General features: G+C 35.4%; 2 protein-coding genes and 2 non-coding genes across 4 annotated transcripts; 2 read left to right on the top strand and 2 right to left on the bottom strand.

Moving 5' to 3' along the window:
- Positions 1-20,452: 20,452 nt before the first annotated feature.
- LOC132560014 (ubiquitin carboxyl-terminal hydrolase 10-like) lies at positions 20,453-44,003 on the bottom strand. The gene is made up of 15 exons (XM_060224671.1): positions 43,946-44,003; positions 42,650-42,754; positions 42,077-42,116; positions 36,464-38,389; positions 35,219-35,310; positions 34,198-34,307; positions 30,522-30,571; positions 29,580-29,689; positions 26,698-26,809; positions 26,138-26,244; positions 25,828-25,953; positions 25,041-25,133; positions 23,775-23,919; positions 23,173-23,238; positions 20,453-21,795 (listed from the first exon to the last, which is right to left on the bottom strand). The coding sequence occupies exons 1-15, from the start codon at positions 43,961-43,963 to the stop codon at positions 21,605-21,607; spliced, it is 3,291 nt and encodes a 1,096-aa protein (XP_060080654.1). The 5' UTR covers positions 43,964-44,003; the 3' UTR covers positions 20,453-21,604.
- A 110-nt stretch (positions 44,004-44,113) lies between these two features.
- On the top strand, positions 44,114-44,185 carry Trnaq-uug (transfer RNA glutamine (anticodon UUG)). Its single transcript has one exon. It is a non-coding gene; the product is annotated as a tRNA-Gln (tRNA).
- Positions 44,186-45,012: 827 nt separating this feature from the next.
- Positions 45,013-45,084, bottom strand: Trnaq-cug (transfer RNA glutamine (anticodon CUG)). Its single transcript has one exon. It is a non-coding gene; the product is annotated as a tRNA-Gln (tRNA).
- A 234-nt stretch (positions 45,085-45,318) lies between these two features.
- Positions 45,319-60,566, top strand: LOC132560018 (WW domain-containing oxidoreductase-like). Its single transcript, XM_060224677.1, has 9 exons — positions 45,319-45,413; positions 45,824-45,888; positions 46,973-47,030; positions 47,821-47,999; positions 48,912-49,107; positions 49,849-50,034; positions 50,683-50,941; positions 51,633-51,836; positions 59,912-60,566. The coding sequence occupies exons 1-8, from the start codon at positions 45,319-45,321 to the stop codon at positions 51,828-51,830; spliced, it is 1,236 nt and encodes a 411-aa protein (XP_060080660.1). The 3' UTR covers positions 51,831-51,836; positions 59,912-60,566.
- Positions 60,567-72,089: the final 11,523 nt, after the last annotated feature.

Here is a 72,089-nt window from a genome sequence, read left to right as displayed (position 1 = left end):
CAGTGTGATGAGGTGTGTGAGTGAGGTAACTATAGAGTGTGATGAGGTGTGAGTGAGGTAACTATACAGTGTGATGAGGTGTGAGGTAACTATACAGTGTGATGAGGTGTGAGGTAACTATACAGTGTGATGAGGTGTGAGTGAGGTAACTATACAGTGTGATGAGGTGTGAGTGAGGTAACTATACAGTGTGATGAGGTGTGAGGTAACTATACAGTGTGATGAGGTGTGAGGTAACTATACAGTGTGATGAGGTGTGAGGTAACTATACAGTGTGATGAGGTGTGAGGTAACTATACAGTGTGATGAGGTGTGAGGTAACTATACAGTGTGATGAGGTGTGAGGTAACTATACAGTGTGATGAGGTGTGAGGTAACTATACAGTGTGATGAGGTGTGAGGTAACTATACAGTGTGATGAGGTGTGAGGTAACTATACAGTGTGATGAGGTGTGAGGTAACTATACAGTGTGATGAGGTGTGAGGTAACTATACAGTGTGATGAGGTGTGAGGTAACTATACAGTGTGATGAGGTGGGAGTGAGGTAACTATACAGTGTGATGAGGTGTGAGTGAGGTAACTATACAGTGTGATGAGGTGTGAGTGAGGTAACTATACAGTGTGATGAGGTGTGAGTGAGGTAACTATACAGTGTGATGAGGTGTGAGTGAGGTAACTATACAGTGTGATGAGGTGTGAGTGAGGTAACTATACAGTGTGATGAGGTGTGAGGTAACTATACAGTGTGATGAGGTGTGAGGTAACTATACAGTGTGATGAGGTGTGAGGTAACTATACAGTGTGAAGGTGTGAGGTAACTATACAGTGTGATGAGGTGTGAGGTAACTATACAGTGTGATGAGGTGTGAGGTAACTATACAGTGTGATGAGGTGTGAGTGTGATGAGGTGTAACTATACAGTGTGATGAGGTGTGAGGTAACTATACAGTGTGATGAGGTGTGAGTGAGGTAACTATACAGTGTGATGAGGTGTGAGTGAGGTAACTATACAGTGTGATGAGGTGTGAGTGTGATGAGGTGTGAGGTAACTATACAGTGTGATGAGGTGTGAGGTAACTATACAGTGTGATGAGGTGTGAGTGTAACTATACAGTGTGATGAAGTGTGAGGTAACTATACAGTGTGATGAGGTGTGAGGTAACTATACAGTGTGATGAGGTGTGAGTGAGGTAACTATACAGTGTGATGAGGTGTGAGTGAGGTAACTATACAGTGTGATGAGGTGTGAGGTAACTATACAGTGTGATGAGGTGTGAGGTAACTATACAGTGTGATGAGGTGTGAGGTAACTATACAGTGTGATGAGGTGTGAGGTAACTATACAGTGTGATGAGGTGTGACTATACAGTGTGATGAGGTGTGAGGTAACTATACAGTGTGATGAGGTGTGAGGTAACTATACAGTGTGATGAGGTGTGAGGTAACTATACAGTGTGATGAGGTGTGAGTGAGGTAACTATACAGTGTGATGAGATGTGAGTGAGGTAACTATACAGTATGATGAGGTGTGAGGTAACTATACAGTGTGATGAGGTGTGAGTGAGGTAACTATACAGTGTGATGAGGTGTGAGTGAGGTAACTATACAGTGTGATGAGGTGTGAGGTAACTATACAGTGTGATGAGGTGTGAGGTAACTATACAGTGTGATGAGGTGTGAGGTAACTATACAGTGTGATGAGGTGTGAGGTAACTATACAGTGTGATGAGGTGTGAGGTAACTATACAGTGTGATGAGGTGTGAGATAACTATACAGTGTGATGAGGTGTGAGGTAACTATACAGTGTGATGAGGTGTGAGGTAACTATACAGTGTGATGAGGTGTGAGGTAACTATACAGTGTGATGAGGTGTGAGGTAACTATACAGTGTGATGAGGTAACTATACAGTGTGATGAGGTGTGAGGTAACTATACAGTGTGATGAGGTGTGAGTGAGGTAACTATACAGTGTGATGAGGTGTGAGTGAGGTAACTATACAGTGTGATGAGGTGTGAGTGAGGTAACTATACAGTGTGATGAGGTGTGAGTGAGGTAACTATACAGTGTGATGAGGTGTGAGTGAGGTAACTATACAGTGTGATGAGGTGTGAGTGAGGTAACTATACAGTGTGATGAGGTGTGAGGTAACTATACAGTGTGATGAGGTGTGAGGTAACTATACAGTGTGATGAGGTGTGAGGTAACTATACAGTGTGATGAGGTGTGAGGTAACTATACAGTGTGATGAGGTGTGAGGTAACTATACAGTGTGATGAGGTGTGAGGTAACTATACAGTGTGATGAGGTGTGAGTGAGGTAACTATACAGTGTGATGAGATGTGAGTGAGGTAACTATACAGTGTGATGAGGTGTGAGGTAACTATACAGTGTGATGAGGTGTGAGGTAACTATACAGTGTGATGAGGTGTGAGTGAGGTAACTATACAGTGTGATGAGGTGTGAGGTAACTATACAGTGTGATGAGGTGTGAGGTAACTATACAGTGTGATGAGGTGTGAGGTAACTATACAGTGTGATGAGGTGTGAGGTAACTATACAGTGTGATGAGGTGTGAGGTAACTATACAGTGTGATGAGGTGTGAGGTAACTATACAGTGTGATGAGGTGTGAGGTAACTATACAGTGTGATGAGGTGTGAGTGAGGTAACTATACAGTGTGATGAGGTGTGAGTGAGGTAACTATACAGTGTGATGAGGTGTGAGTGAGGTAACTATACAGTGTGATGAGGTGTGAGTGAGGTAACTATACAGTGTGATGAGGTGTGAGGTAACTATACAGTGTGATGAGGTGTGAGGTAACTATACAGTGTGATGAGGTGTGAGGTAACTATACAGTGTGATGAGGTGTGAGGTAACTATACAGTGTGATGAGGTGTGAGTGAGGTAACTATACAGTGTGATGAGGTGTGAGGTAACTATACAGTGTGATGAGGTGTGAGGTAACTATACAGTGTGATGAGGTGTGAGTGAGGTAACTATACAGTGTGATGAGGTGTGAGGTAACTATACAGTGTGATGAGGTGTGAGGTAACTATACAGTGTGATGAGGTGTGAGGTAACTATACAGTGTGATGAGGTGTGAGGTAACTATACAGTGTGATGAGCTGTGAGGTAACTATACAGTGTGATGAGGTGTGAGGTAACTATACAGTGTGATGAGGTGTGAGGTAACTATACAGTGTGATGAGGTGTAAGGTAACTATTCAGTGTGATGAGGTGTGAGTGAGGTAACTATACAGTGTGATGAGGTGTGAGGTAACTATACAGTGTGATGAGGTGTGAGGTAACTATACAGTGTGATGAGGTGTGAGGTAACTATACAGTGTGATGAGGTGTGAGGTAACTATACAGTGTGATGAGGTGTGAGGTAACTATACAGTGTGATGAGGTGTGAGGTAACTATACAGTGTGATGAGGTGTGAGTGAGGTAACTATACAGTGTGATGAGGTGTGAGGTAACTATACAGTGTGATGAGGTGTGAGTGAGGTAACTATACAGTGTGATGAGGTGTGAGTGAGGTAACTATACAGTGTGATGAGGTGTGAGTGAGGTAACTATACAGTGTGATGAGGTGTGAGGTAACTATACAGTGTGATGAGGTGTGAGTGAGGTAACTATACAGTGTGATGAGGTGTGAGTGAGGTAACTATACAGTGTGATGAGGTGTGAGTGAGGTAACTATACAGTGTGATGAGGTGTGAGGTAACTGAGTGTGATGAGTGAGTGAGGTAACTATATGAGTGTGATGAGGTGTGAGTGAGGTAACTATACAGTTTGATGAGGTGTGAGGTAACTATACAGTGTGATGAGGTGTGAGTGAGGTAACTATACAGTGTGATGAGGTGTGAGTGAGGTAACTATACAGTGTGATGAGGTGTGAGTGAGGTAACTATACAGTGTGATGAGGTGTGAGGTAACTATACAGTGTGATGAGGTGTGAGTGAGGTAACTATACAGTGTGATGAGGTGTGAGTGAGGTAACTATACAGTGTGATGAGGTGTGAGTGAGGTAACTATACAGTGTGATGAGGTGCGAGGTAACTATACAGTGTGATGAGGTGTGAGGTAACTATACAGTGTGATGAGGTGTGAGGTAACTATACAGTGTGATGAGGTGTGAGGTAACTATACAGTGTGATGAGGTGTGAGTGAGGTAACTATACAGTGTGATGAGGTGTGAGTGAGGTAACTATACAGTGTGATGAGGTGTGAGTGAGGTAACTATACAGTGTGATGAGGTGTGAGTGAGGTAACTATACAGTGTGATGAGGTGTGAGGTAACTATACAGTGTGATGAGGTGTGAGGTAACTATACAGTGTGATGAGGTGTGAGGTAACTATACAGTGTGATGAGGTGTGAGGTAACTATACAGTGTGATGAGGTGTGAGGTAACTATACAGTGTGATGAGGTGTGAGGTAACTATACAGTGTGATGATGTGTGAGGTAACTATACAGTGTGATGAGGTGTGAGGTAACTATACAGTGTGATGAGGTGTGAGGTAACTATACAGTGTGATGAGGTGTGAGTGAGGTAACTATACAGTGTGATGAGGTGTGAGGTAACTATACAGTGTGATGAGGTGTGAGGTAACTATACAGTGTGATGAGGTGTGAGGTAACTATACAGTGTGATGAGGTGTGAGGTAACTATACAGTGTGATGAGGTGTGAGGTAACTATACAGTGTGATGAGGTGTGAGGTAACTATACAGTGTGATGAGGTGTGAGGTAACTATACAGTGTGATGAGGTGTGAGGTAACCATACAGTGTGATGAGGTGTGAGGTAACTATACAGTGTGATGAGGTGTGAGGTAACTATACAGTGTGATGAGGTGTGAGGTAACTATATAGTGTGCTGAGGTGTGAGGTAACTATACAGTGTGATGAGGTGTGAGGTAACTATACAGTGTGATGAGGTGTGGGTGAGGTAACTATACAGTGTGATGAGGTGTGAGTGAGGTAACTATACAGTGTGATGAGGTGTGAGTGAGGTAACTATACAGTGTGATGAGGTGTGAGTGAGGTAACTATACAGTGTGATGAGGTGTGAGTGAGGTAACTATACAGTGTGATGAGGTGTGAGTGAGGTAACTATACAGTGTGATGAGGTGTGAATGAGGTAACTATACAGTGTGATGAGGTGTGAGTGAAGTAACTATACAGTGTGATGAGGTGTGAGTGAGGTAACTATACAGTGTGACGAGGTGTTGGGTAACTATACAGTGTGATGAAATGTGAGTGAGGTAACTATACAGTGTGATGAGATGTGAGGTAACTATACAGTGTGATGAGGTGTGAATGAGGTAACTATACAGTGTGATGAGGTGTGAGGTAACTATACAGTGTGATGAGGTGTGAGGTAACTATACAGTGTGATGAGGTGTGAGGTAACTATACAGTGTGATGAGGTGTGAGGTAACTATACAGTGTGATGAGGTGTGAGGTAACTATACAGTGTGATGAGGTGTGAGGTAGGTAACTATACAGTGTGATGAGGTGTGAGTGAGGTAACTATACAGTGTGATGAGGTTTGAGGTAACTATACAGTGTGATGAGGTGTGAGGTAACTATACAGTGTGATGAGGTGTGAGTGAGGTAACTATACAGTGTGATGAGGTGTGAATGAGGTAACTATACAGTGTGATGAGGTGTGAGGTAACTATACAGTGTGATGAGATGTGAGTGAGGTAACTATACAGTGTGATGAGGTGTGAGGTAACTATACAGTGTGATGAGGTGTGAGGTAACTATACAGTGTGATGAGGTGTGAGTGAGGTAACTATACAGTGTGATGAGGTGTGAGGTAACTATACAGTGTGATGAGGTGTGAGGTAACTATACAGTGTGATGAGGTGTAAGGTAACTATACAGTGTGATGAGGTGTGAGGTAACTATACAGTGTGATGAGGTGTAAGGTAACTATACAGTGTGATGAGGTGTGAGGTAACTATACAGTGTGATGAGGTGTGAGGTAACTATACAGTGTGATGAGGTGTGAGGTAACTATACAGTGTGATGAGGTGCGAGGTAACTATACAGTGTGATGAGGTGTGAGGTAACTATACAGTGTGATGAGGTGTGAGGTAACTATACAGTGTGATGAGGTGTGAGGTAACTATACAGTGTGATGAGCTAATAAGCCGGATAAGCCGACTTTGTCAACAAGCAGAAATGTCGTTACATCAGAAACAGTGTAGAGACACTACAGATACCATGATTACATATATAAGTGAGGTCGTGATATCGCACTTGATGCTTTGCTGTGACGTCATCATTTAGAAATGCCTTGATACACCGATGTTAGTATTTTACAAGCGGAGTACACTGTAGAGTTGAATTTTTCACTCCTGATATCTGATTATCGAGGACGTCCTCGTCTACAATACGTTTGTGACATCTTCAATGTGTTCACTTTTGTTTCGTCGACGCTATGACTACTTGATTTTATATCGAAGTTGACAATACAGAATAAAACTGATGAAAGAAATATCACACGGTTTGAAGCTTATGTAAATATCAACATAAATACACGAGCTTCAGTTGTACTAACACAATTACATGTTAATGATGAAAACAAATAGTATTGTTTAAAACTCAAGAAGGGCAAGGAAGTAAATATTTATGTACAGAAGATAACATTTCGTTTTAATTAAAAACTGAGTGACATTTAAAAAGGAACACAAAAGGTCTTCCAAATACTACTATCTGCCAACAAAATTTGTTCCATGCTGAAAACCAACTCCAATCTCAAGCTGAAAGTATGCCCTTCAAAGATTTACCTCGAAAATCGGTGATAGTGAAAGACTGAGAATAATTACAACTTTTCTTTATTAATTAACAGCCGGGAGAGTCCATACATCAGGTGATACGATATAACACATTGCATTTTACAACAAGGAATTTTACATCCTATGATAAAAACCTTCTTAATTATTCGAATGGATACATATTTTAGCATTTGATACAGCTGTTATACTGCTGTTTTGATAACTTAATAAATTATCTTCATGTTAAGATGTTTTTTTTTTTACACTGACTCATTAGTAGATAACGGCGAGATTTGTTTTATGGTTGACGTCAACATTTATATGAATACATTTAAACTGCCAACCAGTGTATTAATACCACACCAGGAAAAAGACATTCATTTGACTACGATAGGAAAAACTCAAATACAATTTCATACATGAAGGATGTCAAATAAATTTTCATTACATATGAGATTTTATGAGACGAAGTCAGAAGGTTTTATTTTTGCGAGTCTTGGTAAGCAAAACTTGAAATTTCGGGGCGAGTTTCATAAAATTTTGTAGGAAATGAAAACAAATTAAATGAATTTCTTCACATAACTCAGGAAAGCTCCGTTTTGATGGGTTTGAAGCGAAAATGTCGCAATTTTTTTTTATTCAGTCTTACTTGTTCCTATAGGCACAACAATGATCTATAATAGCAGCGTACAGTATCAAAACAAATTGTGTCGTAGCAAAGTGTCAAAAAAGTCATGAAAACTTGCTGAAGATTTAAAACTCGCTTCTCATCCCTTGATTTAAAACATGTTTAAATAAATTTTTGAGAAGTGGTGAAGTTTCTTCAAAGATTAAGGACATACTACAGTTAGAGTGGGAAATATTTGAAATATCAGCATTGTAAATTTTTTGCATTTTGAAATTGAAATACATGGCACACAGGAAATTCACATCATACTGTATATACTTTCTGTAATCTTATTTATGAATAGAGTATGCTGCGTCGAAGATATATCACACCAGTCATGTTGTTGTTTCGATATAAATGTAGTACAGTTTTATCTGGATTTCTTGAAGAGATATGAAAATTCAATTTCAAAAATTTAAGAATGTGCTAAACAACAACGATTTTTTTAAAAAGTAAATTAATAGATTATCAATCAAAATATTACATGTACTATATTGTCAAGCTGTATTCCTGTCTACAAATTATCAATCATTCAATGGCTTAATAATATTGATATACGCAATGAAAACTCAATACTGGTAAATAAGAGATATTCTTGGGTCCCAATTTTTACATTTCTCAGGAAAAAAAACGATTTCATGGACTTTAGATTTCGTGGGTAAATATAGCTGCTAATTTTGATATTTTGTGTACATTGTATAGTAATTCGTTAATTACGAGTACCCACGAAAATACAACATTCACGAAAATAAATTATTTCATAGTAAGAAAAATAGCATATGCATAAATGTATGAAAAAATGACCCTAATTAATATTAGGATTGATTAAAGGTAAGCAAAGCACAACTGAGATTAAAATTGGATATCTCCACAAACACATGCACGTAAACAATTACAAACAAATATCGATTATTGATTTTCTACGTCAATAATTTACCTTGTTGATCAATTGACATTAATCATAAATAATCAATAAATCACAAAAAATAAACAAAAAAAAAAAAAAATAACAAAAACAAAAACAAGAAAGAAACAAACAAAAAGCACAAGGAGAACTTATAAGACCTTGTGTTTCGTAGGGGAAAACGTTTTCTGCTGAATCAACAACACCCGCCATTATAAATCTTAGCCACATTTCATTTCATCTATTTTTTAACCGTAAAGGTAAAGATCCTCGTGAGTATTTTCGTATACAGATACCATCTGTCTAGTGGTACTGTTGTGATCGTGTGTTATCAAATCTTATAGATAAAAATGTAAACAGATGATAGCCACTAATAATGTCATGGCAACCATGTCACGTCACGTAAACATGTGATATACGTAACGACAATGACAGGCAACCACGCCATTTGAACGTGAAACAACTACGCAATAGATAACGGTGGGTTGGTGTCATGCAGTCCATTTTGTTTTCAAACGAAATATACTCAAATAAAACGAATGCAGATGAAACGTGTTATGTAAATACCTTACAGCTTGGCGACAAGCAGATTAAAATTATGCTTTATGCAGCCAAAGATACACAAAACAGATGGTAGAAATAATTTTTTTCTTTTCTTTTTTTTTATTACAAAGAAAGAGAATATTTCTTTGGTAAGGTGGGGGATAATTTTCGATAAAATGTATCAAAAGAATTGAGTTTTTTATATTTTAGCTCTAAGAGTATGGGTTTGCTTATTTTATAAGATGAATTTGATTGAGAAAAATGTTAACATATCGAACACCGAACTGTTTGATGCCGGTCCTGAGGTCATCGACTCCAGTCCAATATATAAAAGTCGTGAGACCGTCAGAGTAATTCTGTCTATCAAAATATGTACTTATACTCCATGAGCATAGTGACATCTAAATTTTTACATCAATCAGAGAACTCCAACTATATCTACCTCAAAGCTATTTGATGTCCTAACCATATCGACAGATATACACAGTACAATCACATACATTCTACAATCTCCCTTAAAAAACAGCCAATGTTCAGGAATGATTCCGACGCAAATTAACATTTAGATGTGTTAAAATGACACACACTGTCAAGAGTCAAACACAGGACTTAGAAATATTGATATTGACTTGAACAAGTCTTACTTTTAAAAAGATAACGGTGTTCATTTCATTTGTACTTATCTTCATCACTATTATTTTTTTCTTTTTACATTGCAACGTTCAGATTCCTTTGGTGAGGATAGTAGGCGGTTTTTTTTCATGTCCCAGGTCAGAAATACAAACGGTGTGGTATTGTTCTGTAGTGTTATTGAATTTTTGATATATGAATTTACTCCTTATCTACTAACATTGAAAGGTAAATATTGAAAAAAAAAGTGAATCATTGTCTTCCTGTTTTATGACGTTATATAAACAAATAGCATACAAAACAACGCGAAATTACTTTATCCTACAAACTCGAGACTACAAGGGATGAAACGGATACTTTTTTCCGTCATGAGAGATTTATAATTAGTATTTTGGTGTCATTTTTCAAAGTTCACTAATTAAACTACAATGAAACACGCTGAGAAATGATCAGAATACGATGACCAGTTTGCGCAAATATTTCAATGGGTGGTGGTTTGACAAACAAAATGGCGGAGTTGCCAATATGGCGACAAGAGTTGTGATATGAAATAAAAGATTTGTCAGAATAGAACAGCGATTTACTTGGATAATAGAATAATAATGAATATTTATGATATCGATTTCTTTATAAATTCAGTGACAATGAAAAAAAAGTAGATGGAAAGTAAACGCTGGTGCCACGCCCAAAGCAGATTCAATCTATAAATGCTTTGATGAAACAATCACATCAGCACAGAAATAAGATACTAAAATTGGTTATCCTAATTCATACTTACAATTTTTTGTAGATAATGGCATAAATTGACAGCTAATATCCCATATTTAGATTAAGTATATACAAATAAAACGTATTTTAATAAAGATTTAATTTATTTTCATTTCTAATTTTGCTCTGTCAATAACGGATATGAATGATAAATTAGCATTCAAATTGCGGATCACGCAAGTCTATCAATTGACACAAGACACAGATGTTTTGTTTTTAATGTTTTTTAAACATACATAAGAATTAAATTAGTAGCCTACATGTGCCTTGTTGTGTTAAAGTTTCATTCCTCAATGGCAATGATATGCAACAAAGTGTAAAGGCGGAAGATTAAAACAAAATGGCGGCGACAGCAAAATGGCGGCTGACAGAAATGAAATGTTATTTTCCACTCCTTGCTGTTTGTTTTACTTTCAAGAAGAATTGATACCTAAAGTTTAATTAATGTTGGAATTGAAAAATAATCGAAGATTAAGTAGGTATCGTCCCATGCTAATCCCTTCCTTGTACATCAAAAAAACAACAACGAAATTATGTACATTTTTTACAGTTCAAAAAAACAACATACAGAGGATCAAAATGACGGAAATAAATCGACATTTCAAAACTTATGGGAACATTAAGAAGTCAGCATAGCTATAAAATCGGAAATTTCAAACAACGTATTCTCGTCTACAGATCGTTTCTGATCAAGACACTTTCAATGGCGTGATTCATGATCGTTTAACACATCTCATAAGATTAGAACCCATCCCAGCAGATAAAACTTAGCATAAAATGATGTAGAAGAAATGTGATTAAGCAAAACTTTGAAACAACGCAAGTCAGTTTCAGTTTCCCATAACAAAATTTTGAAGAGTTTTTTTTCGCGCACATGGCGGAAAAATACTGCTGCCATGGAACCCGAAAATCTGACCAAAAAATTGTCAACATAAAATACATCAATAAATCATATCAAGAAATCAATTTCGGGTCTTTTTTAGCCATAATTACACAATCGCTCGATGCTTTCAATGATAATGTCATTTCAAACTGAATGGCCTCCTCCCTTCCCTTACACGAATTTACAAACCCCTTCCAAACGCGAGTTCATTACACCTACTTGGTAAATAAAAAAGATAACTGAAAAGTGTTATTTTATTGTCATGAATGTTAAAGTTACCAGTTTGAATGATCATTTTCAAAATCATTATTTCATGTCAGTAATTTTCCATGGGAGGGGCCAAACAAAAACAAGATGGCGTTCACTGATCAAACTGAAAGATCCGGTTATGTTAATCAAGACAGCGGAAAATAACCGATCATTTTAATCGAAATCATTGCATATATAACAATTCTTTGGATTGTCTGTTAGTAAAAATGATGTTTTCGTTTAAAACGATTTAAAAAAAAAATCAAAACGTGATGTCACTCCCAATATGATTCACGTGTTCGTCACATTTCACCCGCCACATTTAAACAACCGGAAACACAACTTTTTTCTGGAACCATGCTCTTGTATAATAACCATCGTTTAATGGTTTAATTGTAGAAAATAACATTTGACAGCCAGAAGCGAGGTTTTTGGATGAATTATGCCTCAAGCATTACGCTGAAAATATGTTTAAAAAATCGTCAGTGACAGTTTCATATCTAGTTTATCATTAGGTCATAGTAAAGACAAAAATGTTATCAAGTAAAAATGTTCCTTCAGTATCTCTCCTAAAACAGTATATACGTGTAAAGTTTTAATTTTATATAACCAATTGGAATTTCTCTGTTAAATATAGGCGATGTTACGGAGATGCAGATAGAGTTGGTCTCCGATGTATGTTTACATGTTAGAGGGGATGATACTACAAGGCTGGACAATCATCAACACCTACAAACATATTCCACAACTTCTATTTTTTACCTCGATATCAAAACTAAAAAACGTGGATATATCCTGAAATACTTTATGTATCACGCAAAATATTCAAACGTGACTACATAAGACATGAAAGATTATTTTAATAATAAAAAAAATGGTAACTCATTAATTAAAATCAAATTAGAAATCAGACTAGGGAGAAAAATCTTATATTTCACATGTAGCCTTACCTTACACAGTGTTAAAATCCCAACTAGTGAATGGTATGGTGTGTTTGGTACCTAAAAGCATCGATGGCCATTATTACGAAATTATCAAATTGTGAAATATTGACAATTGAAATTACTCAACCCGGTATCTTACTCATAATCATTCCGGTTCACTTTAACGTTGTTGATATTTCCCCCCGTAAAGTCGGCTCAGCATTCCTTAAAGATGATGGTGTGTAAACTTAAATGCATTTTATCTTCATTTAAAATCGTTACTCAATTATTTCAAAAAAATTCAAAAGAGAATGGCTTGGCAAATTACAGGACGTAACAAATATATATATCGGAAATCAAAAGGCGTTCGTCGATATATCAATATCGATATCGATAAATCAAGGAATTAAATTCAATTGCTTTTGTATGATTACATATGACACAAAGTTAAAAATTCAAACAGTTATTTACCCATGTACTTACGTCCATTGCGTAAACGAATAGTGTGCATCACATGTAACGCTCAGAAATGCGCACTGAATTCTAATCTAAAATTTGTTACTGTTTAAATGGATATGCTTGGGGTAATTTGGGCTGATTATGCGATTTTTTATAATACATTTGCTTGTAGGGCAGATTTGTTTTGGTTTAAAAGGTTTCGGGGTCAGAGAAATACGACAAAGAAAAGATAGCGCTGTAGAATAAAGGGAGACAACTACATATGTTTTTGTAAGCAAGTTCAGACTGCTATTAAAGATATCCACAACATATATTGTTCCACTTGTTTACTTTCAGTTTCAGACATTTATTTACATCGATACTGAATGATAACTTGTCCAAAAAACTGTTGGTCCCCCAGTGGAAATTAAAAACTGGAAATTATCATAATAACAAGAGTCATCGACTACTATGATAATATAAAAACAGTTTTTAAAATTAAATTCAAATTTATCATATTCCAGTAGTCATGCGTTTCTTCAGCGACAACTCGAACATAACACACGAAAGAACTTCAGGTCACAGAAAACTAGTTTATCCGTGGAGCGTTATCGATGACACATTACTCAAAACTGTACGTGTGATTCAGAGAGATGCGTATCTGTGATGCTTCATGAAATATATTCCAAAACAATTAAGTACGATATCGGAGTCCTTGGCGATACCTGTCACTTCTTGATCTGCGGACTAACGTTAACTCATTGTCCCAGCTGCGAGCAATACATCAACCATGTAATGATTGACAACACAAAAAATTTTGATGTTTTACTTTTTAACCAAGTCTCCGAGAATGATTAACGATACGAGTTCAAATTTAAGAGCTACAAAATCAATTACATGACTAAATTAGATCCTAAAGTATAAATATATCTGCAATTTGAGGAGGATAAATACGATTGCTTGTCTGAATTAATAAGAGTTGACATGTCATTTTCCGGTTTTTGCCATGTATTTCATTGTATAGTTTCAATGTGAAGTCAGGCGACATCTTGCAGAAGCCAGATGTGGTGAGGATATAGTTTCTGAACAGGTTCCCCTTTCGTTTAATTCCTCTCAGTTCCTGTTAAAGCCATGCATCTCTCTCTCTCTTTCTGCCTCTCTCTGTGTCTATCTGTCTGTCTGCCCCCCCCCACTCTCTCCCTTTCCCGCAGATGCTCCATTATGGGGAATCTGTCTTACACCAGACCTGTGAGGAAACCATTTTACCAGGGTACAATTCCTTCGATATTGATCTATTTTTCATTGTAAAAGGTCTTACCGACGTATCCACGTTTTCCATTTATGGATAAATATAGCTATCACCTTTACAAAACCATAATTCGCATGTGGGGAACGAAAGATATCTCATTATTTTTTTTAATCTTTCGGAGCAGCTCTATAGCATTATTCCTCATAATTACCAACTCTTTACTATCTAGTATGAAATGCTGTTTAATTAAAGTAATAACTACCCAGCCAATGTTTTATAAACCGGAGGCCCCATGGGCCTTAAGTCATCTGAATATAAAGACATATATATGAAAGTTGACAAATAAACCTAAAATAAACTGCTCAACTACTCTACAGCATACAAAGAAGATACTGTTTGGTCATAAAAACATTTTCTGCAAACTTAAAATCATATTCTTTATACATGCTACTACACAAATGCCATTATTCCGAACATATTGCTTATTGAAAAAAAAAATTTCAAGATCTCAACTCACTTAACCCAAGAGATCTTGAATATAGGTCAAGGTCAGTTATTTGAACAAAATGATGGTCCTTCTTCCACTTATATTGAAAAACCAATATCAACAGCCTGAACTTTTTCTTATTGACAAGAAGTCGTTCAAAGATTTTAACAAAATTGACCCCTGTGACCTTTAAAAAGTGAAAATATAAATGACATGAACATAATTGGTAATTTTTCATTCCAGCATACTACAGGCCGGTTATCAGAACTTTGGGCTTTTGGGATATTGAGAAGAAATCCTTTATCTATTGTTAAACATTTATCCCTGTGACCTTGAAAATTGGTCAAGGTAATTCATTTTATCAAGCATGCTACAGGCCCAATATCAGCACTCTCAGCCTTTAGTTTGCTAAGAAGTTGTTTAAAAGATTTTGACATATTTGACGCTTGTGACCTTGAAAGTTGGTGAAGGTCAATAATATAAACAACCTTGGTATTTCTTTGTCCCATTTGGCTACAGGCCTAATTTCATCACTCTGGGCCGTTGGTTATTGAGAAAAAGTTATTTAAAGATCATGACATATTTGACACCTATGACCTTGAAAGTGGATCAAGGTCATTCATATTTACCAACTTGGTAGCTCTTTATTCCATTCTACTACATGCCCATTATAAGATCCCTTGGTCTTTTGGTTATTGGAAAGTTTACGCGTGGCAGACAGTGGACAACGACCGACGAAACATGATGACTATAGGTCATCCTGACCCTTCAGTTCAGATGACTTGAAAACTTTCGAGTAATGAACTGCAATATTTAGCAGAATTCGTTACATACCATACCCATTTTCATGTAGGCTCCCTTTGCATGTGTAAGACAGAACTTATTTGCAAACTGCAAAAGTGGAAGGCACAACTATATATTATAGGGATGCCAAATATTGCTTCAGTACTTTATCAGATACACTTGACACAATATTACAAACAGAATATCTACAAAATTATTTTCAATTACTATTAAAGAAAAAAACCCAATAGTGATGGGAAATTGATTAAAATAAAATCATTGATTACCATCATATAGGTTTTGCGATGTAGTTATATAACTAGCTGTGTTCAATACTATAGAAAGTGAAAGCATTCTCCATTGGGAGTAATATTTTCTTTTTTGTAACTATACATAAATTGCCTCACTTACTTGGAATTAATTTAAAAAATCTTTATTATGCATATTAATTTTTACTAATTTTGAAAAATATAATTATTGCATCAGGTGAAATTAAACGATCAAATAATAAATTTTCAACATGACCTCTGTTGCATGAGCTAACACTTATGTTTAATGAGTCTAAATGTGGGTGGATGGATGATACAGAGGACACCTCGAACCTCCGGAGGCATCAGTATGCACCAGTTAATAGAGGGACCAGTTGTAACCCTACCTAGTACGGTCTCCCCGTGTAACTTCCTAATATAAGGAGCTTTGAGCAGGGTTTTGACTCAATATGTACCATCGCTGGTGCAGTAAAGTGTTTGCTGTCGCATGTTCCAACATAATATATTGACGTTCAGTTTTGTTTTACCTTATCTTAATCTTGTACTAACTGATACAAACCTTGTTCTAAGTGTATTGACAGATGAGGCTGGTACCTTCTAGACTTTCTATTAGACATTTTGAGGAAATTTCATTCCGAAAGTAAAATATGTGCGTGTTCCGAGTACATTTTTGCGCGCATTTTGCACTTGCTATGTGCCGCGTATATTGTCCGTGGATCCTAAGCGGAGACATTTAGGGATTAACAGTACAAAATAAGATCGGGCACAAGTTTTCAAATTAATATGAAGCTTTTTCCCATTAGAAATTTTACAATTTTATACAATCAAGATGAAATAATTGGATATTTTTTTTGAGAGAGAGGAGGAAATATTGTATCTATGTGAACATAAATAATCATAGATATTTATAGATTATCAATTGATTAAACAATCCCAATGCCGATAGTATTAGCTTACACTTTTCACTTTAGAAACCACTATTACTAATGTCCGTCGCATTCTGTGCATCGGTGCCTTCTGAATTCACAAGTATGAAAAATTAAAAAAAAAAAAAAAATCTATTTTTCAACTTTCTACTTACTCTTTTATGGAATTGAGTTATAATGGTTTGGATGGTGAATGCCAAAACCCTGGCTGAAATCCTCATAATTTGACCTAAAGGTTTGGTAGTGAATGCCAAAACCAGAGCTGAAATCCTCATAATTTGACCTAAAGGTTTGGTAGTGAATGCCAAAACCAGAGCTGAAACCCTCATAATTTGACCTAAAGGTTGGGTAGTGAATGCCAAAACCAGAGATGAAATCCTCATAATTTGACCTAAAGGTTGGGTAGTGAATGCCAAAACCAGAGCTGAAACCCTCATAATTTGACCTAAAGGTTGGGTAGTGAATGCCAAAACCAGAGCTGAAACCCTCATAATTTGACCTAAAGGTTGGGTAGTGAATGCCAAAACCAGAGCTGAAACCCTCATAATTTGACCTAAAGGTTGGGTAGTGAATGCCAAAACCAGAGCTGAAATCCTCATAATTTGACCTAAAGGTTGGGTAGTGAATGCCAAAACCAGAGCTGAAATCCTCATAATTTGACCTAAAGGTTGGGTAGTGAATGCCAAAACCAGAGCTGAAATCCTCATAATTTTTTCGCATTGATCCATTCATGATAACAGTCACAATGAATAATGACCTGAAATATAAAATACTACCTTGTTAAATAATACATTTGACCTTGACCCTTGATCGGTGCATGAAATACGAGGACTGATTGATAAGTTGGAAGTCTGTCTGCTAATTCCTTTCTTCATGCACATGTACATATTCATTCTACATTATGGCAAGTTCAATAATTCATCAGTGCTTTTCACAAATGTCTCCATAGTGAGTATTTATGGACGAATGGACAGACAACTTGACACGATGATTTCTATATACATAATTCCTCATGCTTGTTGGAGGTATACATGAAAAAAAAAGAAGACAGGTGACTTTTTTTTTTTTTAATTTCATTAATTTTAATATGAAATTTTCTCTCCCTCTTCTCTTCGATATTCATTTACACTTAACACAAGGCTACAAATCTAGCAAAACAAGTAATTCCCTAAAAAACCATGAGAACACTTTTTCTGAGATAAACAACTAAAAGAAAACCTTCCTTTTACAAAGAAGTCATATTTCATATGTGTTTTTATATCACATAAAAAACATCACAATTTATTTATTATTGAATAATTATTAAATAATCTATGATATTAAAATCTTAAAAAAAATTATTGAGAATTGATATTTATTCAACAAACTAAATCTGTTCTTTCAATTCACAACATCATCCATGTTTCGTCCTGTGATTCCAGTAGTATCCTTTATACAAAAAATAGGAAACCTTGAGATAAAATGCATCACATGTGTGATGGGCAAGTTTTCCTGACGGTTTGTACTTATTCTTTGAAGCAACACTAATTACGTGTAATAAAGAGAGATGAAAAAATCCCCAGAATTATTAGAAAAACTAAGAAGACAAATAATTCAACAGATCTAAAAAAAAAAAAAAAAACCTTCAAATAATAATGGTTAAACTGAAGCAAAGCATGATGTCAACTGAAAGTACAAATCAATCTAATATTGACTATTGATTTATAACAGATTCTGACAAAACAATAAGAAACAAAAAAAAAGCAAAATGCACATAAAATAGTGAACCATGTCTCAACAGACACTTAGAACACGTAGGTGTTCATTTATACAGATAAAAATACATTTCGTCACACAACTTGATCACCAAGTGGAAATTTCTAGATGTCCTGAAGCACAATTCTGCTTCAAGATTTTTCCAATCATCAGAATCCATGATTTCAACGCCTTTCTAACAAAGAGGCCTTCCTTCACTAGAAGGTAAATGTTATGACCCCATGGAACAAGTGCCCCTTGGGCTTTGAGGTCACCCAAATTATTTCTTTCCTGGTACACATTATCACTGTTGTGCCATATATGGAAATCATGAAAACAAAACAAGATAAAACATAATGCTAATACATTAGCTCAGACTTTCATAAACTTAAAACTCTTCCAAGGAAAAGAGGTCAAAGAGTAAACTTTACAAATAAATCAATTAATTCCTTGAAAATATCTGATTCTTTCATGCCTAGGTCTGAAGATAATTGGTGAAATTTCTCCTTCAAACTTGCGTGTAAGTTTGAGACAAAATGCCTATAATAGTAAGGTTGTCTCTATATCATACAGTTATGAGCAAACGTAAGCTATTCTCAAGTAAAGTTAACTTATCTTGGTCAGAAGATGGTTTAGCCAATATGACCAATGCTTTCCTGTAACACTCAGGCCCTGGGAGTTTGGGACACTAAGGTCAAGGTTCAAAGGTGACAGGAGTACTTAGCCATGGTCTCAACTGAACTTAATAAATACTGTAGATGTTCAAGAATGAACGGCCAGCACACTCCATCAAACATACAAAACATTACAGAAATGCTTATCTAATATATCGTTTATATTATATACACAAAATTGGTTAAATACAAACTATCCATGGGAGGCAAATATAATAGCCACCTTGACACAAAAATGCCATTACATTTACCCCCAAATGATAATGAAGTTGATCACTAAAACCACATACATTTGTATACCACCTCAAACCTTTGAAAACAATTAAATTATCTACAATCTATCAGAAAATATATATTATCTACATTTAATGAATGACACCATCAGATTCAACTCAAACCATTTTTACATTACACCTTTATACAATCAGAGATCATATCCATTCAATATTCACGTGAACAAGCAAACAAATTTATCAGTCACACTTATACAGATGATGTTTACAACTATCATCCTAAAAACATTCAAATTTTATTTTTCCATTTATTGTACAAATTACATGAAAATATATCTATAAATTCTACATATGCTTTGTATGACCAGACAAGATGGCATTATTAAACCAGCAACCATTTCTATTTATTGTACAAATCCAGATTTCAATCAGGTTTCTTAATCATTCTGTCATTTTGAATACACAGACACCGATTGTGTCACTTCAACTTTCAGCCTTCATGTCGCTCAGCATTATCAGTTCACCATTATTTCATCTCTAATCGTCCCTCATCGACCCTGGATTTTATTTCACATCCAACTCATTGAGTTCAAATTTCAATACAAATTTGTAATCATAGATATCATTAATATGCATCTTAACATGTATTATCCTAGAAATAATTATCTTAATTAATTACTTCTTAAATAGAGGATCTGATGCCAACTAAAATCAAGCTTCAAATTCAATAATCACAGAAACCCTTACAGTGAACTTGGTTCAATGTTACATACAAAATCTTAGTGATAATTTTAATTGTTTTTAACACATAATTTTATAAATGTATAAAACAGCTGCATTCTCTATAAAAACAAAATGTATTTTCTTTGAAATTTCTTCCTTCTCAAGATCCGTTTTGAGAAACATCTCTAACACTATGAAAAGTCACTGCAGCTCACTTCACTTACCTGGTACACAATAAATAACACACAAAATAAATGAAAAGTGGAGAAAACAGTTTTTGATAGTATGATAATGCCGTATCAAATTATCGCAGAAAAAAAAAAAAAACAAAAAAACAACAAACATAATCAACATTGAATATGACTTGGTAAATACAAATATTAACATTTTTTTTCTTTTTTTTTTCTTTTTACATATCATCCTTATAACTATCGACAATGAATGCGCCAAGAATGTATTAAGCAACCACGCATATCCTTAAAATGTAACTTTTTGATATTATATATATATAAATCTACATAAATAAATATGTATATTTAATTAGATTTATATATCTATAAATCAAATAAACTTTTTCCACTAATTTCGTAGATTTCTCCCAGGCACAATCATATCTTATTCATTCAAAGCAAACAAACATAAGGCATATTGTATCTATCACAACATCTCGTAGTGCGCTTATATCTATACCGCAGCAGGCCCATGTCGGTCAATAAGTCAGTCCATCAATGTTACAGAAAGGCAAACAATTATACGATTCTGTTGACTTGTGACAAGACCATCTCACTTCTTTTGAGATTTTATATTTGTCCTCTAGGCTTCTTGCAGATTAAATACAATTTCTGTAAAAGTAAATTTACACAGGTATCCACTAGATACAAGTTTTCATTCAAAATATAAACTATATCAGTTTTCCTATTCTCTACATCATACCACAGGTACATCATCTGTATCACTTATATCACCTCACATGTCTGCTCCTCTGGTGAACATTTGTCAATCAATAAGAACATACCAGGACCAGGACAATAGCCAATTTATCTTTCTTGCTATTTTAGGTCAGCTATTGTCTCACTGTAAAATTTGAAACTGTGAAAAAAGATTCATACATTTAACAAAGTCTACATCGTATTAATATCAACACTCCAATAAATACATTTGCTTTTAGTTGTTTATTCTAAAGACCAACACAAACACCTTTTGTTCATGTGATTCTGTCTTGAAGAATGTCACCATGCATCAGTACTGATCAAGTCAATGTAGGTGTAGAAATATTCGATAATAATCTGTCCATCTGTCCTAAACACACATTCACAGGTTCTGTCTGTTTGTCCATCCTTCCTTAACACACATTCACATGTTCTGTCTGTTTGTCCATCCTTCCTTAACACACTACTAACAGGTTCTGTCCTTTTGTTCATCTATCCTAACTATATGCTGCTCACAAGTTCTGTCCTATTATCCACACACATATTATCATCACATTTTTGATAAATTAAACTGCAGTCTGGTTTCAAAATTGCCCCTTCAGTTTCTCTTCCTACAATTTTTGATTTTGTTATTTAGATAATCACTCCAGTGTCTTACACAAGTGATAGTCTTGTGAGTAATAAAGTCGGTGATGATTTACAGTGAAGATTTACAGCGTCCTCCTATCCCGTTGGAATGACGCTGGGTAAATAATTTGACTGGCAGTGTGGCAGTGAAAAGAGATGGGGGTGAGCTGCCTAGTGAACGTCTGTGCGTCGATAGTACAGGAGATATGGAACACGGGGAGGATTGTACTTGAGAACAAACTGTAGGCCTACAGGCCTCACAATATTATCGTCTATGCTGATCCAGCCATTGATGGCAGGATGGAATACTGTAGTTGTGTAATGGCCACCCCCAGTAGCCATCTTGCCATGGTGGAACACGACTGGAAAAACAAAAAATAATCCGTGAAACAATGCATGGCTTGTAAAGACAATATAATTAATTGTAAACATACTTAATTGTCACAATACAATTTTAGCTCATTATTACATTTGGGTCAATTTGTGAAATGAGAGCATACATCCCAAATAATTACTTTATAAACACACAGAACATCTTTTTCTAGTGAAAAGCTCTATGACAATATCAAAGTAAAAATATTTATGCTCAGAATATAAAATGTTTAAAATAATTGTGTCTTCTCAACTACCATTCTGATGGACAGGAAGATACATCATCTCCAACAAGGGATCCCAGAGGGATCTTGGCACCCACCAATTTTTTAAGTTTATTTGCTCCTTGAAAGTTGGATATTTTCCCTTTTCTGTTTTTGCCCTTAATGATAAGACATATAAACATTTCTTTGCAGAAAGAGCGATGATAATCTTTACCTGCCAAATAAAAAATGGCTGCCTGGAAGCCATTTCTCCCCCTCCCCCCCCCCCTCCCCAAATCAGTCCCAAAATTAAACGACCACAAGGAGAGACCAAAGGGAACATGTGCATGAAATTTGAAAGATATCCATTCAGTACTTCTAAAGAAATAGGGATAACAATGTTTACTCGGCAAAATCCAAAATGGCTGCCTGTAGGCCATTTTGTTTTTCTGATCGGACCCAAAATCAAATGTGCACAACTTGGGACCAAGGGGAATCTACATATGAAATTCAAGATAGATCTATCCTGTACTTCTTATGATATACCAATAACAAACTTGCAAATTCAAAATCCAAGATGGCTAACACAACTAGAGATCAAAAGGTACCTACATATGAAATTTGAAGAAAAATCCATCCAGTACTTCTCAAGAAATAGCGATAACAAACTTTCAAAGGCAAAATCAAACCGACACAAGGGGAGCCTACATATGCAATTTGAGAAACATCGATCCGATACTTCTCAAGAAATAACAATAACAAAATTTGTTTACGGACGAATGGACAGATAATTGACCAGGGATGCAGGCGATTTGAACAGTATTTGAAAATCTAAATTTTGATAAATAAACTTGGGAAGAAGTTAATATGAAGGTGTACACACATATCTGTGAAACTACAGAAAAACATACCTGATAAAAGTTAATTGTACTAAACATACCTGGAAACAATTTCATGTTATTTTATATACACCTGTGAAAGTTTTAACAAACACACCTGTGAAAGTTTTAACAAACACACCTGTGAAAGTTTTAACAAACACACCTGTGAAAGTTTTCACAAACATACATGTGAAAGTATTAACAAACATACTTGTGAAATTATTAATAAACATACTTGTGAAGATTTTCACAAACACACCTGTGAACAGTTTAATATACATACCTGCAAAGAGTTTGTAAGATCTCTGGTGAAGTTGGAGCTTTGATTTGACATTTGGGGAAAGTAGATCTGTGTGAAGGAAACTTGGACTTTAGTACAATAATTTGACTTTTCGGTATCTGTTATATTCAGTTTTACATGTACATATTTCTAACATTCCACGGAGTATGCATTTTCAGTTTTGTTATATATGTATATGACCTGACATATCTTAATATAATGAATGAGTCCATTTATAGTGGGGCTTAAAGACTGTTAGAACACATCAATCAATATTTAATATAGTTTACCAACAATAAATAACTGACTTTAATCACATTTATGCGCATTTCATTGAGTCTTACATACTTATTTAATTTCTATCCAACAGATTTTTTTTGCCTTATCCTATAACCCATATCCAGTCACACTCTTGTTCTTTGAATTTTCACTGACAAGTACACTGCATATCATGCTGACAAGTGGGTGATGTAGGATCTGCTGATCCACAAAAACTTCCCAGTCCATGGGAGACAACTCACTAAATCACATTGTACAACCTCAAGTTAAGTAAGAAATTGTCGTGTAATTGTCTATGGGGAGTTATCTCCCTTCAGAAAACTCACCTCTGGTGATTTCCAGGTCTATAGGGTACTCAATCTTTTTGAGCAGTTTCTGACATCCACCATCTTTGTCGAAAACAAAATACTTGAGGTGCATGACAAGTACAGGTGGGAGTTCTTCCAGAGTAACTTTCTTGGCAACTTCCAACTACAGAAACATTTCAAAATATATATATAAGGTTTCTGCAACTAAATTGACACCATTTAATCTATGTCAACATCTTGATATTAACATTCAAACAAGAGGCCCATAGGGCCTGTATCACTCACGTAGATATTAAAAACCCAGCAATGTTATACATGCCTATAGGGTGGGTATTTCAAATAAAAAGGAGGAGGGGCACCATTTATACAAAACTGATTCCCATTCAGTCAATTCACTTGACACTCAACAATTCTTGAAACCAATTTTGGGCAAAATCCTATCATTCCTACTGGAGAAGTAGGATTTTAAGGAATTTGCTCTATATACCCTATTGTTGTACCCTGCTCCTTTACCTGCATATAAAAATGCCCGTCTAGAAGCCATTTTCTTTCTACTGATCAATCGCAAAATCAAATGGGCGAAAGGAGAGACCAAAGGAAGCTACATATGAAATTTAAGAGATATCCATTCAGTACTTCTTAAGAAATAGGGATAACAATGTTTTTGGTTTTCTGATCAGTCCCACACTCAAACTTTCACAACTAGGGACCAAAAGGAACCTTACATGAAATTTAAGAAAGATCTATTCTGTAGTTCTCAAGAAATAGTGACATCAAACTTTTGAAATAAAAATCTAAGATGGCTGTCTGTCGGCCATTTTTTTTTCTCTGATCACTACCAAAATTACACAGGCACAACTAGGGATTAAGGGAAAGATCTATGCTGTTCTCATGAAATAGCAATAACAAACTTTCAAAGTCAAAATCTGATTAGTCCATCCAGTGCTTCTGAAGTAATAGTAACAACAAGCTTTCAAAGTAAAAAATCACGATGGCTGCCTTCCTATCATTAAGACTAGAGAACAAGGGAAACCTACATATAAAATTAATGAGATATTCCATCCAGAATTTTTCAAGCAATAACAAACCATTGAAAAAAAATTCAAGATGGCCACCTGTTGGCCATTTTGTATTTTTTGATCAGTCCCAAAATCAAACAGGCACAAAAATCCGGGATTACCTGAAGTCTGTGATTTTAGCTAACCAAGATAATAATACAAATTTCTGTACAATTCTGATCTCGCTGTATATGAAGTTTTAAAAGAATTGACGGTCCTATCATACCTCCTGCTTTGTCTTGGTACAGGTGTAACCACTGATGGATTCCTTTATTACTAATCCCTCCAGGGCGTCCTTAACACTGTACACCTTGTCTGTCTGTAACACAAATCACATCATATCTCACAGCATTGCTTACATTTCTTCTAGTCGTTTACACACACATAGCAACTTACAATGTTTGTCATCAAAATATCACATCACAAAAACAGAAATATATTTCAACATTATTTTTCCTAACTGACTGATGTAATTCCCCAAACTTGCATAATAAGACCTAATGCCAAATGTCCAAACATTTGAGTTTATTTTCTTGGTACACAAGTTATTACTATCAGTATCATTTCTGGGCCACTTTCATACAGGTTCACAAGAGTGATAAACGGGAGTTGGCATGAACTCACTTTACAATTTTTGTGTAACAAATGGCCCCATTGGCCTGAAGCGCTCACTTGGTGTTTATATATATATATATATATATATCAACTTAATATGCCTCTAGGCCTTTTAGTCTATGAGAAGAAGTCTTTTAAAGATTTTTGCAAATTTGACTCCTGTAGGCTTGAATGCTAGTCAAGGTCATTTCTTTTCACAAATTTTGTTGGACTTTATCCTAAGAACATACCAGCCAAATATCAAAACATTTGGTCCATTGGTTATTGAGAAGTTGTTTAAAGGAAAAAGTTGATGCCGAATGGATGGGCACCGTGCCATGGCACAAGCTCACTTGGCCCTTCTGGTCAAGTGAGCTAATACATTATATAAATATGTGAATATAAGACCAGATAGTTACCTGTACGTCCAGCTGAAGGGTGAAGAATGGTTGGAGGGTGGCTGATTCCTTGGCTGATGATTTAAACACGGCTGACCTCATATAGCCAACAAAAATATCAGCTATAGGACTCTTTGAAAACATAGCCTGTAGTTTAAATGAGACACATTATCATTCAAGAGACAAATTATTTTGTAATACATTGCTTAAGACAAACATCCTGAAACCTTTTTCCCCACCAAAAAATCTTTTGATTTTTGAAAATCTAAATAACACTGAAATGGCTGAACAGTCTTGCCATGAAATAGAGGGAATAGCATATAGTAAATACCTTGCGTGTAAGGGCACTGCGCTTTTTCGGTCCAACTTGTTCCCAGGAGTCCTCCGACATCTCAGATTCTGCGTCTTCCTCCGGTTCAAAACCATTAGCCTCTGCTTCTGTAATGATATACAATATTTTTGTCACTTGATCTAAAAATTCATATGTACTAATCACTCGCCTCAAATCTCAGTATCACTGTGATATATCCCTGATGTAATTCAATAATTAAAGCTATATAAGAGTATTTCTCCCACATTTCTGCATGCCACCAAATCTTGCGCTGGATTCATTTCCTTCAAGAAGACAATACATGCATTATCTACGAAACCTGCAGGGGTTGCCATTTTATGTTGTATGCCCGTCTCTTAAAATTCATACTACTTTTGATACCGATATCTTTATCGATACAAGATTGTCTACTTCAAATGGTCCTAGTAATACTAGATATCAGCTGTAACTCAGAGTAGCTAGATGAACAGACTTTGATGTGTTTCTTGTTTTATTACTTCAAACTTGGCATCACTTTAGTCTGATCCCAAAAGTTCAGCCAACTATTGATATCAGTATACCTGGTGTAGAGTCTTGGCTACCGTTGACCAGTTGTATGACCGAAGCCATCTCCTCATGTAGTCCATCAAGGATACAGCTAAGGAATTCTTCAGCATCCTCCTGTCGCCCCAGCTATTAACAGAGTTAACTCCCTTTAAAATTCATTCACATTTACGCCAAAGAAATTCTAGAGAAATTCTGTTTTGTTAGACATCATATTTTTTCCTTTTGAAAATTAATGATAATATAATGAACTCAAAGTTGAAGTGAAACATTAAAGAAAGTCTGCATTAGGATAAGTTTTTATAATAAAAAAGATGTTTTTTCAACAACGCATCATGTGGGCTTATTCAACAGTTGTGTAAAATTCAATGATATATGTATCTCATTAGTTTCAACAAACTGCTTCTTATATTACATATTAAATATTTTTTTCATTCTTTGGCAAAATGTTTATCGTTTAAACAGTAAGAATCTAGTTAAAGTAAGATTTAAAACAAAGAATCCAACTGATCTCTGATGAGAGTACAGACATGTTGAGTGATCTATACATCACCAATCGTTTTCTAACACTTTGGTAAAAGTCTGCGTAAAACACTATCTTAGAAGACAACTTCTATCCTACCCCAGGAATTCAGATTTTGTTTATTTGTATTGCCCTTGGAGTTTACTTGATAATTTGCTTCAGTAGACAAAAAACAAGTCCTGGGGTTAAGTAGAAGTTTTATTTGAATAGTAAAATTGTTCTAAAAAGATTTCAATACTTAACAAGAGATCCCAGAGGGATCTTGGCGCCCACCACTTGAGGATCTGTTTTCAGTTCTTGAAGATTTGTTTATTTTTTTTTGTTTGTTACAGGTGTTGTAAATGTTCATGAAGTGCTTACAAAAAGCAGGTTATTGACAAATATCAATTTAAGACGTTTATATGATGTCGTCACAACAGGAAAATGACATCAAAATAAAACTTCTTTTTACATAATGGATCTCCGAGGGATTTTGGTGTTCACCATTAAATTGACTTTGATGGGCAAAGGAACCAAGTTAAACCGTACATATCAAGCTTGAAAAAAAAACTATCAAGAACTTCCAGAAATAGCTAAAACAAACTGTCAAAATCCAAATGGCTGCCTGTTACTATTTGGTTAATTAATAAATAGATAAATATCAAAATAAAACGAGCACAACTAGAGACCGTGGCAAACATATACATTAAGTTTGAGAAATATCTCTCAAAGCAAGGATTGTTTACTGACAGACGATGGATGAAGGTGAATTAAAACAGGCTGATGCCATCAGGTGGCAAGTTCACATTTAACAGTAGGCTAAGTATACATTAATTTGGTTCTTATTGTAGATCGTAGTTAACAAGTAGGAATTATACACTTCTGCACTGGAGCTGCTGTTCTTCTCTATTACAGACACATATATAATAGATAGCTGTGAGGACAACCTACCATGAATGTTTAGTTTGAGTAAAGACTTACGGTGAATGTCTGGTTTGACAGAAGACTTACCCTAAATGTCTGGTTTGACAGAAGACTTACCCTATATGTCTGGTTTGACAGAAGACTTACGGTGAATGTCTGGTTTGACAGAAGACTTACGGTGAATGTCTGGTTTAACAGAAGACTTACGGTGAATGTCTGGTTTGACAAAAGACTTACCCTAAATGTCTGGTTTGACAGAAGACTTACCCTAAATGTCTGGTTTGACAGAAGACTTACGGTGAATGTCTGGTTTGACAAAAGACTTTCCCCTAAATGTCTGGTTTGACAGAAGACTTACCCTAAATGTCTGGTTTGACTGAAGACTTACCCTAAATGTCTGGTTTGACAGAAGACTTACCCTAAATGTCTGGTTTGACTGAAGACTTACCCTAAATGTCTGGTTTGACAGAAGACTTACGGTGAATGTCTGGTTTGACAGAAGACTTACCCTAAATGTCTGGTTTGACTGAAGACTTACCCTAAATGTCTGGTTTGACAGAAGACTTACCCTATATGTCTGGTTTGACTGACAGAATTTACCCTAAATGTCTGGTTTGACAGAAGACTTTCGGTGAATGTCTGGTTTGACAGAAGACTTACCCTAAATGTCTGGTTTGACTGAAGACTTACCCTAAATGTCTGGTTTGACAGAAGACTTACGGTGAATGTCTGGTTTGACAGAAGACTTACGGTGAATGTCTGGTTTAACAGAAGACTTATGGTGAATGTCTGGTTTGACAAAAGACTTACCCTAAATGTCTGGTTTAACAGAAGACTTACGGTGAATGTCTGGTTTGACAAAAGACTTTCCCCTAAATGTCTGGTTTGACAGAAGACTTACCCTAAATGTCTGGTTTAACAGAAGACTTACGGTGAATGTCTGGTTTGACAAAAGACTTACCCTAAATGTCTGGTTTGACAGAAGACTTACCCTAAATGTCTGGTTTGACAGAAGACTTACGGTGAATGTCTGGTTTGACAGAAGACTTACCCTAAATGTCTGGTTTGACTGAAGACTTACCCTAAAAGTCTGGTTTGACAGAAGACTTACCCTATATGTCTGGTTTGACTGACAGAATTTACCCTAAATGTCTGGTTTGACAGAAGACTTTCGGTGAATGTCTGGTTTGACAGAAGACTTACCCTAAATGTCTGGTTTGACAGAAGACTTACCCTAAATGTCTGGTTTGACTGAAGACTTACCCTAAATGTCTGGTTTGACAGAAGACTTTCGGTGAATGTCTGGTTTGACAGAAGACTTACCCTAAATGTCTGGTTTGACAGAAGACTTACCCTAAATGTCTGGTTTGACAGAAGACTTACCCTAAATGTCTGGTTTGACAGAAGACTTACCCTAAATGTCTGGTTTGACAGAAGACTTACCCTAAATGTCTGGTTTGACAGAAGACTTACCCTAAATGTCTGGTTAGCCTGCATTACTTGTAACATCTTGTAGACATTGACTGGCTCAAACTCCTTCCCCTGTGTGATATCTTGAAATGGCTTACGGTTTTTATGTGGTCCTATAAGATTGTAAAGATCAGTTTCGATAATAAAAAAGATATGTTTTTTAACAATGCATCATGAGGACTGATTCCACAATTGTGTAAAATTCAATAATATATATATTTCATTAGTTTCAACAAAATGTTTCATATATTAAATTTCAAATATTTTTTTCATTCTTTGGAAAAACATCAATCGTTTAAACTGTAAGAATCTAGTTAAAGTAAGATTTAAGACAAAGACTGAATACAATTGATCTCGGATGAGACCATATGATTTCCAATTTTGGTGTGCCTTTAGCCATGGAAGGTTTTTGTAAAATTTCATTGAAATCAGTTTTCGGAGTTTTCCTGAAGAAGTTGATAACATTAAAAGTTTATGATGCACAATGCGTGAAGCTGGACAAAATCGCGATTGAGACCTTATAAAAGTTAAGCAATAAGCCCATCTCTTCAAAGTGTCTCTGTTGGGTGCTCCCTGTGAGGACATTTATGAATCATTTGCTGATGATTCATCTTTGTTTACATTTTTTATAAAAGATCGTCTAATGTTTTCTGAAAAGGCCTACAATATGACTTTTTAGTAAAGGCCATCTCCTATCTAATGTTTGATGTGTTCTGCTAGAAATCTCTATTATTGATGGATTGGTTATTCACATTCATTATTAAATATTTATATACATATATTCTTGCACTTTTTTCTTTAATTTTCACCTAAATTTACAATGTTTATCATTGTAATTACTCTTCAATATTTGGAGGAAATAAAGAAATTATGAATAAAGATATATTGCTCTGCTTGGAATAATTAGAAACATATGCTTAAAAATTAACAAATACGAAAGCTTACCTCTGTCAGTATTTCTGGCGTATGGCGAGAACTCGTTCACAAACTCCACCCTGTATAAAGAAACATGAAGATATTGGTGTTTAATTCCTGATACTGTGATGCAGTTTACTGGTAATGACCTGATATTTTAATTCTTTTTTTTTCATGCTCTGAAAATGTTTGGGGGAGCATAAAGTTACCACCTTCTTTAAAGGTCATCAAATCTTACACACATTTCCACTCCGAGATAGCTTGTAAAACATAAAAGCCACTACCTGGTCATTTCCATTTTGACAAAATATTTTTTTACATAAAAGCCACTATTTCCATTTTGACAAAATATTTTTTTATTCTTGATAGCATCAATAAGAATTAATTTCTAGATGTAATATCTAGATTTTCTTAAATCCATGATTTGTTTATTTAGGTGGTGAAAACTTGTGTGCCGCACTCTACCTGCAATTTTCTGATTTTTTTTTCTTTTCTTTTTTTTTTTCTTTTTGCATATCACAGCGATTTGATGGCTTGATTTAAGATTTTTAAAAATTCCAAACAATAATATTTTTCTGCTATTAAAGACGCAAATTTCACTCAGAAAAAAGGCAAAATTCATATTTGATCTCTCACGGGTTGTTTGTTTCCGTGGTAACGTTACTCCTTCAGTCAGATGTATGTTTGTTATCAAGTGAAAAATATGTAAAACTTGAGCCATCCTTAGTATAAGAAATTCACCTCTGACCTTAAATCACACTTGTGTTCAATTTGTACCTTTTACTGCAGATGTAGATATTCTCCATTTTCTACTCACTTGTAAATTCTGTACAGATTGACAAATGCCACTTATAAAAACTCGAGACTCTCTGTTGTACTTACATACAATCTAACACTGGAGTACTACTGGCTGCCCTCTCTGTTGTACTTACATACAATCTAACACTGGAGTACTACTGGCTCCCCTCTCTGTTGTACTTACATACAATCTAACACTGGAGTACTACTGGCTGTCCTCTCTGTTGTACTTACATACAATCTAACACTGGAGTACTACTGGCTCCCCTCTCTGTTGTACTTACATACAATCTAACACTGGAGTACTACTGGCTGTCCTCTCTGTTGTACTTACATACAATCTAACACTGGAGTACTACTGGCTCCCCTCTCTGTTGTACTTACATACAATCTAACACTGGAGTACTACTGGCTCCCCTCTCCTCTCTGTTGTACTTACATACAATCTAACACTGGAGTACTACTGGCTGTCCTCTCTGTTGTACTTACATACAATCTAACACTGGAGTACTACTGGCTCCCCTCTCCTCTCTGTTGTACTTACATACAATCTAACACTGGAGTACTACTGGCTGCCCTCTCTGTTGTACTTACATACAATCTAACACTGGAGTACTACTGGCTCCCCTCTCTGTTGTACTTACATACAATCTAACACTGGAGTACTACTGGCTCCCCTCTCCTCTCTGTTGTACTTACATACAATCTAACACTGGAGTACTACTGGCTCCCCTCTCTGTTGTACTTACATACAATCTAACACTGGAGTACTACTGGCTGTCCTCTCTGTTGTACTTACATACAATCTAACACTCTCTGTTGTTGTACTTACATACAATCTAACACTGGAGTACTTACTACTCTAACACCTCTCCTCTCTGTTGTACTTACATACAATCTAACACTGGAGTACTACTGGCTCCCCTCTCTGTTGTACTTACATACAATCTAACACTGGAGTACTACTGGCTGTCCTCTCTGTTGTACTACAATCTAACACTACAACTTACTAACACACTGGAGTACTACTGGCTGTCCTCTCTGTTGTACTTACATACAATCTAACACTGGAGTACTACTGACTGTCCTCTCTGTTGTACTTACATACAATCTAACACTGGAGTACTACTGGCTCCCCTCTCTGTTGTACTTACATACAATCTAACACTGGAGTACTACTGACTGTCCTCTCTGTTGTACTTACATACAATCTAACACTGGAGTACTACTGACTGTCCTCTCTGTTGTACTTACATACAATCTAACACTGGAGTACTACTTGCTCCCCTCTCCTCTCTGTTGTACTTACATACAATCTAACACTGGAGTACTACTGGCTCCCCTCTCCTCTCTGTTGTACTTACATACAATCTAACACTGGAGTACTACTTGCTCCCCTCTCCTCTCTGTTGTACTTACATACAATCTAACACTGGAGTACTACTGGCTCCCCTCTCTGTTGTACTTACATACAATCTAACACTGGAGTACTACTTGCTCCCCTCTCCTCTCTGTTGTACTTACATACAATCTAACACTGGAGTACTACTGACTGTCCTCTCTGTTGTACTTACATACAATCTAACACTGGAGTACTACTGGCTGTCCTCTCTGTTGTACTTACATACAATCTAACACTGGAGTACTACTGGCTCCCCTCTCTGTTGTACTTACATACAATCTAACACTGGAGTACTACTGGCTCCCCTCTCTCTCTGTTGTACATACAATCTAACAATCTAACACTGGAGTACTACTGGCTCCCCTCTCTGTTGTACTTACATACAATCTAACACTGGAGTACTACTGGCTCCCCTCTCCTCTCTGTTGTACTTACATACAATCTAACACTGGAGTACTACTGGCTGTCCTCTCTGTTGTACTTACATACAATCTAACACTGGAGTACTACTGGCTGTCCTCTCTGTTGTACTTACATACAATCTAACACTGGAGTACTACTGGCTCCCTCTCTTGTACTACTACTGTACAAATCTAACACTGGAGTACTACTCTCTGGCTGTGGAGTACTACTCTCCCCTCTCTGTTGTACTTACATACAATCTAACACTGGAGTACTACTGGCTGTCCTCTCTGTTGTACTTACATACAATCTAACACTGGAGTACTACTGACTGTCCTCTCTGTTGTACTTACATACAATCTAACACTGGAGTACTACTGGCTGTCCTCTCTGTTGTACTTACATACAATCTAACACTGGAGTACTACTGGCTCCCCTCTCTGTTGTACTTACATACAATCTAACACTGGAGTACTACTGGCTCCCCTCTCCTCTCTGTTGTACTTACATACAATCTAACACTGGAGTACTACTGGCTCCCCTCTCTGTTGTACTTACATACAATCTAACACTGGAGTACTACTGGCTCCCCTCTCCTCTCTGTTGTACTTACATACAATCTAACACTGGAGTACTACTGGCTGTCCTCTCTGTTGTACTTACATACAATCTAACACTGGAGTACTACTGGCTGCCCTCTATGTTGTACTTACATACAATCTAACACTGGAGTACTACTGGCTGTCCTCTCTGTTGTACTTACATACAATCTAACACTGGAGTACTACTGGCTGCCCTCTCCTCTCTGTTGTACTTACATACAATCTAACACTGGAGTACTACTGGCTCCCCTCTCCTCTCTGTTGTACTTACATACAATCTAACACTGGAGTACTACTGGCTGCCCTCTCCTCTCTGTTGTACTTGCATACAATCTAACACTGGAGTACTACTGGCTCCCCTCTCCTCTCTGTTGTACTTACATACAATCTAACACTGGAGTACTACTGGCTGCTCTCTGTTGTACTTACCCTCTCCTCTCTGTTGTACTTACATACAATCTAACACTGGAGTACTACTGGCTCCCCTCTCTGTTGTACTTACATACAATCTAACACTGGAGTACTACTGGCTCCCCTCTCCTCTCTGTTGTACTTAGGCATTCTGCGCAGTAGGTCACAAAATGGAGGACAGGCTATTAAAGCCTGAAGTGTCTGAGGGAAGTGAAGGAAGACAAATGTTCAATTTAACTGGGCATATAAAATAATTCACCCTTGTTTGCCCAGATACAAGAGTACAGGTGAAACTTATTAGGGAGGGAATCAGAGTACCTAGAGGGCATGTGACCCTACATTTGATTGTAGAATTGAATAATTTTATCCTTTGCAACAGTATGCTACTTATTGTGCCAAATGAGACTGACCATTTTAGCATGTTGTTTAATTCTTTGACCTTGAAAATAAGTCATCAAAATCTAATCCAGTGTTAAAATTTATGCTACCAATCCAACTGATGTAAAATTAATTCAGGGTTTCATGAGTCATATCTTATAAAAGGATGACCTTTGACCTTGTGACATTGGTCATATCCAAGAGACAAGAACTTGGTGAAGCAATTGACACCACAACATTTATGGTAAGAGACTTTAACCTTAATCTGTCTTGGCTTCATGGAATATCTCATCCACAAATCCAAATGTTCATATGAGATTACACATAGACAAGGTTTTACACGCTCCCCTCCCTCCTTGCTAACACCAACTGGGATTACAGTAAGATTTATCAAGCATAATTCCAGTGTACAGATGTCAGGAAGACCAGCAAACCTAACTTGGTAAATCCAATATCTCCAAACAAGTATAAAACATCTCTGGATTTAATATCATACAAGTAAAATGGAAATCATTTTAGGTCGACAACGACAAGGTTTTCAATAATATCATTACTTGTATCAATTTTTCACAATACAATTGATTACAATCTTTCAAAAAATTAATTGAATTTCAGGATCCATTTCTTTACATAGTAGAATATTGAAATCTACTGCTTGAATTGGTGTCATTAGTTTTGCTAGCAGTTGAATATTTTGACTGTTTGCTATAATATATACTTGTAATAAAGGATACAGCATTGATGTAACACCAGTTGCCACGGTTGACCAGTCCACGTGGGGTCAGTCCAACCTGGACATGACTCACTCTCAAGTTGCTTAAGGCCTCTGTAACATGGTAAATATGGTATCAATTTTTGTTTACTTGATCTGCAACTGGAACAAGGATAAAAGGAAAGCAAAAAAAAGCTCTAACACATACAGGTACCACCTTTTCAATGATTCCTGAATTGTATATGATTGATGAATTAAGCATTAAACTGACTTACCTTTACAAATTTGACAAAATAGAAACTAACATACAATGCCTTAATTGCAGGAAAGGTGTCTTCCAGGGTTTCAGTGTCCCAGCTGCTGTTGGCTGTGACCTTAAGAATCACACCTCTGTCACTCAGTCACAACCAATAACAATCTGGGTACATAGATCCACTGGTCAACTGCCTTTCATTATCTACCCTGAAATAGAACTACAGACTACATTAAAACATATTTGAAGTATGAATTCAATGAAAACATTTTCAGTAAATTGTAAAAAATATAAAAAAGTAGGAACTGAAGTGAAAAATTAGGGCTTTTTTAGGAATTCCCTTTGAATTTTTCATTTTTTTTAGGAATTTTAGCAAAACTGAAAAAAATTAGGATTTTTAAAGGAATTTTAAGGACGCTGGACAGCCTGATAAATTTTAAGGTCCATCCTTTTGTTAACTCTAATGTACTTCCATGTTAAATATTGTTTGAAATGCATGAATTAAAGGAACCTTTCTTTAGTCATCATTGTGCAATATCCAACTCAATCCTAACATCATATTGTAATCTGCAAGTGTTAATGATTAAACTGTGAACTTACTTAATTTGGAACAATCAAACTGCAGCACATTATCAATTTTTAGCAAATAAGCACAATGATAAAATGGCACATTTACAATAATTGTTATATAAAGATTATAAGGAAACAGGAATTAGTGTAACCATGTATTAGCGCAATATTTTCATCATTGAATGGTTCAGTGGTGTTGTTATAGTTCCTAATACACGACTCAGATCTTAAACCAAAACATGATATGGTTGTATTCACTAGACACAATAGAGGTATAACAATACCAGACAGAATTCTATTAAAACTACAACACATGAAAAATAATATATTTATAATTTTGTGTTTAGGTACAATTCTGGATAATTCACCTACTTCATCCAGAGATTGTTCTCTTTAACAAATAAAACACAAACAATTATTTCATGTGCGTATTGTGTTAATTACCTCCAAAACTGGTTGCCAGTTTATCATCCTCTGCCCTTACTGGACCACTGGGTACACTAACGTCTTTTGTCACATGTTGCTTTACCTCCGGCGGAGGAGGTGTGTTTTCCACATGTGTTACACTATAGGGAACGGTACCTGTTGCTGGTGGGGTCACATTTTTGAAAAGTCCTGCCCATGAAAACGCCATAGCAGGTTTTGGCTGTTCGGACTGAACAGGTCGACTAGGATCACTTTCGTTTGCGAGCTTCAGATCACCACTCCCTTGTTGAGATGTGTTTACTTCACTAGCGTCATTAACTACAGTACTATTCACACTTGGTTCTGGTGTGTTTTGATGAACAGAATCACTGACTTGGAGATAAGATTCGCGAACTTGGTGAATTGGTTCAATGACTTGGTGATCAGATTCAGCGACTCGAATATTTTCACTATTTTGTTCATTGGGTGGCACCACTTGTTCATTGACCTGCATCCTCTGTGATGTGGTCTGCTTATTGTAATTGTCTTGTTTATTTAAATCCATGGAATTTAATGAAATTGCAGCTGCCACAGGAGGGTTATGAGGAGAAGGAGAAACATTAAAGCCGGGGGGTCTGTTTACATGTACACCTGTATTAGATCCAGCAGAAATGTTGTCCATGACAGGGGTACCATGGTTAGAATCATGGACAACATTGCCGGTCTGTGGAACTTGATGAGGATGAGGAGGAGGATGTGCATAGTTAGGGTTGTCTCCCCTTGTGTTTTGTGACACACTGAGATCAGACAGTTGGTGTGACACTTTCCCCACCAGTTCATGTTGATCCACAGGTGGATGTGTCAGATGTGGGGCAACCTGTGGATTGGCAATCTGTGGTGGGAGAGAAGATGTGGACAAATTTTCCGGTGAAACATTATGGCCACTCTGGTCCATCTGATGGGTGGCCTGTGGAGATGAACTGTATGCATACTGATTTACAGCTGAATTCTGATGTGATGGTGGAATACCACTCATGTTTCTGTTGATACTCTGCTGGGCAGGAATGGGATATGATCCCAGAGCCATGTTACCCATGGGTGGTGGCTGGCCACGACCTGGGATAGAACTTTGATGATATGTTTGGGATTGGTCCATTACACCCATGTGTGCCCCCTCCCTTGGGAGTGAGGCTTCTCGTACGACTTGTGGGGGATCCACTATCCCCATATGGGCCCCCTCTCGTGGGAGACAGCTTCCATTTCTAGCATCAGGGGTATTTTCTGTGGCCAACATTGCCGGACCCTGCTGAGGGATGGAACCTTGATGAATAGCCTGTTGGGGGTAGACCATAGTGGGAGCGGTGTTTTGTTGGGGGTAGGGATGCTCCTGAACCATGCCAACTGCAGGAGGTCTCTGATCATGGAATGGAGGCTGTGTGTGCTGAGCTACAGGTGATTCATTGTGTCTTACCTCTGGAGGTACGGACGGGTAGTTAAGAGGCATGAAATCAAAGTTTTGAGATGAGACCTGTCCAGCTGCACTGTCAGCCCAGTTCCCAACGTTCCCTTGGACAATGTCATTCTGTGACTGCCTTTCTGCCTCCTCCAGCTTTTCATAATAACCAGGAGGGCGTTTCTTTTTATTTCTACGTTGCTTACCACCACCCTGGGACATTTCTGACTGATTGGGATCATAACCAAATTCAACAGAAGCTTGGTAATTTGGATCCTCCCTTGGAAATTGGTTTCCATAAACTTCACTTTGTTGACTGTCCTGATAAGTTTGTCTGTTTCCTTCAAACTTGGCTGAATTCATCTGTTCATGGCTGTTTTTCATAGGCTGTGTATACTGCTGTTGAGGAGGGCCTTCAGGATGGAATTGTTGGTAATTGGCGATGGGACCTGTGTTCATATTCATCACTACAGAGTTTGTTTCTGTAGCAATCACCCGGTCACCTCCCTGGGCTGTAAATGTAAAGGTCAAATTAGAAACATTACTTTCATGTTCATCTACCACTGTAATTCATTTACCACATCAGTGTTACAAACCGAACTGGTCTAGCAGATACTCTGCAAGGGATCAAGTGAATCTCAGAATCAATATTTTGTTTAATATTTCAAAGTATTGACTTAACTACAAGTAAAATTTTCTTTTTCAAATACTGACAAGTAATTTTTTGAATTCCATATAACTTGGCTATAATGCAGAAGCTTTTTGACCCTTGGAGGTCAACTAGTAATGTAAACTTTTACAAACCCAGGTATCCACATTAAAAACGATACAACTACGTATCAACACTAACAAATATTACAAACCAAAGTGTCAACACTAACAATATTACAAACCAAAGTATCAACACTAACAAATATTACAAACCAAAGTGTCAACACTAACAAATATTACAAACCAAAGTGTCAACACTAACAGTTTTACAAACCCAAGTGTCAACACTAACAAATATTACAAACCAAAGTGTCAACACTAACAGTTTTACAAACCCAAGTGTCAACACTAACAAATATTACAAACCAAAGTGTCAACACTAACAGTTTTACAAACCCAAGTGTCAACACTAACAAATATTACAAACCAAAGTGTCAACACTAACAGTTTTACAAACCCAAGTGTCAACACTAACAAATATTACAAACCAAAGTGTCAACACTAACAGTTTTACAAACCAAAGTGTCAACACTAACAATATTACAAACCAAAGTATCAACACTAACAAATATTACAAACCAAAGTATCAACACTAACAAATATTACAAACCAAAGTGTCAACACTAACAATATTACAAACCCAAGTGTCAACACTAACAAATATTACAAACCAAAGTGTCAACACTAACAGTTTTACAAACCCAAGTGTCAACACTAACAGTTTTACAAACCCAAGTGTCAACACTAACAAATATTACAAACCAAAGTGTCAACACTAACAGTTTTACAAACCCAAGTGTCAACACTAACAAATATTACAAACCAAAGTGTCAACACTAACAATATTACAAACCAAAGTATCAACACTAACAAATATTACAAACCCAAGTGTCAACACTAACAATATTACAAACCAAGGTGTCGACACTAACAATATTACAAACCAAAGTGTCAACACTAACAAATATTACAAACCCAAGTGTCAACACTAACAAATATTACAAACCAAAGTATCAACACTAACAAATATTACAAACCAAAGTATCAACACTAAGTGTCAACACTAACAATATTACAAACCAAGTGTCAACACTAACAATATTACACTGTCAACACTAACAATATTACAAACCAAAGTGTCAACACTAACAATATTACAAACCCAAGTGTCAACACTTAACAATATACAAACCAAGTGTCAACACTAACAAATATTACAAACCAAAGTGTCAACACTAACAATATTACAAACCCAAGTATCAACACTAACAATATTACAAACCCAAGTGTCAACACTAACAAATATTACAAACCCAAGTGTCAACACTAACAATATTACAAACCAAAGTGTCAACACTAACAGTTTTACAAACCAAAGTGTCAACACTAACAATATTACAAACCAAAGTGTCAACACTAACAATATTACAAACCCAAGTGTCAACACTAACAATATTACAAACCCAAGTGTCAACACTAACAATATTACAAACTCAAGTGTCAACACTAACAATATTACAAACCAAAGTGTCAACACTAACAATATTACAAACCCAAGTGTAAACACTATCAATATTACTAACTCAAGTGTCAACACTAACAATATTACAAACCACTAACAGTTTTACAAACCAAAGTGTCAACACTAATTACAAAACACTAACAGTATTACAAACCAAAGTGTCAACACTAACAATATTACAAACCCAAGTGTAAACACTATCAATATTACAAACCCAAGTGTCAACACTAACAATATTACAAACCAAAGTGTAAACACTAACAGTTTTACAAACCAAAGTGTCAACACTAACAATATTACAAACCAAAGTGTCAACACTAACAATATTACAAACCCAAGTGTCAACACTAACAATATTACAAACCAAAGTATCAACACTAACAAATATTACAAAAGTGTCCACTAAGTATCAACACTAACAATATTACAAACCAAAGTGTCAACACTAACAGTCAACACTAACAATATTACAAACCAAAGTGTCAACACTAACAGTTTTACAAACCCAAGTGTCAACACTAACAAATATTACAAACCAAAGTGTCAACACTAACAGTTTTACAAACCCAAGTGTCAACACTAACAAATATTACAAACCAAAGTGTCAACACTAACAATATTACAAACCAAAGTGTCAACACTAACAATATTACAAACCAAAGTGTCAACACTAACAATATTACAAACCCAAGTGTCAACACTATAACACTAACAATATAACAAACCCAAGTGTCAACACTAACAGTTTTACAAACCAAAGTGTCAACACTAACAATATTACAAACCAAAGTGTCAACACTAACAATATTACAAACTCAAGTGTCAACACTAACAATATTACAAACCAAAGTGTCAACACTAACAATATTACAAACCAAAGTGTCAACACTAACAATATTACAAACCCAAGTGTCAACACTAACAGTTTTACAAACCAAAGTGTCAACACTAACAATATTACAAACCCAAGTATCAACACTAACAATATTACAAACCCAAGTGTCAACACTAACAAATATTACAAACCCAAGTGTCAACACTAACAATATTACAAACCAAAGTGTCAACACTAACAGTTTTACAAACCAAAGTGTCAACACTAACAATATTACAAACCAAAGTGTCAACACTAACAATATTACAAACCCAAGTGTAAACACTATCAATATTACAAACCCAAGTGTCAACACTAACAATATTACAAACCAAAGTGTAAACACTAACAGTTTTACAAACCAAAGTGTCAACACTAACAATATTACAAACCAAAGTGTCAACACTAACAATATTACAAACCCAAGTGTAAACACTATCAATATTACTAACTCAAGTGTCAACACTAACAATATTACAAACTAAAGTGTAAACACTAACAGTTTTACAAACCAAAGTGTCAACACTAACAATATTACAAACCAAAGTGTAAACACTAACAGTTTTACAAACCAAAGTGTCAACACTAACAATATTACAAACCCAAGTGTAAACACTATCAATATTACAAACCCAAGTGTCAACACTAACAATATTACAAACCAAAGTGTAAACACTAACAGTTTTACAAACCAAAGTGTCAACACTAACAATATTACAAACCAAAGTGTCAACACTAACAATATTACAAACCCAAGTGTAAACACTATCAATATTACTAACTCAAGTGTCAACACTAACAATATTACAAACCAAAGTGTAAACACTAACAGTTTTACAAACCAAAGTGTCAACACTAACAATATTACAAACCAAAGTGTAAACACTAACAGTTTTACAAACCAAAGTGTCAACACTAACAATATTACAAACCAAAGTGTCAACACTAACAGTTTTACAAACCCAAGTGTCAACACTAACAGTGACCCATTGTACAAAGGACTTTACTGTTCACACAAACAAGATCCATTGTACAAAACTGTCCAGACTAACAAGGGTCCATTTTAATACACAAGTCCAATTTTCAACTTACCAATATCTGGTTGGGACATTTCAGCCTCATCCCATGGGAACTGCAACATGAAATATATGTAGTAAATGTTCAGAAATAGCAATGTGGAAAATGTACAACAGAGGGAGAAACAGAGTGGTTTTGTTTCAAACCAAATTGCACACAATTTGACTGTTCTGTTGATCAACACAACCCTTTATTAAGTAACAGGGAACTTGCAACCCATTCAGAGTTAAGAGTTAATGAATATAAGTTTCTAATACTTAAAGTTACAAAGTAAAGACATGATTCATTTGGTCAGTCACCACTACAATGTTACTGATCCTGTGATTGACGACATCAGACTTTAAATGTTACATGTAGATTATTCTGTATACAGAAACTACTGTGCTTTATAATATTTTTCTGAATAAATCATTGACTAATCATAAAACAGAACAAAACAAAACCTATTATGTGGCAAATAAAACTATGAAATGTTGGAGATCTTGCACCGGACAAAAACAATTCTTGCACTGTCAACAGATTTTTTATTTGCCTTGATAGAGAGCAGCATTTACTTTTTATACAAAATAAGTTCCTATATAAACCTACCTCCACTTTCCTGTCCTCAGTTGAACTTCTAGGTCCATACAGAATCTTTTTGATATTATTCTGTTCATGTTGGTCCAGGGTATCGAAGTCCCCAAACATCAAGTCCTATAAATTGAAATATATTTCATCTTATAGATATCAGATTTGTCTATAAACCTTGATACACAGTAAAACAGAATTTGCATAATTGTGTATATCAATGTTTTGTGAAGATGACAATAATGTGGAATCCAGTAAAAAAAATTAATGGAGAAGTTTTTCTTCAACACAAATACTGTATTTATCCTGCAATAGGCCCAGAGAACTGCCAAACAGTATCTGATTAAAACAAACTTTTCAGGAAACTTTTCAGCACTTAGCGGTATTTTTGATGTTTTTCAAAAGTGTTTAACATTTCTCATTATCGTTTTCAGCAAACCAGGTGGTTGCTTCATTCAGCTGTAAGATTGGAATCTTTGATATCAATTTTGCAAAGTTCTAGGTCTACCTTTTATTTGACTCTAGTTAGGCCTTATCAACAATTATCTGTATAAATAAACACATTCTCCACATAACATCAAGTCTCTAGTATATCTACAGTTCTGACCAATTTAAAGAACACCATCTTGATTTGTACCAAAGAAGCTGTTAGCATGTGAATCTCGATCAATTTGCTGTTGTGGATTTTAGTTTGTCTCCTGAAACAAAAAGTTATCTAAAATTGCTTTGGAGAGTATATGATTGGTCTTCCGCGTGCATTCAGATTTCAAGGAGGCCCTCCCCAAAAGTGAGACGCATTTATATACTGATTTGAGCAATAAATGACTCAAATGCGGGATAATTGGAAATTGAAACACTCATTTCTTTTGACATTTGCAACAAAACAGGACGCCAGATTTGAACATTAAGATGATAATAGATAAGAAACCGGTCAGAACCAACACATAAACATTCGCGTTTCACATGTCCTGAGAGTAGGACACATGCCTTTCGACTCATTTACAAGTCTGATGAAGAAGCTTGCAATTGTTAACACACCTAATCCGTCGAATATAAGTAAATACTACAGCAGAAGAATTTATTTTTGATGCAATTACTTTTCTTCCTGCTTTCACTTGATAAACTTTTACGTGTCAACATAAATCACAAAAACATGACCCCTACTTTCCCTCTTGCCGTTTCCGCATGCGGCTTGTTTGTTTCAAAACAAAAGCTACGCCATAACATGAAGAAGAAAGCGAAAATGACAATGGTATTTTCAATCATATTCCTTGATATGAAATACAAAGGAAATATAGAGTGATGCAATCAAATAACCTGTGTTTGATAAGCCATAATGGAAAGGAATTTATGATGTGTCACAAAACATGCTTCTTTGCCGCCATGTTGGGTAAAATTTCGACCTCGACGTGAAATCACTTCCGGTAAAGAATCTGAGAAGGGAGATAATTTTAAATATTTTCTATACAGCCACGCTGGCATGGCGGTCCTATGGTGTAATGGTTAGCACTCTGGACTTTGAATCCAGCGATCCGAGTTCAAATCTCGGTAGGACCTGTTTTTAGGTAATGAAACATTATTTTACATGCACATGCAAATAAAAAATTTCAGAGTTCACGAAAGACAGTATATATCGTGAATGGAAGTATTATAAGTTTAGTTTCATGCAGATAGGGGAAAAGCTGAATTGTATAGTGTATAATTGAAACAAAAAAATAGGATTCATCAGGTATCTCAGATTTTACTGTCGGAAGATACATATTGAGTTTTAATCATTTTGTTATGAGCTGGTTAGACAATGAAGAATGCAGGTGTAAATTTCAATGGAAATGAGTCATTTAATCTGTTTATCTGGATACATTCTCGACGCTCTAGGGATTATCGAGGATGTATTAAATAATCACCACAAAGAGAAAGGAAGAAAAACATCCAAATAAATCAGAGACAATATTTAATTAAATAGTGATGTCTTATATTACTAGTAAAGAGGTACACAACCTAACATTAGTCCTAAACTGACCCACAGGAATACATATCATGATTATTATATTGTGTTTTTTCCGTGAGGAATACAATGGATAGTTCAGTTCTTTTATTTTGTTGGGCGAAAGTCCCATTATATGTGAAGAATGATTAAATGATTAAGCATATATATACTGATGGAGAAACGAAAAGATTAAACCTTTTTGAACACAATGATGACATGTTTGAGAACACAATTTACAATAAAATATAATACATACAAAAAGATGCCACAAAAAATGGAATGCGACACATTTTTCCCGTCCTCTGTTAGTGAAAAGCCATAAGATTTTCCTCAGTTCATTAACGTTATGCAGGAATTACAATTTAACACAAATGTTAAAGAAAAAAAAAACTGGGTCAGGTCCTACCGAGATTTGAACTCGGATCGCAGGATTCAGAGTCCTGAGTGCTAACCATTACACCATAGGACCAGTTGCCAAATTGAAATAATTTTAAGTATATATACGTTTTAATCAATTTGATACTGCGCTTTGATCAAATCATAGTTGAGAGGAATGAATTGATAAGAATAGTATTTTGCTGGCTTCTTTTTGTTCTTTTTTCAAGATAAATTTGACTGAACACACCACTCGTTTAGCACTTTTTGGACGCATTTCCGGCTTTCCCCAAATGACGTCATCGACCGACTGGAAACTCCACCAAAGATGTCTGCGCCCATGTTTGATACGGACAGTGAGGATGAGTTACCGCCTGGTTGGGAGGAGAGGGTGACTCTTGAAGGGAAAGTCTTCTACGCCAAGTATGCTTATTTGTTCAATTGGGAAATGTTCTGAATTCAGGCAATTTTCTTTTGAAGTGATACAGAATATTCCCACTTTGTTTACCTGTTGGTTATGAAAATATGAGATGGTCTTAGCAGCACCAGTTTCGGATCGGTTAGACATTTACAGAGGCGCTGCTAAAAGACGTTTTGAAAACTCGCTAAGTCAACTTTATGATTTTTTATGATTATTACTGCCATGTTTTTATGCTGAAACTGAAGTAAATGGTGTTAGGTATGGGTAATAATATGCTAAAATGGCAATTGATATCGCTGACAATTGTTCTCGGTTGACAAAAGTGTATAGCCTATTGGAACATCAATTTATTTTTAGCCAGTCTTTTTTCTGACGCAGTAGATGAATGATATTTAACATTTTCCACTTTCAGTCACGGTACAAAAGCAACACAATGGGAACATCCTGGGTCTGGCAAGAAGAAAATAGTAAAAGGAGGTAAAATCAGACAAAATCAGATTTAAATAATGGTCATGGGCTTATTCCAACCCCAACCCCCAAGCTTATTCAACTCCTTGTAATATGAAGCAAGGCTCATGCCAGTGGTTGCCATTGTCACATTTTCTGATAAGTGAAGTGGTGGTGAAATGTTGAATTTGGTGATTTTTTTGGATGACAAAATCTTGTAAAAACGTATTGAACGGGAGCTGGTAGTCCTTTTGTTTATGTAATACAGGTAATACTAGTCATCAGACTGTCTTATCAATGGTTTTTGCCTTCCCTTTTTTTTGTCAGTTCAAGTGAACCAAATTTATTCTATACAATTCCGATAAAACTAATGACAAGGAAAATTAAAAACTCTAATCTAATATTTCATACAGAAAATATATAACTTTAGTATATTTTTTCTCATATCTCAGAAAAAAAAAATCAGCAAAAACCACAATTGCTATCTCAGTCTGAGCAAATATCAAGTACAAACATATTTTTACTTACTTATACTTCTTGAATACCTAGTTATGCCTTTTTTATAATTTCTTTTTGGCAAAAAGGAGGGAAAAGGTAACAATGTATTTATGAAAGATACATTGAAGCAAAATTATGAAAGTTTCATGGATGACTCATTTCCCAATGTTGGCTTTAATTATCATTAAGTTCAAGGACTGATTTTTAAATTTCTTTGCTGGTCATAACATCTTTTATCATATGATCAGTAAATAAACTATTATCATGATTTGCTATCAGATGGTTTAATAATTTTTTGCTTCACAGAAGATGGTGATGTGGCTATGAAGTATGCTCTTTAAATGAACACATCCTGAAGATGTTGAGTTTGACTAATTTTTCATTTATTTTCCACCCATTTCATCCATGAACAGGGAGGTGAATTTAAGATGGGTGAAAATATATCACACTTATATAACCCTTTTACATAATCCTCAGTGGCCAAAATGAACATGGGTTGAATTTGTGTTTAATGATAAAAAATAACCTATCCTGATGATTTAGTTCTTGTAAAAATGCTTGAGTCAAGAATCTGTATTCATCAAAATCATTGATATCTAAATAATTTGTTTTGAAGATTTACCGTTTGGATGGGAGAGGAAGGTGTCAAATGATGGAACAGTGTTCTATGTAGAGTAAGTGTATATCTTCAAATACAGACCAATCATATGGTTGTAAAAATTCTGATTACAATATCTAAATACAAATAAAAAGCAGGGAATTATGTTCAACTTAGAATTGTAACAGTTGTAATTTTTGAGCTTTCAAATTTTGATTTTACATGTGTTACCAAAAGTTTTAAGTAAATGAGATAAAATTATCCAGAGGTTATGAAACAGACTTTATGAATTTAGTTTTCAAGATTTGGTTTTTTCAGTTTTATTTTATTCTTGGAAATAATGTGAAATAGAATCTCCTAATAATTACAGTCTTTAATGCATAGCCAAAATGTAGAGAGCATCTGTGAAAACTCATTTTCTACATCCAACAACTCCTTGTTGTTCAGAGTATCTGTTGCCAACTTCTATGCCAGATACAGTTATTATGGGCTGTAATAGCTGAGTCAGTTAGGTCATTGGCCTAAGTAACCTCATGCAAAGATCAGCAATTATTGTGTCCTTGTGCAGTAATTTTGACCGCTCTGTATTGCATGTGGTGGTCCTCCTGTATGTTGTTCAGTGAGGTAGCCATAAACTAGTACAAGAAGACCAAATCTAAAAAATGACCCTTTCTGTTCACAGATTGATTGGTCAAACAATTTAATTTTTACTCTCAACTCAGAGAGACAAGTGTAATCCTCTTTCAGAGGACACCTGTTACAAGGTCATTAATTATTGTAACAATAGTTTTATTGATCAATCTTTTTAATGGTCCTTTTAATGTTTTGTTTTTCAAATTATTAAAGTTTAATGGATTTCTTTTCAGCCACATAAACTCCAGGACAACTTTTACTGATCCTAGGCTTGCATTTGCAGAGGAAGTAAAAAAATCTAAATATGATTTTCGCCAAAAGTTTGATGGAAGTAGCACGGCTCTGCAGGTCATTCAAGGTCGTGATCTATCAGGAAAATATGCAATAGTTACTGGGAGTAACACTGGAATAGGTATATATATATATCTCATTGTCCCAAAATTTAAAACAAATTTATCATTTTAGTGTGTCTTTAGATATGTAGACCCATTTTTATCAAATTAATAACTTGCTAATTTGAAAATTCGTGACAAGTTTCATAAATCTTGTTAAAAAGGAATGCTCATAAAATCTCCAATATATATTACATTACAATATTATTTTCATATGATTTGAGTTTGTTTGGTGATGGAGAATTATCTCCCTTTAATCACTCTGTTACGTGGAAGGGGACACTACAGTGTTTTATTGACAGAGTGATGTAATTACGACATTAAAAATAATTGTATTGATTAGTTTCATTAATTAATCATCATTTATTTTAATCGTCAATTTAATTGATCAATTTTTGTTTAATTGTTGACCCACTATAAAGGAAAGAATTGTTCCACACAGGTAGAGCATAAGAATTGCATTTGCTGTGCTGTCCACATAACATGATTTTAACAGGCAATAAATTTGGGATCTGATCATTTCTCTTATTTGTCAACATTTGGTTTATTACTAGTATCTCTCTTAACACTTCCTGACCTTTGACCTTTAGTTTTGCATTTTTTTCCCTGTGAAGAAGGCTTTGGGTTCAGTCCTCCAGTTGAGACATACTAGAGTCTTTGAAAATAGTAGTTGCAAGTCGCTGCTTGATGCTTAGTATTGTGATAGTGTAATTTTTCGCCCATTGTATGTTTTACGTGGCCATGCTGGGGGTCCTGCTGCAGGGCATATTTCAGCCTCCTACAAACCACATGCAACATGTACTGACCTCACCTGTATCAAGTAGTCATCATTTAATAACCATGGTTACTGATAGGATATTGAAAAGAAGGCAAAACATGAAAAATATAATATATTGATATTTCAAATCATAAAAACATTTTTGTTATTACAGGTTTTGAAACAGCAAGGACCTTAGCACTTCATGGGGCCACAGTGATTCTGGCCTGTAGAAACATTACAGCAGCAACGGAGTGTAAAGAAGCCATTTTAAAAGAGCGTCCATTTGCCAATGTGGAGGTCATGAACCTTGACTTGGCCTCTCTTAGAAGTGTCTATACCTTTGCTGAAGCATACAGATCCAAACAATGGTAACAAAGGTTACTTTTGTTTTTGTTAATGGTAAAATATAATCATTTTGTGTGTAAAACATCATATTTTAAGGTTAACTGTCCAAACGGCAAATGAACTGGTGCTGTGGTCCGGTATTTGTCCATTCATCCATTGATCAATGTCAACTTTTCCGTTTCACATGTTTTTTCTCAATAATTAAGAGGACCAAGATCATGATGTTAGACCAGATGTATGTTGGAATGAAAATTTACCACATTTGTTTAAATGAATGACCTTGACTCACTTTCAATTGTCAAATTCAGTCAAATTTCTATTGAATTGAACTTTGATGATTCAAATTTCTCCATGTATCAAAGTTTCTGTCTGTCCTGAATTTTATTCCTATATATCATACTAACCTTTATGAATCAAAGTTTCATAAATCAAGCTTACTGATTTATTGACCGTAAGCTATGATAGCACAGTCATTAACAACTCTTGATTTAAACAAAACAAGAAAATCTGTACTGTACAGGTATTTTTGCCCCACAGCTAATTTTCACAACTTGCAACGAAGATGTACTACCTGACAACGGGAATATAATAGCCCGCTATCATTGGCACTGTGTTACGAAATGAAATTCATGACAGGACACACATGAAAGTTTCATTGCTTACTTACGAGTCCTGATATTCAATCAAAGATAATGGGATATTTTGTGTTATTGACCGCCGCCATTGTGGTACAGCTTTATGTGACGATCATTTTCTCTCCCTAGGCCCCTTCACCTGTTGATACTCAATGCTGGTGTTTTTGGTCTGCCCTACACAGCCACTGAAGATGACCTTGAGACAACCTTCCAAGTAAATCACCTGTCACATTTTTACTTGACCAAACTACTAAAGGATGTTCTTGTATCCTCACAGCCAGGCCGTGTCATTGTAGTGTCCTCAGAGTCTCATAGGTGGGTAAATTAGGTCACAGTGATCCAGTTATTTTACTTGGACACATAAGTAAACAAGTTACATGTAAATACAGGAACCTATCATTTTGTTCAAAGTCTCAGACAGACTGCATAATTAGGGCATATATATTTTTTTATTGAGGGGGCGGGGAGGGGGGAGGTGAGGGGGGCAATGTTGAAACTCTAGTGAAACAATAAACGAAAAAAAAATTGCTACATTTCTAATAAACTAAGATTGATTGCATATTAAAGCAAACTCAGTTGATTTTCTAGAGAAAAATTGTATGCTAATTGCTGAATTTTTGTATGTGAAAAATACATTTTATTTCTAGATGTTGAATTTGATGAAAATTTACATAAATATATATCATCCAGCAATAAACCTGTGTCTTGTGATGAGCCCACTCATATCAATTGCTGTTTAGTAGAATAACAAGCAGATGCTATGTCATTTTCCAGTTATAAGTCCACTCTCAGACTTGAGGTAGAGGAAATCTGTTGGCACCCTGGTAGGGGAAAAATGTTGGTGCCCTGGGTTGGGAAAAGTGTTGGTGCCCTGGGTTGGGAAAAGTGTTGGTGCCCTGGGTGGGGAAAAGTGTTGGCCACCTTAAAACAGTATATGATTATGGCATAGTTTGTGTTTTCCAGAGCCACTGACCTGACGGTAGAGAATATCAGCATGGACAAGTTATCACCAGGAAAAGCAAAGTACAGTGACCTGTGGGCCTATAATCAGAGCAAACTTTGTAACATTCTCTTTGCTGTCCAACTCAATAAACTACTGGGCCCTAAAGGCGTTGTCTGCAACTCTCTTCACCCTGGCAATCTGATGAGCTCAAGTTTGATGAGAAATTGGTGGCTGTATAAACTTTTAGCATTTGTCGCAAGGCCCTTCACAAAGAACATGGTAAAGAAGTTTGTCTCATGGCCCTTCACCTGAAATACTGTATAAAAATTGAATACCATTATATTTTTGTAGGCCCTTCACCTGGCATAATGTAAATAATATATAAGATAAACTTACAAGAATTATGCTTATTAATGCCACTCTTCAATGTGTCCAAACTCATTACCATTTTACATATTTTGGCCCTTCACCTGGCATAATTTACCAACACTTGTCCTTTACCTTATATGGGATATATGAAATTACTACCCATTTCAGAAACCAATCAGTTAGGATAGGATATCAGGAATAAGTGGCCCTTCACCTTGCATATATACATAATGTTATATTCACTTACACTCATACCAAAAGGACTTGATGGAAATTAAACTGACTTGTGTTTTTTTTTCAATTATAACAATATTACAGTTATGATTGCTACTACAGCAGGCCTGAATAGAAGCAGGCTGTATGTTCTAGAGATTCTGAAACGGAAAGTTATGAATTTTTTTCAAACTTGGCTAGTTGGTTGGTTACAGGTATTTCAGCGTTGTGACTCTTCCTATTGCTCGCACTAATGAATTTCTGAGTTCTGACATTGTCACATGACTCGTACTAAAAATAGAAAAAAAAAAAAAACCTCTGCCTTAATGTATTATGGATATTATCTCCCTTGAACTTTTTTTCAATTGAAAATTTGTATTTTCTATAGCAACAAGGGGCAGCGACGACAATCTACTGTGCAGTATCCCCTGACCTAGGTGATTGTGGGGGTCTTTATTTCAACAACTGTTGTCGTTGTGAACCTTCTACAGCAGCCCAGGACAGTCAACTCGCACAGAAACTCTGGGACGTTAGTGAACAGATCCTCGCATCAAAAACTCCAACAGAGGAAATGAAAGGCATATAACACAAGGTTAGTTCACATACTTTACAGCAAATTTCTTAGTTTCCATGGATTTTTTTTGTTTTCAGTTATGAATGCTTCTTATAAGGTAATCTAAGTGTAATGAAGGTACTATTCAAATTGCTCTGCGTCTGTGGACTGTTGTCCGACTGTAACCAACATTTGTTAGTGCTCTTTCATGAGAAGTACAGGATGGATCTTTCTGAAATTGCATATGTAGGTTTCCCTTGGTCCTTAGTTGTGCCGGTTAGATTTTGGGACTGATAAAGAAAACCAAAATGGCTGACAGGAAGCCATCTTGGTTTTTTACAATGAAGTTTATTATCGCTATTTCTTGAAAAGTACAGTATGGATCTTTCTTCAATTTCATATCTAAGTTCCCTTTTGTCCCAAGTTGTGCCCATTTGATTTTGGGTTTGATGAAAAAACAAAATGGCTGATGGGCAACCATCTTGGATATTAACTATGAAAGGTTGTTATTGCTATTTCTTGTGAAGCACTGTATTGTTTTTTCTTAGACTTTATATGCAGGTTCCCCTTGGTCTCTAGTTGTGCAAGTATGATTTTTGGTTTGGTCAAAAAATTAAAATGGCTGACAGGCAACCATCATGTATTTTAGCTTTGAAAGTTTGTTATTGCTATTTCTTGAGGAATACTGCATGGGTCTTTCTTAAATTTTGTATGTATGTTCCCCTTCGTCCCTACTTGTGTCAGTTTGATTTTGGGATTGATCAGAAAAACAAAATGGCTGACAGACAGCCATCTTAGATTTTGACTTTGAAACATTGTTATCACTATCTCAGATTTTATGTGTATGCTGTCTTTGACCTCTTGTTGTGCTCATTGGATTTTTGTACTGATCAGATAAAATAAAATGGCCCACAAGCAGCCATCTTGGATTTGACTTTGAAAGTTTGTTATCACTATTTCTTGAGAACTACTCAGTGCATAGGTTCCTTTAGGCCCCTAGTTGTGCCTGTTTGAGTTTGGACTGACCAGAAAAAAAAATGACAGACAGGCAGCCATCTTGAATTTTGCCATTTAAGGTAAAGATTATCATCACTATTATTGCAAAGGAATGTTCAAATGAGCTTATAAAGATAAAAAAAATGGTGGGCGCCAAGATCCCTCTGGGATCTCCTGTTACAAGATTAACGAAAATTCACACCATCACAACTTCTTGTCTTTTTTCTGGTTTGATCATTCTGTTTCCATATTCTGCTTTACTTTAATGTTGTTAGAAATGACATTATCTATGGGGCTCATTGTTCATTCTTTTAATATTGCAGAGTTATCTGCTCTTGTGAACAGGTTTTGTCTGTTACGTTATTAATTAGTGCGTGAAAATTACGTCACTTTCTCACAAATTTATGACATTATTATGTTACGTATAGAACAATCAATACCTTCTTACAAGAGCAGATAATTTGAAAATAAAAGACCCACTAAAAATAAGTGATTTACATGATAACTGGTCATTTTTGGTGATTTTTTTTTTCTTTCTTATCTTAACACTTTAGACTTCCTGTCTTGTCAATTAATGAAGACAGAGTAAATACAGGCTTGGTTGTAATATTGTAGAAAAAATCAAACCAGGAAAACTTTTCTCGTTTGTTGTGAAAACATTTTCCCCCCAAAAAATTACCTTTTCGTGTTAAATCATTTCAATTGTCATCTAGATAAAATGAAGTACAGGGGTGAGGAGTTTTGTAAGTCAGATAAGTAGAAGTGCCTACAACAGACAGAAAATTTCATATACACCGTAGTTTTCATTGGTTAAGTATAATGATGCTAACATATGTATAAAGATATTAGTGTATTCTGTTTATCCAATAAGCAATAACCCCATGTCCACTGATAAGACCATCCATATCTATAGCAGAGACAAATCTTGTTTCATTGTCCAGTAATGCTCATTCTACCCCCTGATTTTGAGTACGAAGTTTTGCGTTGGACTCCTGAGGTCCTGTAATAAACCCACCCTCTGATTTTGAGTCACAGTTAATGTGTTGGACCCCTGAGGTCCTGTAATAAGCCCATCCCCTGACTTTGATTCTGAGGTAATGTGTTGGACCCCTGAGGTCCTGTAATAAACCCACCCTCTGACTTTGAGTCAGAGTTAATGTTTTGGACCTCTGAAGTCCTGTGTTGGGCTCAACCCTGACTTTGAATCTGAGGTAATGTGTTGGTCCCTGAGGTCCTGTAATAAGCCCACCCCCTGACTTTGATTCTGAGGTAATGTGTTGGTCTCCGAGGTCCTGTAATAAACCCACCCTCTGACTTTGATTCTGAAGTAATGTGTTGGTCCCTGAGGTTCTGTAATAAGCCCACCCCCTGACTTTGATTCTGAGGTAATATGTTGGTCCCTGAGGTCCTGTAATAAGCCCATCTCCTGACTTGAAGTCAGAGGTTATGCTGGCTCCCTGAGGTCCTGTAATAAGCCCACCCCCTGACTTGGAGTCAGAGGTTATGTGTTGGCTCCCTGAGGTCCTGTAATAAGCCCATCTCCTGACTTGAAGTCAGAGGTTATGCTGGCTCCCTGAGGTCCTGTAATAAGCCCACCCCCTGACTTTGATTCTGAGGTAATGTGTTGGTCCCTGAGGTCCTGTAATAAGCCCACCCCCTGACTTTGATCCTGAGGTATTATGTTGGACCCCTGAGGTTCTGTAATAAGCCCTCCCTATGACTTTGATTCTGAAGTAATGTGTTGGTCCCTGAGGTTCTGTAATAAGCCCACCCCCTGACTTTGATTCTGAAGTAATGTGTTGGTCCCTGAGGTTCTGTAATAAGCCCACCCCCTGACTTTGATTCTGAAGTAATGTGTTGGTCCCTGAGGTTCTGTAATAAGCCCACCCCCTGACTTTGATCCTGAGGTAATATGTTGGACCCCTGAGGTTCTGTAATAAGCCCTCCCCCTGACTTTGATTCTTAGGTAATGACTTGGACCTCTGAGGTCCTGTAATAAACCCACCCTCTGATTTTGAGTCACAGTTAATGTGTTGGACCCCTGAGGTCCTGTAATAAACCCACCCTCTGACTTTGAGTCACAGGTAATGTGTTGGACCCCTGATTTCCTGCAATAAGCCCACCCTCTGACTTTGATTCTGAGGTAATATTTTACTCTAAATGATGTTGTCTCATGAAGAATATTGCTGACAGATTTCTGTACATGTACTATTTAATCATGCCTAAGTGCCATTCTTGTGAGTAAATGATAATTTCACTTTTGTTTCAAGTCACATGGAAATGTGATGTCATATTTTTATGTGAATGATCATTGCAAGAGAACTTTAATAGTTCATTTGTAAAGCATCAAGTAAATACCTCCTGCATGGTGTTCAGTGATGTAGCCACCAGCTAGGATAGCCCACCTCAAAATGTGTCTGGATGTTCACACAGGTTGATAATTACATTAAAATAACAAACAAACTAGAGACCATATAGTCTTTGTCTTAAAGACTAAATAATTCTCAATTTTCAACCCTGTTCTGTAGGTGTGTATGTGTTTCAGCCATCTATCAGGAGGGGTTGAACCTAGCTAGAAAAATGATCCCCGTTTCCACAATTTTCAGTTAAATTTATTTTAGAAATTAGTTAATTTATATTTGGTAACATATATTGAAATGTAGCATTTTCTTGTATATCTAGGGTTATTTTGTGATTTATATGCCTCTCTGCTGTCTGTAGATCACTGTCATCATTTAGCGTTAGGAGTCCATATATCAAATACAGTGTAAACAGTACATTTTTATGTTGTTTGTTTTAGTGAGATTTCACGTGTGAGATTAGTATCTTTAATTAAAATACAATCTGGATTTGAATGACGGGGGCTGCAACAGCAACCTCGGGTAAAGATTCAAAGTGTGAAGTTCTATGCCTCTAACCGGTAATGGTTTGTGGTTTCCAGCAAACCAAGAAATGGAAGGATCTGTGTTTTGTTCTTGAGTAAAACACTACTCAAACAAACCTGGATAACATGGGATGGGCCTTTGATATGTTGTGGGACCCAGTATTTACTGCAGGAAAACCTGCCTCAGAATGACACTGACTGTAAACAGGTGTTAAACCTAGTCAACAAACTAACAAACAAACGCTTTTGTCATTCTTCAACATGGTTTATTTATTTATTTATTTATTTATTTAATGTTTACTATTACACTCTTTTCTCTCAGCAAACAAGCAAAATCTGTTTTTCCATTTGACTTTCAAACAGTAATTAACACATGCAGTTGGATCTTTGACATGCAGTGTTGCCAACTTCTCAGCGTGAAATATCTGGTCACGGACTGTTTAAACGTTAAAAAGAGTGTGGGGGATGACTTTTCTCTGGACTTTTTCACTAAAACATAAGAGTAGAAGCCACATCAAAAAAATAACAATAAAACCACATTACAGTAATTTCCTGAACTTCATAAGATCTGAATCATACCTCTCCTACAGTTTTATTGTAAATTCATGCATAACATTGGATGCAAGTAACATGTTTAGGAATGATATTGAGCATTTAATTCTACAGACAGATGAGAACAGCCCTTGTTTCTGTTGCTGTAAAATCATAAAGTTTTTTGTGGACTTTGTGGGTACTCCATGAACTTATATGTCTACGAAATGATAACCCAATAAAACTGACATGGATTTTACAGCTAGTTAATTTTGTGATCAACTAAAATGTACGTTTTTTTAGAAAGACATTTGAGCAGTACTGGCTGTAGGTTTAAGTAATTCAGTTCTGGTCTCTAATAGTTGGCACTCCTGTGACTGATTTATTTGATGACTACTCTGTATCTGATTGATTGATATATATATATATTCATTGTTCTAATTTTAATAAAAACCTTAACACAAGCGATCCACTCACTAACCTGCTGGTATTGATATCATTATACACACACGTGTGTGTTTATCTGTTCTGTTCTGTTTGTGTACTAGATTGATATCTGCAAATATTATTCTGTATCTGATCCTGACATCCCGATCAAGGGTCTCTACTCCTTCACCTAAGTTTTACATTTTTTGTGTTTCCTTCACACTTCTGCTTCAGAAAAAATGCACAATAACAAATCTTTGCACTCAAACACTACCACTGCTCAGGTTTTCTCAACTCCCCGCTTCCTATGAAGGGTTCTCGACTGTTTTCAACAGAGCACCATTCAGCACCAAGTGTTAGCAAGAGAGATGTGAAGTGAAAAGAATGCCTGAATTGGCTACAAAAACAAGACCAAACTTTCTAGTCAAGCAATTTTCGAAATGAGTTTGTTGGAAATTTCTTGAAGTGATTAAGGTATTATATAGTTTTATGTACCTGTATAATGATATGACGATGCATCATGGAAACTGACTAAGTACAACTACACGGCAGTCTTATAAAGAATGCTTACAGTACTTACATGTTGTTTTCAATGTTCAGGATAGTCGTACAATACGTAGATATTGTTTTCTACATTCTGGTCGTACAATACATAGATGTTGTTTTCTACATTCTGGTCGTACAATACGTAGATGTTGTTTTCTACATTCTGGTCGTACAATACGTAGATGTTGTTTTCAATGTTCAGGATAGTCTTACAGTACTGGATGTTGTTTTCAATGTTGAGGATAATCTTACAATACGTAGATGTTGTTTTCAATGTTCAGGATAGTCTTACAGTACTGGATGTTGTTTTCAATGTTGAGGATAATCTTACAATACGTAGATGTTGTTTTCAATGTTCAGGATAGTCTTACAATACATAGATATTGTTTTCAATGTTCAGGATAGTCTTTCTTGCCTCTTGTTGAACCAAACATTTACCAGAAGTGTCCATGCAAAAAATGAAAAAATTTGAGGAGAAAAGAACATTTTCTGACAGCTTGAGAATTTTGCTGAAATGAAATAAAGATGTTCCTCTTCAGTTCACGAGTATCATATTGGTCGAGATTCACTCCTTTCTAAATTCACTGAAGTAAAATTTCTCTATCTTTTTTATAGGCTCTTCATCTAGAACATCAAATGAAAGGTTAAATGTCACATTAACATAATTACATGCAAACTTGCTTGATACTCAAATATACAAATGATTCAACAAAACCAAAATTTTCAGGAAACTTGTTTAGTAGACATATTACCTTAATTCTTCGTTCTGGTTCGATTATCGGCAATTACTATGTATATTTTATGAGACTGCTGTGACCTGATTGGCTGATGTCTTTCGGCACTCTAACTGAATGCTTTCCGCATGTTGCCTTTTGAAGAATCTAATTATGGCGAGACTTGCTTGGTAAACTTATTACATAATCTCCTCACTCAAATTCAATCAACCATAAATTCCATGCATATTTAATCATGATGCTGTATTGCTGATTTCTTGAAAGTCTTGAGGATAACTTTCCACACTTCTGTCAAAGGAATGATCAAATATTTTATGAGACTTGCATAACAGACTTAGTACCTTAACCACCCCCTTGATTATCAGCTAATTCTGCAAATATCTGATGAGGCAGCTGTGACCTGAATGGCTGATTGCTTTGTACAGAATATCTTCTGAAGTAATAATAATAATGTTTGAAGTTATGTTGCAATATCTGAGTATTAGATGCTGTATTGCATTTTATTAATGTGTATAAAACATTTCACTATTTTGTCATACTTGAGTGGTAATAGAATCATTAATTGATCCATCATCACTGAAATTAAGTGACAAATATTCTATCATTAACATAAAAGAAGGGAATATAATGGTATGATAAGCTGATTTTAATATTCACAGCATTATGCTACTACATTGTTTTTATATTGAACACTTTCAACAGAACTTTAAGCTGAACATTAACAATAAATTATTTCAATACTATAGTCTCCTGTGTTACTCACTTTAAATGTATATATTTCACATTGAATATGGACGGGGAATCCCAATGACTACGTCCTTGTTATCCTGCGACTCATTTTGAAAACATGAAATGCCCCCTGCCAAATATATTTTTGGTATATTTAGCAGTGACGGAAAACAAGTGTATTTTAGCATGTACATTAATTTCTCACTAATATATTACATTTGAGATGTTGAAAAACGGTCGAAGTAAATGTTTTTGTTCGGTGCATTGGACAAGCTTATTTAGAAAAAAGTCATGAAATTACTGTATTGTTTGTTTAAGTTTGAAACTGATTTTATGTGGGGATCTTAAATTAATTTTCATATCTCAACATGATTGGATCAGTGTCAGATAAACAACAAACCATTGCAGTTTTGTGAAGTTTCAATAAATTCTGTGATGTAAATAGCACACAGTTGGTTTGTGTCTTGAATTATAAGTTGAATTTTGCCCGAGGACAGGAAAACAGAAGTAACCTGTCACCAAGGCTAGCCATTTTTAACTTCATTTACCTTGGCCAATATACAGGTTTCATTTCATGAAACTGAGGAATTCTCTGTGTATAGGAAATTGTTACCCTTCAGCAGTATGAGACTGATTTGAAAACGGAGAAATGGAGGTGTTATTTTATTGTAAATATATTTTTTGTCAGTGAAATATTCAGGTAATTTGCGCAGGTCTTCTAGGCCTTTTGTTCTCATTTGTTCCGAGTGAATCAATCTCCGTCATTCAATCTTTAAAAAAATGTATATACATTTAGGGTAGGGGTTTGGGAAGCTTGGTTTGAAGTGAACATCACTTATCACCAATAACAGAAACCTGTCATGTTTGCCAAATGACAAAAGATTGAATTTTGTGGACAGAAGAGAAAATGTCTTAGATAAAAAAAAGTGTTTAACTTTTGTGACGAATTTGTATAGTTCTTTTGGAGGATTTGCTGGGTTCCATGTTGGTTTGGGCATGGGTTTTGTATATCTCACATTTTAGATGATCTATTGAAGATTATTTTACCGTGTGATCTTAACTACATTGTGGTTTGGTTTGATCATAAAAATTCAAATTACCTGAATGTTGTTAGAAAAACATGGTTTCAAGTTAAAATTATTTTCATTCATTTTTCCCTTTTTTTTGCTAATTGTTGGAGAAAAGTATGCTATAGACCTGAAAATGACTTGTAATAGAAGCATACTCTTAAATTTACACGACTTTTTTCTTTCTTTCTCTAATTACAGAACAAGTGTGAATCAGCTGTCCGACAAACTATCTGTGATATAGCTACGTCCCTGTGTGACATTCCACTGGATCACTTCACCTTAGTGTTAATCATAAGTAGACACCTGGATTATCACCAGTTCCACTGTAAATTATCCTGTGATGTCCTGCTGTAGGCCCATGTCTGGTGATACGCCCTTTCTGATCAAATTTTTTTTTTTCTTTAAAAAATAAAATTGATGATATTCATGTCCATCATTGTATGGAGATAGGTACATCTCCCTTCTTTGCGTTTGAGTTAAAACCGTGGTCCCTGAATCATATATTTATTATTTTGTATTCCGTGACTGCTCGAGATTTAATTTTTATTTATTATTTATTGTATCTAGTGCTGGTCTATGTGTTCAATTCATAAACAATAATTGTTTGTTTTCTTGTCTGTTTGTGTAACGGAGGTCATTATTCATTTCAATACCTCCACTAGGAATCGAACCAGGGACCTCTGGATTATTAGGTTGACACTAAACCAATTTGTCTAAAGAGAAATTCTCTCTAGCCGAGCGGTATATTGTGGCTAGTATTTACCAGGGTTACATTTGTAAACATTAATATTATCTCATATGTTTTCTGCATATTTAAGAGAAATTATGAAAAATGTTTCTTACAGAAATCTCTGCATTCATAAATGTCTTTTGTCTCTCACAAGAGACACCTATAAACGCAGAGATTTCTGTAAGAAACATTTTTCATAATTTCTCTTAAATATACAGAAAATAAATATCAAATGGACCTTATTTTAATCATTGGTTTTAATTAACTTGACAAATAGCAATTTGTGCTGGATGTTTAAAATATGAATAAATTTGTTATAATTTGTTTTATATGTCTTGTATTAGATTTCATGAAGTCAATTCAGTGACTTTCCCAACTCAGATATTTGAATCCTGAACTCTGATTGGACTCACTAAAATTTTGAGAACCCACCACATCTCTTAGTATTGGGACTTGTCAAAATTCTAGAATTGTTGTTCTGGATTTCTCTTAAAATTTCCTACTAAAATAACAGTCAATATTTCTTTAAAAAATATCAACAGCATGTGTGTGTGTTTAATCTAGAAAAAGATATGAAACGCGATGAATAAAGTAAAAAACATTGGAAAAATTGGTTTTAATTAAGACAAATTATTGGTTGGAAATTATTACAATTCATCCTAAAGGGAATATCGAGTTTTTGTACATGAAATCAAGCACAGTCAAAAATGCTATTTTTCATGAATACAAGAAAATTGTTGAGAATTTAAGAAAAACGTTACTTATGTAAAGTTTTGTATTTCAACTAACTTTTAATAAAATTCTCAAACATTTGACATTTAACTTGTTCATTAATTTTGCATTTGTTAAGAATTTTTTATGTCATAATGTTTTATTCTTTGTTGATTGTATATTCTCAAAATTTCAACAGCTTGATTATCAAGAAATATTATGTTTGATATTTAGATTGAGAAAAAAAAGGTATGTAACTTTCATCAATTGTACACAGGTGAAACAATTTAATCATCCATTTTATAATTTTGTTTAAATAGACAAAAGTCATTATAGTATATTATATAAAATTACTTTTGTTTAAACAAGTGAAGAAATGATTAGATACTCATTATTATGGGTGGAAATCAAATACATTAAAATAATGTTCTGGAATTTTATTTCTCATTTCGTTCAAATTTTGAAACAAGTATTTTCAAGATGTTTAAAAAGATTCAAGAGAAATTGTATAAAATTTTCTTTCTACTTACTGTCTGTTGTTTCTGTGTTCAGTATATAATTACTGGTATATTGAAAGGCCAGTGCTATATGTATATGTTCACAAATATCATTTTCAATTCACGTACCTTGGGGTACATATAATTTGGATGGCAACCGCTATCAGATTTAGCCATGCTTCTTAGCAAATCCCCATAAATACTTTTTAAACTAATTTTTGATATATCAGAGTTTTTTGGTGTCATTAAATTCTTTTACCTTATTCATACAAACAAAAAAATGTAAATCTTTTTTTTTTCCTTTGTAATTCTACTTAGAGTGAACATTGTCATAGCAGGCTTATTAAAGAAATATTTGCCACGTACCCAGGTACTGTCTTCATGATTTCATTTAAAAAAAAAAAAATGAAAAAAATTACACAGTTTACATAGATCAGAAATCATTTAATTCAAATTCAAAATTTGATTAAAAACACAATGTTTGATGATTTATTAATCTAAGATTTTAGAAAGTAATTCAGTTTTATAATTTACATATATGTGTTAATTTTTTTTCTATATTAATGCTATTTCAGCTCATTTTAATGAGAAAATGCTGGAAAATGTTGATGACAAGAATAATCTTTTAGGTCAATATTTTCAAATGGAGTGTGAAAAATAACTCGTGTCCCTGTTGGTAGCTCCTCCAAACAAATACTTAACTGCTAAGTATAACAAACAGGTGAAAACATACAGGTAGTTAACATGGGGGTTTTTTGGCAGGATTTGGGGCCAAATATGGTCAGCATTCCCAAAGGAAAAATTTTATGGATTTTTATTCTCAAAGAATCAAATGACCTAAAGAATGATTATTAAACAAATTGTCTCGGAATTTGTATGGTGCTGTCTGATGTACCATTTTTAACCGTCAGTCCTGGGTTCAGAAAAAATCTGAGATAGCACAGATACAAAATAACAGCCAAGCTGTAAAACAAGCTTGCTGTCAAATGTATAAAGCAGTAAACTCAATTTTAGGAATGTCCTCTTTCAATGGCTTCAACAATAGCAAACCTTTTTAATGTCAAAGATATTCACTTATATTTTTTTTATTTATAAATATTTAAAAATTCTACTGTTTAAGACCCAAAAAAATGTACAAGAAAATCTTTTCTTTATGAAATAAGGGAAAAACACAAGATTTCTAGTTTTAAATTTTACTTAAAACACTGACTAAAGTTAAAAGTACATACATATTGAACAAAGTTGAAAACACTAGAATGTTGGTCAGAACTGATAGTTAACATTCACATCAAGTTGTTTGCTGTAGCTACCTTTGAAGGTCAAGGTCCAAAGATCCAATCAATTCACGCTCCACTGCACACTGCCAATCGGTTGTCCTTGTTCCAATACTGCACACAATAATTCCAGACCGATGTTTAAATCTCTGGTGGTCAATTGGTTGCTTTAGCAAATGCAATATCATGATAAAATATGCTTTGGTCTTATGTGGGTTGGAAACACTAAGGGAATTTCCCAGGGGTACAGGTTTTTCCAGATTTAGGCAGGTAGGTAGGTGTGTTGTTGTCAGGGACAACAGGTATGCAGGAGTGTCTACATTGTACAAATAAGGTCACACATTCAGTCCTGTGTGAAAAAAAAATTTAGGAATTTCTATATTATAGTTTCAATAGATAAATGTGTTTGCAGTTGCTTGGAGAATATGATCAAAACATTCTTCAAATGATTATTTTTAAGGAGTGTCTGCTGTAAAAGTGAATGCAATATATTAATGGAGGCCAAAATTGCCTGGTGGATATTCCAGCAATTACGGTCTGTGTTCTGAAGACCCACTTTCAAATGAACTCTCTAGAAGTTCTCAAAATAGCTTTCACAAAGTGAAGTCTTATGTTTTTGAACTATTTAAAACCTTTTTCTCTTATAATTTTGTGTTGATATTTTGAAGAAGTTTCGTTATTTATTGCATGCATTCAGGAAAGAAACATTCAATTTTATTTTGGGGAGGAAATTGAGCCATCGGGGAGGAAATTCTAAGTAGTAAACTATATACTTTGGGCGTGTTATGCAATAAATCCAATTGGAAATGGGCTCATATTTTGCCCTAGAGAGCCCCCAGAAAAAGCCCCATGTTTTTTTTTTTCCAAAATTGTCACATACATTGTTATTGAAGATAGTGCAATGAAGTAATGTTGAATTGGAAGTTTTGAACATAAATGCTAATGGCTGTGTTGAGATATTGAGTACTCTTACTATTGAACACATAGTTGGGACTAGATTGCTGTTCTTAGGACAAGAATACTTGGTTGTCAAAGAAATAATATCCGGTTTACGTGTGGGGATGACAGTATTATCAGAGCCTTGTGTCCCGCACCCACGGGAAATGTTCTGATTTCTCTATATCCTTTACCAGATAAGACATTTGATAAAATCTCTTCCTGTCAACTCATTGTATATAGGTCAATCTGTTTTACGTCTACAAGGTGTTACCTGCTCAAACTTGCATGACAATTGTTACTTCAGAGGTCTCCCAAAAGTCTTCTTCATAGAGAAATTCACTTAACTACAATAGTCGTTTTAAGATTTTGCTATAATGTTAAGTTTTTCAACAATGAAGATGAATGAGTATTAAACCTTTTTTTCTCATTGAATTCCACCATTTAAAATCTATCAAAATGAATAAAGTGTCTTTATGAGAAATGTGTTTTGTCAAAACTCTTTGTGAGAAATATTTGTATTTATCATCAAAACTATTTTGTAGAAAATCTGGTGCAATTGCATAATTTATTCAAAACAAAAGACTTTATAAAAAGTCACGGTGTAAGTTGATTTCTTTTTTATGAAGATTTCGGAAAAAAAGTCTACTGGAATTGTTTTTCTTTTTAATACCATTTTAGTACACGTAATATTGTGTCTCATTCAAAGTTCCTTTTTTATGAAACATCTCTTTTACTGTAAAAATAAATTTTTAATGGAAAGTACAGATAATTTCTTACATTTTATACCTTAAATGAGAATATAAAAATTTTCACATTGATTTAAAACCTGCTAAAAGTTCATTATTATACTTGCAGTCAGGGAATTTTAGGTAGAATCTGTAAAAAAACAAAATATTCAGAGTATGTTGACGATGGGGTTTAGTTAATTTGTGTCACTCTTTCGGCCATGACACTCAGCAAAACCTGTTTATGTTGATTTAATTACTTTCTTGTGTAGTATTTTTATTTCAAAGGATTAACATCATTTTTGTATTGTTTTATTACAAATTATTTCTATTTTAAGTCCTCAAATTGATATAATGATTTCAATTTCTAGTCAAATTTTTTCTTAATCATAAGCTCCCAATTCCAATGGAGATATATAATTTCAGTACATGAACTTTCTGTGGGTGTAGAATTGTGTGTGAACGGAAAACCCGACGCCCCCAACCCCTATCCAACAATCACCCACACTACTAACACACAGCTAACATCCTTCAATGACCATATTTATTCTACAACGAACCCAGGATGTCGTCGCAGAAATTCTGATGTAAATGTCTTATACAATCTGAAAAAAAAACCAATCCTGTAATTTATTTTAATTGTATAGTGTACCTATATAGTACAATAAGCTGGGAGCACAACACACGTCTCCTGACTTGGAGTCAGGATGTTCCTGAAACTATAGTAGATGACGGTGGGCTTGTTACCAGACGTGGGCATTACGGGATAAATACAGTTAATATTTTTGTCAACACAGAAGCAGTTTGTCCTTTTAATCTTAGAAAATGCCTGTTATCCAGTGAATTTGCCTATGCAATGTGAATATGTCGATGAAAAACTCTCCAGCTATGGTACGTACACTGAGGAATTTTTCATTGGCTGTGCAAGTCAGAAATTGATTGTGATGTCATAATACGGGCAATATCACTACATCTTATGCAGAATTGAAAATGGCACAACAATATGGCTGCCTTTGATTTGATATTGTACGATTTATTTTTACTTCAAACCTGAAGGGAAAAGTGGGGTAGGAGAAGAAGGACCACAAGTTTTGAAAATTATTCACATTTTTATTAAAAATTAGAAAAATTAGAAAAAAAAAATAAAAATTTAAGTCATTTTATTCATAACTCACCAGGTAACAGTTAATCTGGTAAAGGGGACGGTAAGTATGTCGTTCAGGATTCCAGTGACTTAACCAACCGTTAATGTTTTTTATATTTTAATGCTGGAAAAGTTTATAAGCCTTCCAACTTAAACAAAAAGCAAAAACAGCTTTTGTCTACGCTAATCAAACAGTGTAAGTAGGAAATTGGACAATTCCAATGTCATTTTCAATGAAATGCCATACACATGTCCTTTAAAGTATCTGAAAGGACATTTTGCTGGTAGGATTTACAGCATTTTGTCAAATGTTGATTGACAGTTCGGGAGATTACATGTATTTAACAAAAAAAATGGAAATTGTGTAATATTGAAATGTGTTAGATAGGATCTACATCCGTCTACACTGCCATAATATCCAGTATTAGGTTAAGGTTTGTTAATAAGCCCATCCCTATATTTTTAGGTATAGCAAAAATACACAAATTCTATAATATGTCGTCCTGTAATAAGCCCGCCTCCCTCAGCTTTAAGCCAGAAATGATGTCTTGGCCCACTGGGCTCATTACAGGATAAATACGACACGTAAATCCTCGTAGTAAACATTTACCTTTGAACTCTTCACCGACTTCGTAATATCCAATGGTGGCTGCATTTTAAAGCTGAAAATTTATATATTTTATGTCATTTTAATCATATAAAAGCCATGGGTTTCTTTTAACTTCAAATAAATTTTCAGTTGAAGCTGAACAATAAGGAGATACGAAGTCTTTCCTTCCGACACGTAGTATATGTGTTTGTCAACAACAAAGAAAAGTCTAGTCCTAACTGGCTGACCACATCAAAGAAGGAAAGAGTTTATCCAGATCTGGAATATGTTATTTAAACATTTAGTCTGATATACAATATTTACGTCTCAAAAGTGTCTGCTGTGGATGTTTTTTTGTGTGTTTATTAATAGATCATGCATTTGCAGTTTTCTCTCTTATCAGGTTTTTATATATGAAGCTATAAAGCAAAGTTTTTAAAAAAAATATTTTGATACATGATCTAAATTTTGTTTTATCTTTTAAGTCTAAAGTGTTATTTTACATGCTAATAAAAATTGTAACAAGTGCTACTGAAAACGCTTTATTCCAAGATAAATGATATTAAAACTAATTTTGATATCAGCAGTATCACTACGTGTGTCAATTACATTACTAAATAACAGTATTATACATTTAGAAAAGTAAGTGATATTTTTTGTGTAAAGCTGATTTTTCATGATAAGACACATCAACTAGCTTTCCATCAAATCGTTTTTCTTCAGCAACACAAGAAATGTGTTTAACTATCTTTACATGGACCTAATAAAAAGTGTATTTGTTCTAGACACAAATTTCTGCTGGTAAACAATGCGTCTGTCCCTTAACAAATTTCCTCTGGTCCCGACATATCTCCAGAAAAACAGGAAGTCTGTCCTACATATCCCCTGATATACAGGAAGTCTGTCGCAACATATCCCCTTATAAACAGGAAGTCTTCCCGATATATCTCCAGATAAACAGGAAGTCTGTCCTACATATCCCCTGTCCTACATATCCCCTTATAAACAGGAAGTCTTCCCGATATATCTCCAGATAAACAGGAAGTCTGTCCTACATATCCCCTGATATACAGGAAGTCTGTCCCTACATATCCCCTGATAAACAGGAAGTCTGTCCTACATATCCCCTGATAAACAGGATGTCTTCCCGATATATCTCCAGATAAACAGGAAGTCTTCCTGACATATCTCCAGATAAACAGGAAGTTGTTCCTTCATAACCCCTGATAAACAGGAAGTCTGTCCTACACATCCCCTGATAAACAGGAAGTCTTCCCGACATATCTCCTGATAAACAGGAAGTCTGTCCTACATATCCCCTGATATACAGGAAGACTTCCCGATATATCTCCAGATAAACAGGAAGTCTGTCCTACATATCCCCTGATATACCGGAAGTCTGTCCCTACATATCCCCTGATATACATGAAGTCTGTCCCTACATATCCCCTGATAAACAGAAAGTCTTCCCGACATATCTCCAGATAAACAGGAAGTCTGTCCTACATATCCCCTGATAAACAGGATGTCTTCCCGATATATCTCCAGATAAACAGGAAGTCTTCCCGATATATCTCCAGATAAACAGGAAGTCTGTCCTACATATCCCCTGATAAACAGGAAGTCTGTCCTACATATCCCCTGATAAACAGGATGTCTTCCCGATATATCTCCAGATAAACAGGAAGTCTTCCCGATATATCTCCAGATAAACAGGAAGTCTGTCCTACATATCCCCTGATAAACAGGAAGTCTGTCCTACATATCCCCTGATAAACAGGAATTCTGTCCTACATATCTCCAGATAAACAGGAAGTCTTCCCAATATATCTCCAGATAAACAGAAAGTCTGTCCTACATATCCCCTGATAAACAGGAAGTCTGTCCTACATATCCCCTGATAAACAGGATGTCTTCCCGTTATATATCTCCAGATAAACAGGAAGTCTGTCCCTATACATCCTCTGATATACAGGAAGTCTGTCCTACATATCCCCTGATAAACAGGAAGTATGTACTTCATATCCCCTGATAAACAGGAAGTCTGTCCCTACATATCCCCTGATAAACAGGAAGTCTTCCCGACATATCTCCTGATAAACAGGAAGTCTGTCCTACATATCCCCTGATATACAGGAAGTCTGTCACAACATATCCCCTGATAAACAGGAAGTCTGTCCTACATATCCCCTGATATACAGGAAGACTTCCCGATATATCTCCAGATAAACAGGAAGTCTGTCCCTACATATCCCCTGATATACAGGAAGACTTCCCGATATATCTCCAGATAAACAGGAAGACTTCCCGATATATCTCCAGATAAACAGGAAGTCTGTCCTACATATCCCCTGATATACAGGAAGTCTGTCGCATCATATGCCCTTATAAACAGGAAGTCGTCCCGATATATCTCCAGATAAACAGGAAGTCTGTCCTACATATCCCCTGATAAACAGGAAGTCTGTCCTACATAACCCCAGATAAACAGGAAGTCTGTCCTACATATCCCCTGATAAACAGGATGTCTTCCCGATATATCTCCAGATAAACAGGAAGTCTTCCCGATATATCTCCAGATAAACAGGAAGTCTGTCCTACATATCCCCTGATAAACAGGAAGTCTGTCTTACATATCCCCTGATAAACAGGAAGTCTGTCCTACATATCCCCTGATAAACAGGAAGTCTTCCCGATATATCTCCAGATAAACAGGAAGTCTGTCCTACATATCCCCTGATAAACAGGAAGTCTGTCCTACATAACCCCAGATAAACAGGAAGTCTGTCCTACATATCCCCTGATAAACAGGATGTCTTCCCGATATATCTCCAGATAAACAGGAAGTCTTCCCACATATCTCCAGATAAACAGGAAGTCTGTCCTACATAAACATCTGTCCAGATAAACAGGAAGTCTGTTATATCTCCAGATAAACAGGAAGTCTGTCCCTACATATCCTCTGATAAACAGGAAGTATGTCCCTACTTATCCTCTGATAAACAGGAAGTCTTTCCAATATATCCTCTGATAAACAGGAAGTCTTTCCAATATATCTCAAGATATACAGGAAATCTGTCATACACATCATCTGATAAACAGGAAGTTTGTTCCTACACTTCCCTTGATAAACAGGAAGTCTGTCCTACACATCCCCTGATAAACAGGAAATTGTTCCTTCATAACCCCTGATAAACAGGAAGTCTGTCCCTACACATCCTCTGGTAGACAGGAAGTCCTGTCCCTACACATCCTCTGGTAGACAGGAAGTTTGTCCCTACACATCCTCTGGTAGACAGGAAGTTTGTCCCTACATGTTTCTTGGTAAAGAAGAAACTTCACACTACACATCCCTCAGTAATTGGAAGTCTGTCCCCTGTCTTTGCGAGAGCACTGACTGTTTGTATTTACTGGGTTCAGACTGTTACTAGCAGCTCCAGATGTTAGTTATAGCTACAAGAATCATGAAGAAGAGGTATAAATAAGATGTTGTGTATAAAATACTGTTTATGAATACTAATACAAAGATGGCTTATTTTTTGCATTCATGCTTAATGTTCCATTTTTTATTGAAATGTAAAAATGAAAATGGTGTAAAAATGACTGTTACTTTGACCCTTCACCCTTGTGTTTCCTATCTCATTACCAGATATTTCACTTTGAGAGATTGGCAATGCTGAGGTTACACCTTTTATCAGAAAAACAAAATTGTCAACAGGCGACCATTTTGGATTTGACAGTAAAAGATTATTATTGCTATTTCTTGAAAGAGCATTACATTTTCGAGCTATTTTTGGTTACTAAAACAATACTAAAGTAAGTCTGTTTGAGACATTTGTATTTTACTAAAGTAGTGAAAGTTATCAACTTAACACTAATAAGGCAGTAAAAATCAAGATAACAAAAATTCATGTTTTTATGTATTTTAAATTCTCAATTCGATTTGAACTACAAATATTAATCTTGACAATACATGTAAATACATGCATACCCAGTGATGTTTATGGATACTAAGTTAAGCTGGTGGTGGCAGTTCACAAGTTTGTGGAAAGACATTGCCCATAAAATGGCTTAAGTTTAAGATATCTTTTCAAAAGAACAGGGTAGTTTAAGACAGAAAAATTGAATCAGCTTTAGTATAGTGGATGAGTGATGAAAGAGAGTAAGCAAAACTGCCTCAGCTCAGACTTGGCTATGCTCTAAGGCTTTTGACTGCAGTGCATAAAGATGCTATACTTGAAGTTACAAGCAGAAAGTACTAGACACAAAACTTTGATTTTCTCTTCAAACTCCTTTGATTTAATAAGTCTGTGTTATGTGAATCTTTATTATCGTTAAACTAAATTAAAAACCTATTTTATGTTTTGTTTATATGGCATGTGGCTATCGAGTGGGAAATGAACATAAAGTACTGTCTGATATCACACATGGAATCTACATGTTAAAGTATTCATGCATTAAGACAGGGTTCACACATATATTTTTTGTTCAAAGTCCATTTACTTATTTCAACAACCATTATCCAGGAAATTGTCTGATCCTCATTTAGGTATAAATAAGTCTGAAAGGATTGTACGAGAGACAAACAAGTAAATCGCACCTTTCATTACAAATTTAGAGTAAGGTGTATTAGTGCCAGACAACGAACTTCATAATACAACTGGTTTGTCCTTCTAGGACTCATCGGTGATGCTTAGGGCCTTAATTTTGAAACCAAGGAGGTGACAGAAGAAAATTCAAAGTGATTGAAAAAAATTTCATAATGTAGATGGGTAAATGTTCCAGCTTCCATAAATTTCGTAAAAATTGTAACATAGCCTTTCTTTACCATTTACTAAAAAAAGAATGCCCCTTTTAAAAAAGGTGAATATAGAATTTCTTATAATCAAGAGCAAAAACAGAAGAAAATAGAGAAAAGGAGCGGAAAAGATTTACTTTTTGAACAGCAAATGAAGATCAAACAAATTGATAGTGACTGTGGTAGGGTACCTTGGAGATCTGTTTTTTTGGGTACTTTAAATCGCCATGGTTTTATCAAAGGTTTGATTCAAATGTGATACATTTTTCATAATAGTCTTAAAAGGGATTTTTTTAGATAGTTTTTTTTTTTCAGTGTATCTATTTTAGGGGATTTTCTTCCTTCCTCAAAAACAGGACAAAAATTGACCCCCCAAGAAAAGAACAACTTTCAAACACTTTATTTTACGACCATTTAAAACAAGTTTTTTTCAACTTATTACAATTATGCTTATTGGTCTGGATAGAAGCAAACAAAGTGTCTTGTGTTGGAAAGCTCTCAGAGTTCCAGGAGAAATCTAGGTGGTCAGGCATTGAAACCCTGGATGTCAAGGAGAAAGATGTGTTACCACTGAGCCACCCAACAACCCATAATAACTTCTATTTTATGTACAATAATTACATGGTAAATTATATCTGTATATACAGTGTTTCAATAGTCAGTAGACAATATCTTAACCTGAATGCAACATGACTGTCATAGTTATTCTTTTGTCTTCTAATGCATTTTCTATATGAACCATTTCTTAAATCAACTATAGAATACATCTAGATGTGTTAAGATGAAATCAAATTATTCAAAATGTTTAAGAGACTAAGACTTATTTCCAGGACAATGGGTGCAGGTTTTCACATGTTTATGGTAAACGAGTCTGAACAGGAAACAATAAGGTTAGCAGGTGAAAAATTGGTGGGAGTTATCATGACTACCCTAAGTGGCACAGCTGACAGTTAGCCCTCACATGTGTTC

Source organism: Ylistrum balloti, unplaced genomic scaffold, assembly GCF_031769215.1.
Source record: "Ylistrum balloti isolate Yb309-2 unplaced genomic scaffold, AGI_CSIRO_Ybal_v1 Utg371002, whole genome shotgun sequence".
In the NCBI taxonomy this organism is placed as follows: domain Eukaryota; kingdom Metazoa; phylum Mollusca; class Bivalvia; order Pectinida; family Pectinidae; genus Ylistrum; species Ylistrum balloti.
The sequence above is the reverse complement of the archived record's forward strand: the minus strand, read 5'-3'. Positions and strand labels throughout refer to the sequence as shown.

Excerpts from the sequence above, each read along its gene's own strand:
- LOC132560014 (XM_060224671.1), bottom strand. Across the intron at positions 38,390-42,076 it reads AATGTCCCAACCAGATATTG|CCCAGGGAGGTGACCGGGTG; the intron begins GTAAGTTGAAAA and ends TTACATTTACAG. Across the intron at positions 21,796-23,172 it reads ATCTTACAAACTCTTTGCAG|TCGTGTTCCACCATGGCAAG; the intron begins GTATGTATATTA and ends TTGTTTTTCCAG.
- LOC132560018 (XM_060224677.1), top strand. The coding sequence starts at position 45,319 with ATGTCTGCGCCCATGTTTGATACGGACAGTGAGGATGAGTTACCGCCT. Across the intron at positions 47,031-47,820 it reads GGAACAGTGTTCTATGTAGA|CCACATAAACTCCAGGACAA; the intron begins GTAAGTGTATAT and ends ATTTCTTTTCAG. Across the intron at positions 48,000-48,911 it reads TGGGAGTAACACTGGAATAG|GTTTTGAAACAGCAAGGACC; the intron begins GTATATATATAT and ends TTGTTATTACAG.